The 72089-nt window shown below is 35.5% G+C and overlaps 1 protein-coding gene across 5 annotated transcripts; it reads left to right on the top strand.

Annotated features, from left to right (window-relative positions):
• The first annotated feature begins 21683 nt into the window (after nucleotides 1–21683).
• LOC107879382 (protein TRIGALACTOSYLDIACYLGLYCEROL 4, chloroplastic) lies at nucleotides 21684–57726 on the top strand. 5 transcript variants are annotated; one of them, XM_016726430.2, is made up of 7 exons: nucleotides 21684–22038; nucleotides 22815–23061; nucleotides 28724–29081; nucleotides 40359–40696; nucleotides 52138–52277; nucleotides 52356–52418; nucleotides 57287–57726. In XM_016726430.2, exons 1-7 carry the CDS (start codon nucleotides 21779–21781, stop codon nucleotides 57315–57317), a joined length of 1437 nt encoding a protein of 478 aa, XP_016581916.1. In that variant the 5' UTR covers nucleotides 21684–21778; the 3' UTR covers nucleotides 57318–57726. The 5 variants fall into 5 exon arrangements, 4 of the variants coding, with proteins under 4 accessions (XP_016581916.1, XP_016581932.1, XP_047252950.1 ...); XR_001676994.2 differs by lacking the exons at nucleotides 52356–52418; nucleotides 57287–57726 and adding an exon at nucleotides 51915–52002 and having other exon boundaries at nucleotides 21685–22038; nucleotides 52138–52284; XM_016726446.2 differs by lacking the exons at nucleotides 52138–52277; nucleotides 52356–52418; nucleotides 57287–57726 and adding an exon at nucleotides 43983–45168.
• The last annotated feature ends 14363 nt before the right edge of the window (nucleotides 57727–72089 follow it).

The following is a 72089-nucleotide window of genomic DNA, read 5'->3' as shown; positions in this document are numbered from 1 at the left end:
AGTCAATTGGTCAATTTAGGATGAATACACTTAGTTTATCATGTAATTACTGTATAATTCATTGAAATTGTGAATTGAAAGCTAATTATAGTTAAATAACTTTGTATATTTGCAACCATGATTTAGTGAAGCAAGTCACATCAAATTAGTCAATTGAGCACTCTATTTAGGATGAAGTGTTGATCATGTAATTACTATGTAATTCATTGATATTGTAATTAAATTTAATAAATAAAAATGAATTATAGTTAAATAACTTTTTCTATTGCTACGGTTGTCAAAGTAAGCCCACTAACACTTAACCCGCCCAACCTGCCCAAATTTTTTCTGGTTGGGTATAGAATAACTGAAGATTGGGTTAGGTTTAAACCCATTAAGTCAAACCTATTAAAAAAACAATTCCAATTTCCAAATCATAAATTACCCATTTAAACCCATTTGACAATTAAAACCTACAAGCCTAAACCAAAATTTTATGGAACCGACAATAGATCATTTTCCATCGACGGCAACTCCACGAAGACGGAATATATTGCTAGCGGTTGATACTCCATTCCTATCCACTATCAATGGCAACTCTATGACACTAGAATACATTATCGAGGGTTGGTAATCCATTTCTACATACATTGACGGCAAATCCACGACGTCAGAATACGCCTAAAATCACTGTCTTCGCTCGTAAAGTTGTGTTGTCTGCAGGTATTACTCTAATATAGGTCAATTACATAACTAATTTCTATGGTCACACTACAAAATGACATGTCCTTCAAGTAGATCGAGAGTAATACCTATTGGACTATTATTTATATCAAACCAAATAATAATTTAAGTAAGAATATGAAGTAAAAGCAATAAATGTGTATAGTATTCTTATACTCTTCACCATATAAGCATTGATCACCCCTGTATTTTTAGTATCATGCCGTGATGAAGCATTTCTGGTTGAACTCGTCTTTCTGGTTGAACTCGTCGAACGAAACCAAGAAAAACTAAGTATTTTTATATAGTAGTTATTAGTTATAGTTGTTTGATTGGATTCATAATTTTTTAAGGTTTAATTACTCATTATGGACCATAAAGATAAAGCTTCTATTGGAGAGAGATTTTCAAGTTCTTTAAAATGATAAAAAGAATTTGAAGAATGGAAATTTTTTAAGCAATTGCCACGGGATGACAATAAAGATAATATATTACGGGCAAAATGTAATAAATGTGGACCTATTATGTTGGCTGACTCGACTTCAAGAATGTCAAATTTAAATCACCATCACTTGAAACACCTTAAATATGAATCCCAACAAGGTACGCCAGTATATCACAAAGCATATCGTGAAAAGTTAGTTAAGGCTATAGTTAGACATAACTATCCATTTAACTTTGTGGAGCATGAAGGAATTAGAGAAAATAACTCTTTTTTAAAGCCTTGTGTCAAAACCCTTTCAAGAAACATGGCAAAAACTGATTTTTGTAAATTGTATGTGATTCATAAAAAGATAATCAAAGATGAACTTGTCAATATTCCTAGTAGAATATGATTGACATCTGATTTGTGGAGTTCAATTACCACTGATGGTTATATATGTTTCACTACATATTATGTTGATACAAATTGGATTTTGCAAAAGAAAATTTTGATATTTCATCATATGCGTCCTCCCCATAGTGTTGACATTCTAGGTCCAAAATTGATTAATATGCTTACAAAATGGGGAATTGAGAAGAAGGTTTTTTCTATAACTTTAGATAATGCACGATATAATGAAGGTGTTGTGGATAGTTTGATTGAACATTTTAAGTTGTTGGATTTTGTACTTGCAGAAGGGAAGTTTTTGCATATTCGATGTGCAAACTACATTTTGAATTTGGTTGTTAACACGGCTTTGAAGACAATTGAAACTACGTTAAGTAACATTAGGGAAAGAATAAAGTATGTTAAAGGTTCTAAGGCAGGAAAATAAAGTTTGTAGAGTGTATTAAGAATCTCAGCTTAAAGTTGAATGGAAAGGTGTATCAAGATATGTCGACAAGATGGAACTCCACATTCTTGATGCTTGATAGTTCTATTCCTTATTACCGAGCATCTTCTATCTGTAAGGTACTTGATACTGAATTTAAATGTTGTCCCTCCAAAGATGACTGGGTTAAAGCTAATCGAATTGCTAAGTTTTTGAAGCCTTTCTGTGAAGTCACTACTTTATTTTAGAAAATTACCATCCTACTGCTAACGTGTATTTTTATCAAGTTTGAGAAATTTATATGATGATAATAGAAAAGAAGCATAGTGAATATCCTCATATTAAGGCAATGGCAGAGAAAATAAAAATAAAGTTTAAAAAGTATTGGCAGGAAGACTATAGTCCAATTGCTTCAATAGCGGTAGTTCTTGATCCTTGATACAAGTTAAAACTTGTAAGATTTTGCTTCACCAAACTTGATCCAGTCACTTGCAATGAAAAGTTAAAAGATGTTGAGCTTAATATGCATGCGTTATTTAGAGAGTATTTGAAAATTTTTGAGGTTATTGTTGATATGGTGGAAAGTAGTAGTGGTAGATATGATGTTGAAGTGATGGATGAAATGGATGAGTATGATACTTTTGAAAGCCAATTAGAACTTGGTTTAGAAAAGACACTATTAGATTTCAACTTGAAAGTTGATAATTTTTACATGAGCTTCACTCTGACCACATTTCTGTTATGTTTTACTAGTTACATTTCTGCTTAACTTAAAATTTCTACTGTCTAAAGTTGGTTAAATATATGTTCAAGGGAAACTTTTTCTTTGTGATATGAAAAGTTTTAAGAAAGATTTTATGCTAAATATTGTCTAATCAACTCTATTACCAGGGATATTGGCGAAGTAATAAAGAGGGAAAACAACACACGCTATGGTCTAGCAGTAGGAGTTTTCACAAAGAACATTAATACAACAAAACCTGGACTCAAGGACAGAGAACTAGAACAGTTTGGATTAACTGCTATGATGTATTTGATACTACGATTCCTACTACTAGTTCTATATTTGTAGATATATCTTGTAAAATCAAGATTTCAATCCAATTATATTCCACTAGCTATTTTTTCGGGTTGAAAGTTTGTGAGATATTGTACATCTTATTAAAACTGAGAAGCAACATCATAAACATATGAGTTATGACTTATTTCTTCCATTATGTATCTATACTTGGATGTAAACTATTTCCTTTGCCATGAATGGAGGAAGATGCCATTAGCAAGACTAAATTGATGAAGTAAAGAGCTTATTTCATTCTTGTTTCTTCATTATAATATTAGGTTGAAATGATCCACTCTCATGTATATATAATTGATTGTAGCAATTATTGAATGAAAAAATTGGGTAGAAAATTCATTATAGCAATTATTGGGTGGTCAAGACCCAACCTGATATTTTACCCATGTCAACCCATCCCATTTTAACACAAAGCAAATTTAGGCGGGTCATGCCTAACTTAATATCCACTTCAACCCATTTCATATTTTCAAACTCAACCCAACCAGCCCATTTGACACCCTTATGTATTACTAAACCTGGTTTAGTAAACCAATTCATAATAAATTAGTCAATTAATCACTCTATTTAGGATGAATACACTTAGTTGGTCATATAATTATCATGTAATTCATTGGGATCGAGATTGTAATTGAACTTATTAATTGAAAGCTAATTATAGTTTAACAACTTTTTTTATTATTAATCATGGGTCAATGAAGTATTTCATAATAAATTAGACAATTGACACTCTATTTAGGATGAATACGCTTAGCTGATCATGTGTTACGATGTAATTTATTGAAATTATAAATGAACTTATTATTTGAAAGCGAATTATAGTTACTAATCATGGGTTAGTGAAGAATTTCACAACAAATTAGTCAATTGATTACTCTATTTAGGACGAATACACTTAGGTGATCATGTAATTATTGTGTAATTCATTGAGATTGCAATTAAAGTTATTAATTGAAAGCTAATTATAGTTAAATAACTTTATTTATTACAAATCATGATTTAATGAAATAATTCACATCAAATATATGTAGAGTATGCTAGAAATAATCAGATATATCATTCATCTTTTGCAATAGATGTCTATATTTATTTGATTATTTTTAATAGATGAGTCATTTGTTGCAAAAGGTTAGTCATCTGTTGTAACAAATATCTATATATGTTTGATTATTTACAATAGACGAGTTACCTGTTACAATATGTTAGTCATCTATAGCAACAGATATATATATATGTCTAATTATTTACAACCAATGACCCATCTGCTAAAACATATAATACATTTGTTGCAATATATGTAGATTTCATTGAAAATAATCAAATAGATTAAACATCTTTTGCAACAGATGGCTATATCTGTTTGATTATTTTCAACATATTAATAATCTTTTGCAAAAGTTGAATCATCTGCTTCAACATAATTTATTATTCTAACTAATTTTGCATTCGTTGCAAAAAATATTAAATATGTTGCAACAGAAATTGTTCCTACACATACAATAGTTGTTGGACCATAAACAAAAATATAGTTTACATAATAAATAACATACACCACCAACTAAAATGAGTTAAACTATCAAGTTCATAACTAAACCAACAACAAAACTATTTACTATTACAATAATAATGGAGCACTTGATCCAGACATGTAGTTCTTTTGTGACCAATCGTCTCACATATAGAGCACTTATTTTTTTTTATTGGATTCCAGTGAATATCTGACTCCACACCCCTTCTTTATTCACCTTCTTCCTGATTTGCTTGGGTCAACATATGGATGAGGTATTTCTCTCACAAAAATGTCCAAAGAAATAATCCAAGAATTTTCTGGAGGTACCATATTTCCTCACAATATTCAATTATGTATTTTTCACCAAATAATATTGAGATGAGTACTCATAAATCCTGTTCTCAAATTGTGCATCATATTGGACTCAAAGTGCTGCAATAGCATATGGACAAGATATTTTGTCCATGCCAAAAACTCTACATGTACAAGTTTCTTTTTTAAGATCGGCCATGAAAATATCACCATCACCATTGATACTAAACTTGTAATTGACTATTTGATGGGCCAATAACTTCTACCTCGAATTGATGTACTTTAATATTTATTTTTCATTGAAGGAACAAGTGTGTTTGGTGAGTTAACCAACTTTATACACCTCTCATGAAATAATTTTGCAAACTTCATATTTATTTCATCAAATAGAGCGACAATGGGACACCAAACATTATATTCACCGACCAACAATGTTTGACATCATAATATTATACTCATATAAAAAATATCACTTAGTAAGACATGGTATTACAATAAACTCAAATAAGACTCTAAATTTATATTATTGTACCTATTTTCTGGACAAAATGCCTTTCTCTGTCTGTGAAATCCGACTCATTCAAGATGTTCGATTGCATTGGATATCATATTCCTTATTTGATTGAAATGGTCAAAGGACTTAACTCTATCCTACACTTTCATTTCTTTATAAAAATGAGATATGACCTTTGAGTTGTTAAAGTTGTTTTGGATATTTTTCCCAAGGTGCCTCATGTAATAACTATAATGAGATAAATTGTAGACAATTGAAACCATTTTTCATATTCTTGGATACCTATTAGAAGTTATGCAAAATTTATTGGTATCGATACATAGCTTCTCATTTGTTCAAAAAATATTGATATGAGGCATTACATTCCTTGTCTACTATACAAAAAGCCACAAGAAAGGTATAATTTTCTACATCATGTGTTGTTATTATGCCACTAATGATAGTTAAACTGCTTCGAACCTACACCTCAAGAATGTCCCGTTGATGGCTATGACTTTTCTCACTTGTTGAAAATCATAAATCTCAGCCATATAGACTACAAAAAAGTACTTGAATTTTCCATTTTTATCAACCTACAATGTTGTCTTACTTCCTAGATTTACGAACTCAAACATATAACAGTACGTATTAAGCATTAGATACCCGAGCGCATGTGTTCCCCTAACCAAAGGCTTTGTAATATCCATGCCCTCATAAATCTTCTAATAACTCACCTTACCACCAAATTTTGTATGGAGTTGATTGTTCATATATCTTGTAGAAGGGTCCTTGTCATTAGAGAAGTTATTTTTGAAGTATTTACCGATGACCTTTATCATGGCATACTAATTATAGCTTATAATATTATTCTAAACTACACGTGTAATACTTTTCATAAGTTCTAATGCAGAATCTATCAAAACTTACGAATTTCACAGACTCCAACCACCAATTACACACCGGATGTGCATATTTAAAACAATATATGCTATGTAAGTTAATCACCTTCTTGAGACTAATTTTTTTTTAAAGAAATGTAAAGAAATAATTGGTTCGTCCATGTTCATAGATCTAATTCCCTTGTAAAAACCTATTTCATCATCTTGAATATTGATCGTTTGAGCTAATTGAGAACTACCCCTATATCGCGCAACAACAAATATAGGTGTTTGGTCCTCCTTTACTTCATCTTTACTCTCATCATCTGGAATATTCATGTCCTCTGGAATATTCATGTCCATACCATCCAATTCATTATTTAACATATTTTGTTAGCCTTTTTCTATATTCTAATTATCTGTTATTTTTTTGACCACGTACACCCTTAAAATGGGTCTAACTGTATCATTCAGATGAGCACACAAACAAACCTGATTGTCATGTAAAAAGTAGGATCCTTTGATTTAAAAAGAGTTGTGCAATAATCAATGATAAGATCTTTTAGTTGACAATTTAGTCCACAAAAGCTGATGATTAAGCTCATAAAATCATCATACAAAACATCTGTTAATACTATTGTCGCTATTATTTCTAATATGTCACCATCCTTCCAACGCCAATTAAATTTATTATCCTTCTCGATCGTTTCACCATGACAATGAAACCTTATTGTTATTAATTTCTCCATTAATGGTACTTACAAAAAAATTTTAAATAAGTAATATTGATAGTATAGTAAAGTTGAGTAGCTATATACAATAAAAAAATTATATGCACTATCATTGTCCTAATAAGTTACTTATCTATTGCAACAAATGAGTCATCTGTTGGAAAAATTTTAGCCTAATATTGGCATATGCTATAATATAAATCCAATAGGTAAGTTATCGGTTGCAACAGATGACTTACCTATTCAATTTATGTTCAGAATCCGAAAATAAATCCAATAGGTAAGTCATCTGCTGTAATAGATGAGACATGTATTGTAACAGATAACTCATGTGTTACAGTAGATGACTTATCTTATGAATTAAGTTTTTATTTTTGAACCAACTTTGCCAAATCCAACAGATAGGTCGTTTGTTGCAACATATCAGTGAAACACCCTAGGTTTTGATCCTTAGAATTTTCCTGAGTTTTCAGCTTTCGAATATCATACGACTAGTGGGTACTAGTAGTATGAAAGGGTATAATTTGGTGGGTCTTGGTCATATGTTAACCAGTGTAGGTTGGTTGGTTTCTGTCCAAGGTACAAATGGATCATACTAGTCGTATGTTAGGGCATTAGTATGATATCAATCGTATGTTACCCTATGTCTAACCTATAGGAGTCTATTCTACCTAAGGTATAGATTTAGGGTACTAGTCGTATGGTTGGGTACGAATTGACCTTGGTGGTTATATGTTGGACAGTGTTAGGGTCCAAAGGAAGGCCTAGGATATGAGATAAAGGTACCACTCATACCCTAGGGTACAATTTAAGGGGTGATCATACCCTCCTGCGGGAGTTTTATACACCTTAAGTTGGGGGTAATCTGGACATTTCCCATCTTAACCTCTTAAGGCCCCACGACTTATAACACTCTTGGGACATTATTTACCCTATTATTATAATCTTAAACACTTAGAAACTCTCTTAATTCTCTCAAGGCTCTTGGGTCAATAAAGTTTAGGGTTTTTTCAATAATGTTAATTTGGGGCTTATAAGGGTGGTCTTTCTCCGTCATCTCTGTAATCTAAGGCATGTTACTCCTTCCTCATTATTAGTTCATACTAAAGACATCTTTTATATATAGTTTCATGGCATAATTGTGTGATGGTTTTGGGTTTTGAATATATGTTGGGGGTTTTAGTTATAAATGGTTTGGTTACAGTTTTCTCATGTTTTAATTATGGTTTTCATGGTTTAACTGTGGTTTGAACATGTGGTTGCATGGGAATGGTTAATTAGTACTTGGTTTTGGTTTGGAAAACTATATGCCCTCGACATGTTTGATAAAATGACTATGATAATGTTTTTACTATATTATTGTACTTCAATTGAAAACTTTGCATGGTATAAAGTGGTAATGGAACCGTAACTGGATTGGATGGTCATTAATGGTTAAATGGTAAGGTCTTGGTAGTCATGGTTATGGATTAACTGAATACACTTGTAGGGTACATGAGAATTACCCAAGCAAACTTAATAATGATCATCTTGTGGGGTACATGGGAATCCCCCAAGCAACTTAATAATGTAATCTATAGATACATGGTAATCCTGTCTTTAAAGAGGATGACTAAGGATATTGCTTGCAAGCAATGGTCGGTATGATGATACCACTACTTATAGCCTTGGTTAATAATAAATAGAATTGGTGGTTTGGTTGTGGGCTAATGGTTTTAATTGAGTAATAATGGCGGGGTGTGATAGCTAATCGTGAAGGTGTGAATCCAATGGATAGACACTGGAAACTCGCGTTTGCCGACATGAGAATTGGTCATGGCGACCATATATAATACTTATGGGGTACATGGGAATCCCCTAAGTTACACTTGTATATATGTATCATGGAGAGTAAAGGGTACAAAGGAATCCCCTACTTCTATGGTGTCTCCGGTTCGTGTGGCTACACGCATCGGGGCCCGTTCAAGGGGTAACACTGAACCATATAGCTCGTGGGTGTTTCAAGGATAGTTAAGCTACACATACCCAGGTTAATGGTTTAAAGGCATTCTAAACCCTGTTCCCTTTGCTGACATGAATTTTATATATACATATATATATATATATATGTATAAATGTAAATGCATATGGTTATTTACTTGGTTTTAAATATTGGCATTATTTTATCCTTATCCTAAGTACATGCTAGCGTCCACCCACTAAACCATCTTTGGGACTTGTATCCCCACGTGATGCAGGAACCGACCATACTACTCCTCCTGCTCAGTGATTGGATTCGGGAACAACTTAGAGTTGGACCGAAGTGGTGAGCTTCTATACTCAAAGGCTCCATTTTATGTTATTGTCTTGTTATCATACTTTGGTTATTTCTTAGACTTTGGTTTTGGCTAAGGTCGGGGGATGTCCCGATCGGATACTATTTTACTTTTGGATAAAGGCTTTGTGAGACTACTATGGGTTGGTATGGACGGTAACAACATTGGTGTTAGTGTAATACCCCAAAAATCCAAATCAATATTAGCACTATGTTTTAAGCTCATGTATAGTACATTATGATTCTTTGATAATTTTTGAGTTAGTTTGATGTATATAAAGGTGTTAAATAACTCCCAGCTATTAGACGAATCAAAATAATCCTTACCAATTAATTTTTGTATAAGAATGTTGCTTTAGTAAACTTCAAACAAGCATATCTTTTGCTCTACTCAGAATTTTCCAGCTCAAGATCCACCAAATAATAGAAAATTGAATTATCTTTCCAACGGTACAAATCTCGCCTAAATTCGATATTCAAGTGAGAAGTTATGGTGCTTTTAGTGTAAAACAGTAGCCAAACGCGATAAGGCCGCATCGTGCTGATGTGCTATTTCGCATTCGTCCTTTTCTAGTGGGCCATCACGATAGCACTTTGTCACGTCAAAGGGTCATTTTGCAATTGTCATTTTCCAGTAGCTTACCGCGATAGGCTGAAGTCGTATCAAATTTCTCGATGGAGCTGACACTGCGTCGCGGTGGAGTATAAAATGGCAATTGTCCTTTTTTTAGTGAGGCACCATGATGGTGACGTGTCACTCCAAGGTGCCAAATTAGGATATTTCTTTTTCTAGAGGTGCACCGTGATTGTATCATGTTGCGCCGGGTGTCAAAATTGGGATTTTCAATCCGCGACATAATTTTCCATAGGCCGTTTGGTCAATTCCCAAACCCCAAATTCATCCAAAAAACATGTAATTAAAGACCTAAAGAGGTATTATATGCCCAATTACCCACAAATCCTCTTCAAGAACCTAATTTTCTTTCAAGAACAAAAACCCTAGCCCTCAGAATTCTAGATCAAAACTCAAGAATTCACCATCAATTCTCACGAATTCATCAACCCAAGTATGTTAAGTGTTCATTCATGGGTGCCTTTCACCCATGGATTCCAAGTATCCAAATCTAAATTTAAAGTTATGATCTTTAATAGTTACTATGATTTTAAATTGTGATTTTAACCATAAATCTCTATGAATCTTGATATATACCATGCTTACATGATATTATTGTTGTTTATCATACCCCGCATGCTTTAATGTTGTTATTCACTGTTTTAAATCATGATTAAGTGTTATTGATATCGAAATCATTCTATTACTCCAAGTTTTATATTATTCCCATGATTAGCTTGAACTATGAACACCAAGTGTTTCATAAAATGCCTACAAGAATGGACTTTGATATAGATGTTTCCATGCTATGTCTTTAAAGTTTTAGTACTATTTTACTATTAATTCTATCGAGTCCTAGGGGTTATGAATACCCAAAACCATAGTTGTTTACTTAGTCTTAGTATCTTTAAATTAGTTTCATAATATATTATGAGCATTATCAGTTTAGTCAGTTATCATAATCAGTTAAACTTAGAACAGTTTAGTCTTTCGAGTCAGTTTAGTTGGGAGTAGGATCTCGCACCGAGCGAACCCAGGGATGGGGGTTCACCTGTCAGTTGAGGGTGTGACCTTTAGTAATAGTACCCATGTTTTAGAACTACGTAGTCATTGTAGGTTGAGATGTTAACTTGCTATTTGAGGGTTGATCTCATACAAGTACCTATCAGTTGAGGGTAACCCTTAGTCCTTCGGGATAGAACCTTAGTGATCCACACAACCAGTGTCAGTACTCGTGGCATGGTACTGACACCCTTCCAACTAGGGTCAAAGGTTGGACCCTAAATCGCTCATTGGGGCATGTCGGTTATATGATATCTCCCATAGTCTCAATCTAGTAATCAGCTGAGTAATTCAGTTTCAATTGTTTTACTATAGCATAAAGATATCAGTAATTCAGATATCAAATTTTAGTATTTCAGTTAAAAGATTATATTCAGAATAGGTTTTATTCTTGGTAACACATCCTCAGTATTTACAGATTTCATGCATCCTCGGTATTTATAAATTTCACGCATTCTCAGTATTTACAAATTTCATGTATCTTCAGTGCTTACAGATTTCATGCATTTTATTCAGTATTTCATGCTACTTATGTAGTCCGTTATTATTCATGCACATGAAACCATGCATATCAACCTACTTAATTTAGCATAATAGTATATTCAAAGTACTGATCGCACACTCTTTTCTTGCGCTATGATGTATCATATCATAGGTTCAGATGCTTAGTTCCCGGATCGCACATAGACTTTCCAGATCATCATTCGTAGCAGTGGTAAGTCCTCATATTTTAAGAACATGATTAATTTAGCTCAGGTTACTTTATAAGTTTCAGTTATTTCCATTCAGTTGGAGCTAGTGGGGATTTGTTCTATTAGCTCCTCAGTCAGTTAATAGAGCCTTTTCAGACTAGTACAGACTGTTAGTCAGTTTTCAAATTTTAGTTGTCATTGTCATACATCTTTTTCAGTATTATCAGTTTTGTTTTATAAACTTTATTAGATTTATGACTTAAAACCTTATGGCATTTTTCAGTTATATTCCGCATATGATCTTTTGTTATTAGTTTTACTCAATGCTTACAGTAGGTACCACCTCATGGGTTAGCTTGTGGTCTCTCGGGACTGTAAGAATCGTGTAGTTCCTAGGGTGTACTCTCGTGGCGTTACAAACTTGGTATTAGAGACTATTTTTAAAGTATCCTAGGAAGTCTAAAATTTATGTCAAGTAGAGTCTTGTGCATGGGTGTGAAGCGCGCCACACTTATGAATGAGAGGCCACAAAGCGTTTAGGAAAAGATTCTCTTCTTTCAGTGTTCATGTCGGGCGACTGACCATGAGCTCATGTTAAACTCTCTGTCTAATCTATTCTTACTTCCATTTATAGAACATCCCTTCCAGAAAGACAAACGAAAGAAGAAACATAAACCAGCCAACACTTCCACCCGTTCAAGAAGATCCCCTGAACGACCATATTTATCATGCAGAGTTTAGAGATGCATTCACTACTTTAGACCATTCTGTAGTGGCCAAAATGATCAGCCAGTCATTATTTTAGCCGACCGAGTGGCCGATACTGCCACAGCTAGGATTCGGGACTTTACCCGAATGAACCCTTCTCTTTTTTCAGGATCTAAATCTAATAAGGATCCATAGAAATTCTTAGATATGGTGCAGAAGGTAACAAACATTATATGGGTGACTGCTAGTGAGGGTGTTGAGTTGGTTGCTTACCAGTTGCAGGATGTGGTTCATACATGGTTTAAGCAGTGGAAGGTAGATAGAGGCGCCGATGTAGGGCCTACAGAATGGGAGGAGTTTGCTACTACCTTCTTAGATAGTTTTTTTTTGTTGGAGTTGAGGGAAGCTAAGCCGTCAGAGCTTATTAACTTGAGGCAGGGCAGCATGAGTGTGAAGGAGTATTCCCTCAAGTTTACTCAGTTAGCTAAGTATGCTCCTCATGTGGTAGCTGATAACAGGTCTAAGATAAGTAAGTTTGTGTCTGGTATATTTGACAATGTGGTCAAGGAGTGTAGGATCACAATACTGATTAAGGAGATGAACTTGTCTAGGTTGATGGTCCATGCTCAACAGATTAAGAAGCAAAAGCTTAAGGAGAGAGAGAGGGAGAACAAGAGGGCTAGAACAGGTAGTTTTAATTTCACTAACCTAAAGTCAGAAGGTGGTAATGGCCCTTAGTTCTACAAAAAAATCTTCATTCCCAGCTCCATATTCAGCTAGTGACCCAGTTCCCAAGTTCAGAAATAACAATCGAGATGGGGCGCCAGGCTCTAAGTCCCAAGGCAGTGTTAACAGTGCTCGTAAGAATCCACTTTACCAGAAATATGGTAGAAATCATCATAGTGTTTGTAGAGCCGGTAGTGCTATTTGTTTTGGGTGTGCTAAGCCAGGCCACAGAGTTAGGGATTGTCCAAAGAGTGGTCAGTAGGGTCAGCCATGTCGTCCCTCAGTTTCAGTCGACCGCCCGACTCAGCAAGGTGTCGCTTACAGTGCTACCAGTGGTTAGCGTCCAAACAGATTATATGCCCTTCAGTCCTGATAGGATTAGAAAAATTCCCTTGATGTGGTTACTGGTATGTTACAGGTCTTTTATTTACATGTTTATGCTTTATTAGACCCTAGAGCTTCTCTTTTTTTGTAACCCCTTATATAACCGTCAACTTCGAAGTCAGTCCATAAATCTTAGTAGAACCTTTTTTAGTATCTACCCTAGTAGGTGTCTCTATTATAGCCAGGCAGGTATACAGGAACTATCCAATTATAATATCTCAGAAAGTCATTTCAGTTGATCTAGTAAAGTTAGAGATGGCAGATTTTGACGTCATTCTTGGCATGGATTGGCTCCACTCATGCTATGCTTTAGTTGATTGCATAAACAGAATAGTTCATTTTCAGTTTCCAAATGAACCAGTCCTTGAATGAAGGGGTAGTACTACAACGCTTAGGGGTCAGCTTATTTCATACCTTAGAGCAAGAAAGTTGATATCCAAGGGGTGTATTTATTATCTTATCTGAGTTAAGGACTCTAATTCTAAGACTTCTAACCTTGATTCGGTTTCAGTAGTAAGGGAATTTCCATATATGTTCTATGAAGATCTTCTCGGAGTTTCTCCCAAAAGGAAAATTGACTTCGAAATAGACCTTCTTCCAAATACCCAGCCTATCTCTATTCCACCATACACAATGGCCCCAGTCAAACTCAAAGAGTTAAAAGAACAGTTGAAAGATCTCCTAGATAAGGGATTCATCAGGCCTAATGTTTCCCCGTGGTGTGCACCCGTCCTATTCGTGCATAAGAAAGATGATTTTGTCGGAATATGTATCGACTATCGTCAATTGAATAAAGTCACGATCAAAAACAAATATCCACTCCCTAAAATCAATGACTTATTCGACTAACTTCAGGGTGCTAGTTATTTTTCTACGATAGACCTTATATCCAACTATTATCAACTCAGAGTCAGGGAATATGACATTCCGAAAATAGCTTTCAAAACTCGGTATGGTCTCTTCGAGTATCTAGTCATGTCCTTTGGTCTCATGAATGCCCCAACAGTATTCATGGACTTGATGAATCAAGTGTTCGAGCAATACTTGGACATGCTCATCATAGTCTTCACTGATGACATTCTTGTCTATTCCCATAATGAAAATGATCATGCAAATCACCTTAGAACAGTATTGCAGACTCTTAGAGCCCATCGGTTGTTCGCCAAATTCAGTAAGTATAAATTTTGTCTAAGATCAGTAGCTTTTCTTGGCCATATTATTTCTGGTGATGGCATTAGGGTCGATCCTCAAAAGACCAAAGAAGTGAGAAACTGGCCCAAACCCATCTCTCCATCAGATATCAGGAGTTTTTTGGGTTTGGATAGCTATTACCGATGGTTTGTTAAAGGATTTTTGTTTATTACATCCCCCATTTCTAGATTAACTTATAAGAAAGTTAAGTTTCAGTGGTCAAATTCTTGTGAGAAGAGTTTTCAGGAGTTGAAGACTCGACTTACTACAGCCCCAGTTTTAACATTGCTAGATAGTTCAGATGGGTTTGTTGTGTACTGTGATGCTTCCAGAGTTAGGTTGGGATATGTTTTGATGCAGAAGGGGTAAGGTTATCGCCTATGCCTCTAGACAACTTAAGCTCCATGAAAAAAATTACCCTACCTATGATTTTAAAATAGGAGCTGTTGTTTTTGCCTTGAAGATTTGGAGGCACTACTTATATAGGGTGCATGTTGATGTGTTCACAGATAAGCTTGCAGTATGTATTCTCACAGAATGATTTGAATCTGTGCCAGAGAAGGTGGTTAAAATTGCTGAAAGATTATGATATGAGTGTTTTGTACCATCTAGGCAAGGCCAATATAGTGACAGATGCCCTAAGTAGATTGTCTATGGGTAGCGTTGCGCATATTAAAGGTGATACGAAGAAGTTAGTTAGAGAAATTCATCAGCTTGCGAGATTAGGTGTTTGTTTGGTTGATTCAGTTGAGGGTAGTATTTGGGTTTAGAGTAGTTCGTAATCTTCTTTGGTTACCGAAGTGAAAGAAAAGAAAGATAGAGATCCTAGTTTAGTGAAGCTGAAGGAATCAGTCAGAGATTAGAAAGTAGAGGTTTTCTCCCAAGGGGGAGATAGGGTGTTGCATTACCAAGGTAGAATATGTATGTCATGTGTTGATGAGTTGAGACAATGAATTCTTGCAGAAGCACATAGTGTATGTTACTCGATTCATCCAGGGGCCACGAAGATGTACCGTGATATGCAAGAAATCTATTAGTGGAGTGGGATGAAAAGAGATATCGTAGAGTTTGTCGCTAAGTGCTCCACTTATCTGCAGGTTAAGATTGAAAATTAGAAGCCTAATGGGTCTATGCAGGAGTTCAGTATTCCCACTTAGAAGTAGGGGGAAGTGAACATGGATTTTGTGACAAGTTTGTCTCGTACTCGTCAGCAGCATGATTTGATTTGGGTCATTATGGATAGGATGACCAAATAAACCTATTTCTCTCCAGTCCATACTTTCTTTTCAGCTGAGGACTATGCTAGGCTCTATCTCAGATATTTATTTAGGTTGCATGGTGTTCCATTATCTATTATATCAGATAGAGGTACTCATTTTACCTCTCACTTTTGGAAAGCTTTTCAGAAGGGTCTTGGTACCCAAGTTCACCTCAGGGCAGTCTTTCATCCTCAGACAGATGGTCAGGAAGAGAGAACATTCAGACCCTTGAGGACATGTTGAGAGTATGCGTAGTTAACTTTAAGGGAAGTTGGGATGACCATTTAACTTTGACTGAATTCGCATATAATAACAATTGCTATTCTAGTATTCATATGGCTCCATTTGAGGCTCTATATGGATGAAGGTGTAGATCTTCAATTGGTTGGTTTGAAGTAGGAGAAACTGCTTTGATAGGGCCTGACTTGGTATTCGATGCTTTCGAGAAAGTATAGTTGATTAAGGAGAGGCTTAAGGCAACCTAGAGCTGATAAAAATCATATCCAGATGTGAGAAGTAAAGATCTTGAGTTTGAGATTGGTAATTTCGTATATCTGAAGATCTCTCCTATGAAGGGAGTGAAGAGGTTTTGTAAGAAGGGGAAGTTTAGTCCCTGATATGTTGGTCCTCACAGAATTATGAGCCATTTCGGAAAAATGGCTTATGATCTTAAGTTGCATGCAGACTTAGCATCAGTACACCCAGTATTCCATATCTCTGTGTTGAAGAAGTGTATTGGAGACCTAGCAGTTATCATTCCCTTAGAAAGCGTAGATGTTCAGAACAGTCTTTCTTACGAAGAAATTCAAGTCAAAATCCTTGATTGACAAATTCGTAGACTAAGGAACAAAGAAGTTTCCCTAGTCAAAGTTATTTGGCGGAATCAGTCCGTTGAGGGAGCCACTTGGGAAACAAAAGAAGATATGCGGACCAAGTATCCTTATAATTTCTCTGCAAACTCAGACTCAGCTTAAGGTAAAAATCTTCTTAGAATTTCTCTTTTCCAAACTCAGTTTTGGCTGCATATCATTCTCATGTCAATCATGTATTCACATAACCAGTTCAGTCATGTGTCATGATCAGACTAAGTCATGTAATCACATTTTCATCATGCATATTTAGCATGTAATCACAGTTCCTCAGTGCTTTCAGTTTAGCCAGTCTTATTCGAGTACGAATATTCCCAAGGGGGAGATATTGTAATACCTCAAAAATCCAAACCGATGTTAGCGCCATGTTTTAAGCTCATGCATAGCACATTGTGGTTCTTTGATAGTTTTATGAGTTAGTTTGATGTATATTAAGGTCTCAAATAACTCCCAGCAATTAGACGAATCAAAATAATCCTTACTGATTGAATTTTTGTATAAGAATATTGCTTTAGTCAACTTCAAATGAGCATATATTTTTCTCTACTCAGAATTTTCCAGGTCAAGACCCACCAAATAATACAAAATTGAATTAGCTTTCCAACAATACCAATTTCGCCCAAATCCGATACTCGAATGAGAAGTTATGGCGTTTTTAGTGTAAAATAGTAGCCCAACGTGATAAGGCCGCATCGCGCTGATATGCCATTTCACGTTCGTCCTTTTCCAGTGGACCATAGTGATAGCTCCGCCTCATACCAAGGGGTCATTTTGTAATTGTCACTTTCTAGTAGCTCACCGCGATTGGTCGATGTTGTATTAAAATTCTCGATGGAGCAGACACCGTGTCGTGGTGGAGTGCAAAATGGCATTGTCCTTTTTCCAGTGAGGCACCATGATGGCTACGCGTCATGCCAAGGTTCCAAATGGGATCTTACTTTCTCTTGAGGCGTACCGTGATTGTACCGTGCCGCGTCGGGTGTCAAAATTGGGATTTTTAGTCCGCAACTTAATTTTCCAAGGGTCATTTGGTCAATTTTCAAAGTCCCAAATTTGTCCAAAAACACGTAATTAAAATCCTAAAGAGGCATTATATACCCCATTACTCATAAATCCTCTTCAAGCAACAAATGTTCTTTCAAGAACAAAAACCCTAGCCCTCAGAATTTAAGATCAAATCTTAAGAATTCACAATTAATTCTCATGAATTCATCAATCCAGGTATGTTAAGTGTTCATTCATGGTTCCCTTTCACCCATGGAGTCCAAGTATCCAAATCTAAATTTAAAGTTGTGATCTTTACAAGTTACCATGATTTTAAATCATGATTTTAACTATGAATCTTGACTATATCCGATGTTTACATGAAATTATTGTTGTTTATCAAACCCCACATGCTTTAATGTTGTTAGTCACTGTTTTAAATCACGATTAAGTGTTATTAATGTCGAAATCATGCTATTACTCAAAGTTTTATATTATTCCCATGATTAGCTTTAACTATAAACACCAAGTGTTTGATGAAATACCTACCAAAATAGACTTTGATATAGATGTTTCCACGCTATGTCCTTAAAGTTTTAGTACTATTTTACTATTAGTGCTATCAAGTCTTGGAGGTTATGAATACCCGAAACCATAGCTATTTACTTATTCTCAGTATCTTCAGATTAGTTCAGAATATGTTATGTGCATTATCAGTTCAGTCAGTTATCATAATCAGTTAAACTTAGAACAGTTCAGTCTTTCGAGTCAATTCAATTGGGAGAAGGATTTAGCACCGAGCGAACCCAGGGATGGGGGGGCTTGCCTGCCAGTTAAAGGTGTGACCTTTAGTAGTAGTCCCCGTGTTCCAGAACTACGTAGTCAGCATAGGTTGAGATGTTAACCTGCCATTTGAGGGTTGATCTCATACGGGTACCTGCCAGTTGAGGGTAACCCTTAGTCCTTTGGGACAGAACTTTAGTGGATCCACATAGCCAGTGTTAGTACCCATGGCACGGTACTGATACCCTTCTAACCTGAGTCACAGGTTGGACCTCAAATTGCTCATTAGGGCATGTCGATTAGATGATAACTCCCACAGTCTCAATCTAGTAATCAACTCAGTAATTCAGTTTTAGTTGATTGACCATAACATACAGATATCAGTAATTTAGTCATCAGATTTTAGTACATTAGTTTATAAATTATATTCAGAACAGGTTTTATGCTTGGTTACGGATCCTTAGTATTTACAAATTTCATGCATCCTAAGTATTTACAAATTTTATACATCCTTAATATTTACAAATTTTACACATCCTCAATATTTATAAATTCATGCATCTTCAGCGCTTACAGATTTTATGCGTTCTATTTAGTATTTCATGCTACTTATTCAGTCAGTTATTATTCATGCGCATGAAACCATACATATCAACCTACTTCATTTAGCATACCAGTATATTTACAGTACTGATCACATATTCTTTTCTTGCGCTATGATGTATCATATCATAGGTTCAGACGTTCAATTCCTGGATTGCGCATAGACTTTCCAGATCATTAGCCATAGCAGGTGAGTCCTCATATTTCGAGGACATGATTTATTTAGCTCAGATTACTTTATCAGTTTCAGTCATTTCCATTCAGTCAGAGCTAGTTGGGGGTTTGTCCCATCAGCTCCTCAGTTAGTCAGTATAGGCTTTTCAGACTAGTACAGACAGTTAGTCAGTTTTCAGATTTCAGTTATCATTGTCAGATATTTTTTCAGTATTGTCAGTTTTATCTTATAGACTGTATCAGATTTATAACTTAAAACCTTATGGCGTTTCTCAGTTATATTCCACATATGATCTTTTGTTATCAGTTTTACTCGATGCTCACAGCAGGTACCAGCTCATAGGTTATCTTGTGGTTACTCGGGACTGTAAGCACCGTGTGACGCCCAGGGTGTACCCTCGAGGCGTTACAGTCAGTCTTAATATTGGTATTATAGCTGATATCGGTTGACTGTAGTTGATTTATAATTGTTCCATCTTATTATGTTATAAAATGGTTATGGATTGGGTTTATGTTATGATTATCGATTCGGTATTAGATAGTTTGACTTGTTTGGGTTGGTTATTGTTATGGACCAATCGTAGAGTCTTGAGTGGTATATAACCCTATCTTGTTATATGTTTGGAATTCACCCAACTCAGAATATGTATTTGGAGGTTGGATTGGGTATCGGGGCTGGTGCCCGGTCCTTGTTGGACTTGAGATACCCATTGCGATAAGGTCTTAGTTCGGGTCGTGTCAATAAGTTATCTATTGCAGCAGATGACTTACCTATTGGATTCAACTATTGGTTCTGAACATGAATCCAACTTGTTAATCATTTGTTACAAAAATTGAGTCATCTGCTGCAATAAATGACCTATTTGTTGGATTATGTTCAGAACTAGTAGTTGAATCCAACAGGTAAGTCATCTGCTGCAACAGATTACTTATTTATTGCAACAAATGACTTATCTATTGCAATATATGACTTATCTATTGAAACAGATGAGTCATCTGTTGCAACAAATGACTTAACTGTTGGAACTATATTAACAGTAGTGAAAACTATCCAACACCTGTTGTAAATGAATGGAACAATTGTTGGATACACTACTGAAAATTATTGAATAAACAACAGATATACCAGATAAAAAATTGAAGTAAAATCATTTTTACTTAACATATTCACCTATAAAATAAGGATACAAACAAAATTTGAGAAAAAATTTAGTCTAATAACAGCAACAACAACAACAACTACAATGTCACGACAAGTAGTAGAAGAGAGATGATGATGAACAAGAAGAAAAAAATGATGCTGATGAAGAGGAAAAATAACAACAACAATGGAGAAAAGCACTTAAAAGCAAAGAGAGAGAAAATAGAGCCAACAACAGCCGCATTTACCCCCCTCTATTTTTAGCTATTAAAGTTTTATAATGGGCCAAAGTATAAAATAAAAAACTTGAGTGCAACTCTCACTAAGTCAAAATTTCTTAATCCTTCATTTAATACACTCCTACTCAATAATTAAGACTTGAGTCACCTATATTTTATTTTGAAATTTTTCTATCTCCCTTAATTCATTGTCCCTAAAACTTGAGTGCAACTTGCATACATGGGTCAAAATTTCTTAATCCTTAATTAAATTTTTGTCGTCCTTACTCAATAATTAAAACTTAAGTCACCTCAATTTTATTTTGAAACTATTGTGTCACCCTTAGGAGTTGTTTGCTGTGAGGTATAACGTATAATAGTTTCGTAATAAAATGTCGGATTATTTTATCCTGTGTTTGATTAGAGGGGTTAATTAATTATGAGATTATTTATTTCATAGTGATATCCCAAGATCAAATATCCTGGATACCTCTTTTCCAACCAAACACCTTAGGGATCATTTGGTAGGGGTGTATAAGAATAATGTAAAATATTGTATATTAATAATCCTTACATTAGGAATACTTGCGTTAGTTATGTTTGCATTTTTCTTATGCAATATTTGATTTGATATATTAAAAATAGCATAAATTATATAATTTGTATTTTTTTTGTTTTACAAAAATGCCTTTTATAAATATGGCATAAAGGACGTGAAAAAGATTTTGAGGAATAATTATGACTTTAACTTATCTAACACATGCATTAGAATCCATTGCATTACTAATACCTTATTTTCTATATATTTGTAATATACTTCTTAATAACAAATAGAGTATATTTTTTAAATTAATGAAATAAAAAAGTGTATACATTTGTAATATACTTCTTAATAATAAATAAAATAAAAAAGTGTATCAAATAAGATATTAATTGAAAGGATTATTTTTGTATACACTGTCAAATGAACCCTTATTTAGTCGTCGCAGAAAAGTTTGACCGTAACTAATGAAAACAACAAAACGAGTGCAAGAGTGAGCCAAATACCTCACTCGGCCGAAGGTGCATTCGCTTTGAGGGGGAGAATCTGACGAAGAGATATGAAAAAGCTTAGGTGGGCTATGGACTCTGGAGGATTCTGGGAATTGGACTTGTCGACTCCAATTACTCTCAATGGCCAGGCACGGCCAGTTCCGGGCGACCCATTGCCCTTGGGGTTATCTCGTGGTTCCAGGCTGTCAAGGTACCAACAAATCCATTTCTTTCAGCGCTTTATGGCCATGCCTTTCGTCCCTTCTTTCGCCGCCAGCAGGGGCTTCTTGATTCAACGGGTTCTTTCTCTCCCTATAGGTGAAACCTGGTATGTTTAGACTGCAAATCAAATATATTTACCACCAGCTTTTGTTTCAACGTGAAAACCCCATTAATTATGTGGAGCTAACTAGTCAGTAACCTTGGTGTCTGGCCGGGCCTGCTACCTCGGCTAGTTTCACACTAGCTTTCATCTCCTATCAACTCATGTATTCGGGTGACTCTGTCCCACCAAGGCTTGGACTAAATTTGATACATGAAATAGTATAGTTTGCCACAGCTAGACATTAGTTGATAAAGGTCAGAATGTACTGCTTATGTTAGTTACAATCTGTTGAAGTAGTTGGAGGCAGTTACAAATTATATTCTTGTCCAATTCTCTGTAAATCATATTACAATAACAGATTACATTCATTTAAGCCTAATACGACATTTCTCTCTACCAAATTCTTCCATTCATTCTTGAGCTGGAACAATCGGATTTTTCTGTAAAATCCCTGTGTAGCAGCTGAAATTTCGACTTTTTCATGAATTCCTTCAATTTAGGTAACACTGTGCTTCATTGCTATGTTGAAGTTAGCAATGATGTGGTGTTTGAACTTTTCAGCATTTTTTTCCTTAGGTGGATGCGACTGATCATTTGTCTCTTGTGAACGTCAGAGTAATATTACATTTAGAGATGTCCATTCTGGTCTTGAGGAACTTTAATATGGTTATACTTTATTTGGTATTCAACTATCATCTTGTTGCACTTTCACGTTCTTTTTGTTGCTTGCAATGTGAAGTTGCTGCAAATCTGTAGTTCACTAATCCTCAATCTTGCAGGTCTGCTATGTTACTTGGTCAGTTAAATGTCCAGAAATTTGTTTCTTCTCTAAGAAAAAATAAAACTAAGCATCTGCCAGACTCCTCATGGCTTCAGTCCATTAGAAGGAACTTTATCCAAAAATCTTTTTATGCCCTTGGGTTCTGTTCAGAGCTGTTTCTAACACCTGATGATGCATTGATCATAAGTTTGGATGCTTATGGTGATGACAAGATGCCCCAGAAAAAAGCAGTTCTTCATCATAAGGCAAGCATGTATGAACTCTAAAATTTCATGACCTGCTGATTGAGTTTCCTGTCATATTCTATGTCTTTGTGAGAAAATATCACGCTTCATATATTATTTTAAACTCACCGTTTAAAGAGGAGATTTTCTTTTCTCTGTTGCTGAATAAGTCTCTTTCCGTTTTGTAGTTAAGTTTCCAATTGGAACACCACAATGATGTGGAAGTATAGTAAACAACAACAACATACCTAGTGTATTTCCACAAAGTGGGGTCTGGAGAGGGTAAAGTATACGTAGTCCATACTACTACCTCAGATAAAGTGGAGAGGTTGTTTCTGATAGACCCCGGCTCAGGACATATAATAGTATAACAAACGAAAAACACAAAAGCACACAACAAGATGGGATAACACACTCCTAGATACTAAAGGAAATAAGACACCCACAAGGTACTACTATAAACTATCTATCCAAAATCATAAACATCACTGAAACACTATGAACATGAAACTCTAGGCGCAGATACAAACAAAGCACTCTTCCCTACTATAACGGCTGACCTCCTACCCACTAGCCCTCTACCCTAATTCGAGTTCTCCACACCTTCCTATCAAGGGTCATGTTCTCTGTACGCTGTAACTGCTCCATATCATGCCTAATCACCTCCCTCCAATACTTTTTCGGCCTACCTCTATCCCACCTAAAACCATCTATAGCCAGCCCCTCACACCTCCATACTGGAGCATTCGTGCACCTCTTTATCGCTTGTCTATACCATCGCAACTTCACTTCCTGCATTTTGTCCTCCACCGAAGCCGCTCTCACTTTCTCTCGGATATATTCCAAACACTGGATTTAATAAGGGAATATGATATTGATTTTTGAATTATTTCTAAGATCCTAATAGAACATTTCCTTCGCACCTAAGGGTGTGGCCTAGTGGTCAATGAAGTGGGTTGAGAACCCGAGGTCTTAGGTTCAAATCCTAATAGAGGCAAAAAAAGTTAGGTGATTCTTCCCATGTTCTAGCCTTGGTGGACAGCGTTCCTGATATCTGTTGCTGGTGGGAGGTGACAGGTATCCCGTGGATTTAGTCGAGGTGCGCAAAAACTAGCCCGCACACCACCATTATTAAAAGAAAATAGAACTTTTCCTTAAGCGAATTATAGGACTTGCCATTTTTATTTGTTAGGACTTTTGCTTTTTTTATTTTGTTAGGACTTTTGTTATTTTATTAAGACTTTTGCTATTTTTATTTTGTTAGGACCCCTATTATAAAGAGCTAAGTTGAAACAACACCTTTTTAACACTTCCACACCAGGATCTAGGCAGATTAAATTATCCCCTAGTCATTGAGGTTGCCAGTTCACATCAGTCATTTTCATATTGCTATGGAATTATGCTATTAACATCGTGAGAAATAGGGATGCCAAACTGTGATAATCAAGAGGAACTTCATATTGCTTAATCCAGTGATTCATGAGGGAAGCAAGCCCATGGAAATTGGTTGTCACTTTGGCTGTTAAAGATTCTACAAGGAGATATTGTAAAGTTCGTAAGGTCAAATCATCAACTTGCATAAATATTCACCAGGTCTGTTGTAGGTACTCAAGTTAGTTAATATATGTAGCAAACTCGCATAAACGATTTGTAAATAACTCGGAGAGAAGTATTAAGAATTTTGAGATATATGATGAGGAAAGAAAATGAAGAATGTAACACCCAAGGTTTTGGCCTTGTGGTCAGTGAAGTGAGTTGATAACCGGAGGGCTCTAGTTCAAGTCTTAACCGAGACGAAAAAACACTAGGTGATTCTTCTCATTTGTCCTAGCCTTGATGTACAGAGTTACCTAGTATCTGTTGCTAGTGGGGGTGGTAGGCATCCCGTGGATTTAGTCGAGGTGCATGAAAGCTAGCCCGAACACCACGATTATCAAAATAAAAAGAACAATGTATTTCTTAATGTTCACCTAAACTATAGTGTGTTCAAATAGTACATACATTCTAAACTAGAAGACAAATCAAGGCCGCATATTTCAATTACGTGTAGTATCTCCCTAATTAATTCTGGTTGAAGTCAAAGTACTTGTATTAATATAACAACATTCTTAATGCTTACTCTTAAGTTAGTGCACATGTACCAAGCTTGTTACAAATGAAACTGATTCGAGGACCAATAAAGGACTTGGTGAAAATACCTTCAAGCTAATTATTGGACTTCTCGAATTTGTGGCGGTGTCTCCTGTTGAGGATTCTACTTGGGAGGATGTGCATCATTTCAAGCATGCCTTTCCAAATTCAAGCCTGAGTATAGGCTTTTTCTCCCGGAAGGGAGTAATATTATCAACGTGTCTTTTGGCAAACAGTATGCAAGACACAGGAATTAATGTACAAATATAGGATTCATATTTTTCAATTATTTGTTTTAGCTTCAAATAGTACTTCCTAACTTAATTAAGGTGTTTTACTATTTATATTTTGTTATGACTCTTTCTATTGCAACCTGTGAGTTAGAACTGTTTCTATTTTAACTCCCTCTGGAATAGAGTTGACATCTATAAATGAAACAGGTTGAGTTTCCCATAAACTAAAGAGATTAGGAACTCTCTCTGAAGAGTTCCAAGGTCTGCAATTCCCTTATGAATTGCAAATTGAGCAATCATAGGAAAGTCTAGGAGGTAGGAACAACACCATGACCTGTGTGTTGGGCCTAATTTTTTGTTAATCATCCCGTGAAACAATGTAAAACTAGGGACCATTGCAGTTTTACTTTGAGTCATTATTTACCTGATGGTCCCTGCTTATTCAAGGACTTATTTGATAACGATCCTAATCAGACACTAGAATCGATATCAAAAATGCAAAAAATCAACACCACAAAATAAAGAATGTGGAGAAATAAGAGATGAGAATTAGAAGAAATTGAGATGAGAATATAAAAAAGAAGGGCTAATCGAATCAATTAACCAAGGAAGAAGAGAACTTGATTTCAATTAGAATAGAGAAACCCGATTTGAATCCACAAATGATTAACTCTTATGAAAATCAAGGTTAAGAAGTTTTAGATCAACAATGGGAATCCACCCATCACTAATCTAATTAACACTATGGCTATAATAAAGGGATTCCATCCTACACTCTCAAAGGAGTTCAATTTTCAATTCATCAAATTCTAAAGATGAAAAATGGCTAAGGCAGCTATTTATACTTTTTGTCCTTGCACAAATAGCCTATTACAAAATAGCCCCAAAGTAGCTATTGCCTTTCTGCATTGCCCAAATGACATCTTGATCGCTCATGACCTTACCTTGTGTATTTGTTGCTCCATAGCATCCTTCAGGCTCCAAGCTATCATCCATATATAGAAGACCCTTTTAATGTTCTCCATGCTAATCATGCTCGTATTATTATTATTTAGGATTCTTAGACTTCTCTTATAAACAGAGATAGGCTCAACATTTTTCCTATTTACATGATTTATTATTTTGACTGGATTGTTTAATGAAATCTTCAGGACGGCAAAGATGCCCGAGGCGTGGAGGTGGAGTACCATGGTCCCTCTCTATAAGAATAAGGGGGACATTCAGAGTTGCAATAACTATAGGGGGATTAAGTTATTGAGTCACTCTATGAAGATCTGGGAGAGAGTGGTCGAGGTGAGGCTGAGACGGATAGTGTCTATTTCGGAAAACCAGTTCGGATTTATGCCCAGCCGCTCGACGACGGAGGCAATCCACCTGGTGCGGAGGTTGGTGGAGCAGTATAGGGAGAGGAAGAAGGACCTGCACATGGTGTTTATCGACCTGGAGAAGGCATATGACAAAGTCCCCAGGGAGGTGCTTTGGAGATGCTTGGAGGTGAGTGGAGTACCGCTGGCATATACCAGAGTAATTAAGGATATGTATGATGGAGCGAAAACCCAGGTGAGGACGGCGGGAGGAGACTCAGAGCATTTCACTGTCCGGACAGGATTGCATCAGGGATCTACTCTTAGTTCCTTTTTGTTTGCGTTGGTGATGGATGTGTTGACGCGGCGCATTCAAGGGGAGGTGCCGTGGTGTATGCTTTTTGCAGACGATGTAGTGCTGATAGATGAGACTCGAGGGGGTGTGAATGACAAATTAGAGGTGTGGAGGCAAACTCTTGAGTCTAAAGGGTTCAGGGTGAGCAGAAGCAAGACAGAGTATGTGGAATGCAAGTTTAATGACGTGAGGCGGGAGAATGAGGTAGTAGTGAAGCTGGAAGCACAGGAGGTATGTAAGAGGGATAAGTTCAAGTATCTTGGGTCCGTGATCCAGAGTAACGGTGAGATTGACGAGGATGTCTCGCACCGTATTGGGGCGGGATGGATGAAGTGGAAACTCGCGTCGGGGGTGCTGTGTGATAAGAAGGTGCCGCCCAAGCTTAAAGGCAAATTCTACAGGGTGGTAGTCCGTCCGGCCTTGTTGTATGGAGCGGAGTGTTGGCCAGTTAAGAACTTCCACATCCAAAAAATGAAGGTGGCAGAAATGCGGATGTTGCGCTGGATGTGTGGACTGACTAGAGGGGATAGAGTTCGGAATGAGACTATCCGGGAGAAGGTTGGTGTGACTTCAGTGGAGTGCAAGATGCGGGAAGCACGATTGAGATGGTTCGGACACGTGAAGAGGAGGGGCATGGATGCCCCGGTCCGTAGGTGTGAGAGGCTAGCGTTGGATGGTTTTAGGCGGGACATGGAACAGTTACAGCTCACCGAGGACATGACCCTAGATAGGAAGGTCTGGAGGGCGCGAATTACGGCAGAGGATTAGGGCCAGTTTGGGTCGCTAGTGTAGGGAATTACTTGGTGGGGGTTTTATTCCTGTTATGATTTCGTGTTCCGTGTTCCGTGTTCCATGTTTTATTACGAATCTGTGTGCTTTCCTCTGCCTTCCTCTGTTTTATATTACTTATGGGTGCCGTATTTATGATATGTAATCTGCTTCTGTGCTTTACTATGTGTTTGTGTGGTATCTTGTGCCTTGAGCCGGGGGTCTATCGGAAACAGCCTTTCTACTTCATCAGAGGTAGAGGTATGGACTGCGTATATCTTACCCCCCCAGACCCCACTAGGTGGGAATACACTGGGTTTGTTGTTGTTGTTGTTGTTGTTGTTGTTGTACATGATTTATTATTTTGCCAATTTCAAAAAAATAAAACGTGTAATTAGGAAAAAGGTTGAGACTATCTCTGTTTAAAAGAGGAGTCTAAGGATCCTAATCCTAATAAGTCCTTGAATAACCAGGGACCATCTGGTAAATTAGCTAAAGTAAATGCTGTTGTTTTTGCATGAAAAGTGATACCGATGTTACCTATTTCTTAACCCCTTTTCCTGCATCACATTTTTTTTTGAAACTGGTAACATTCCTGCATCGCATTTTAATAAGCACCAAGGGGATACTGTGGCTCCATTCCTAGTGTCAGTTATGCAGGGAACTGATGATTCCGTTATAACATCTGCATTATTTAAGTATTTTGAACTACACCAAAAGATTAGAGTTTTCTATCAAAGTATCTACATCACATCCAAGCATTATTTGATTTGTTATGATAAAGAAACCAGTGAATATTGATAAAGAACTAGTCAATCACTTTTCCTTGGTTTCTTCTACATTATTTTAAGCAGAACTACTTTTATAACAGATTCTTTCCTTTTTTTGTTCAGTTTCCTCATCATAATCTTGTAATGGAGGCAGCTTGGCCAGGACTTTTTGTTGATGGTAACGGGAGATACTGGGATGTACCACTCTCACTCGCACTTGATCTTGCATCAACTACTCTCGACTCTGGTGCAAGCTATCATTTGTTTTTCAATAGTTGTGCAGGTTCACCCAGGCAGTATGAAGGTCAGCTTGGTGATGAATTACCGCCTGCTGCTTTGCTTCCAGGTTTCACTGCCAAAGGTGTAGTTTCCTTGAAGAAAAATATCGACCTTTGGCAAAGTGAAGCATCTATGCTAAAAATGGTGCAACCATATGATATGTTCCTGTCTAATCCTCATATTTCAGCATCATGGATCCTTGGTGAGAATTGCAATATCATTGCTAAAATTTCTTCTTTATAATTTAGAGCTAATATTATTGTTTTCACTCGGTCTGCTGGTGCTTTTCTCGACCTTTGTATATCACTTGTATACTTGTTAATTTCTCACCACATTAATATAGCAGCATTTTCCATTATGTATTGGTCCTCTCGTTATCTGAACTGGTCGAGAGTTACGTAAGTTGGGAATTCTGGCAGATATATCTCACACCTGTTAAATCATTCAAGACAAATTCGTCTTTGGTTCTAGGTTGTGTTAGACCTTAAGATTAACCTCAGAAAATATGAGATCACTCTGTGGGACTAATGGTTAATATCCACAAGAGGGCGCATGGTTGAACTGCAAGGTGGTGTGTTCTACCTACTCCTTTGAATCAGGTGATCACAAGAGGGTGGAGAAACGACTAGCGGGATGACAAAAGAGGTGTTTGTAGAAAGAGGGTAAAATAGTTTTGATCAAAAGCACCCTTTTTGTATTCCTACGTACTTCGTGTCATTTTTGCAGGCCCTTGGCAAAGTAATTGAAAGGTTGGAAAGACTTCATAAATTTCAATGGGATCCAGCGTATGGAGGTCCATCAGGAGTTCATGGGATATAGTGTTAGAAAGACCAAGCTTCAAAGTTGGAAATGGCAGAAAGGTGTCCTTCTAGAAGTACAGATGGTGTGGCCAGAACTCATTGAGCCAAATGTTCCTAGATCTTTGTAATCTATGCCAATCGCATCAAGCAACAGTAACTAAATTGTGGACCGACTGGCTAGGGATGGAACTTACATTTCAAGAGAAACCTGAACGATTGGGAGATGAGCAGGATAGCTGAATTCTATGTCACAATTGCACAAATCAACAATCTTATCTGAGAAGAGGACTCATTGGTATGGAAGGTGGGGAGTAATGGATGCTTCACTGTAAAATCTACCTACAGAGATCTCAACATTACAGGTGTCTCAGAAACAGAATGGCCTTGGAAGATGATATGGAGAACTAAGATACCTGTCAAATAAATTGCTTCACTTGGTTGCTGGCTTAGGAGGCGGTTTTGACACATGAGAATCTGCAAAAAAAAAGGCTTTCACCTATGCTCCAGGTGTTTTTTGTGTGAAGAACAGGTAGAGACATTCAACAATCTCTTTTTACATTGCAAGTGGACTGACCAGCTATGACAAATGTTCAATATGAGGAAATTAGTATGGGTGAAACCGGGTAGAATTAAAGAGGTGCTGAAGAGCTGGAATAGGGATGGAAATGCAGCTAAAAAGGAGGAGAGATGGAAGATTGTCCCCACAAGTATATGGTGGACTGTATGGAAGGAAAGAAATAAAAAATGTTTTCAAGGGAAACAGAGCAACATTCAAAGATTTAAGTTTGTCTGGCTCTGTATTATTTCTGGTGTAAACAGGTAGTCTTAGATCTGTCAGAAGCTATTAACACAGCCATAGATTGGTTGTAATCTAGAAGATATAGGGCTCAATGTAACTACACGTCTACAACACTTTAGTAGGGAACTACATTATTGTGATGTAGTGGACCTGCGGATATATATAGATTAACTTGAAGATCTGCACATCAATTTCTAAACTCTCAAAACATATGGAGTCCTAAATTGTCCACCAAATGCAAGCCGGGACAATTCTCCATCTTCTCATATTCTTTGTGTGTGATCCTATTCCTTCTTAACTACTGAGAGTTTCGTCCCATTCCTTCTCAACTACTGAGATTTTCCGAATCCTTACCTGACATAGACCAGGAGATGCCTTTACGACGTAAGATAATACTCATCTTGAACATAATGTAAGCCCTCTGCTCATCAAATTGTCCAGAGAAAGTGCAACTTCTTTTGCTACCAGCCACACAAAACAATCTAATTTATGAGGGACTTTAGCCTTCCAAATTTGTTTCCATGGCCAGTTGGCTACTTGTTGATTGGGTTGACTCAACAGTTTGTATGTTGCATTGACCCTGAATAGGCCTTTGGTGTTGCCTTGCCACCAAAGAACATTTTCACCTGCTTGTAGCTCAGAAAATTGCTCCAGCCGCCCTCTGGACTTCCCAGTCGTCGATTTGTCTCCTGAAATTGATGTTCCAACCTTGGAGTGTCCATATATCTGCTACTGTATTCTACCGATGACTAACTAGGTCGGAAATATCTGGAGTCAAACCACATGTCAATTGTGTTTCCAGAAGTTGGTTTTGTTTGCATCTAACACTTTGATCTTGGATTGAGCTTTCAACTCATTGGATCGTGCTTGAATAGATCTCCATAGACAAACTCCATATAGTGACCTTCTTAGTCATCCAATTATCCTCTTGATCATACTTAGCTTTGATAATTTCCCTGCTGTAGTTGGTGTTCACTAGTATACTGGCACAACCATTTCATCATGAGAGCTTTGCTTTATACCTTCAAATTCTTTATCCCCGTACCTCCATATCTCTTCCCAGGAAGAACAACTCTCCAGTTGACCAAATTGTAACATTTTTTTCTAAGTTTCCTACCACAAAAAGTTTCTCCTGATGCTAACCTATTGATTATCTCTGCTGTTATAAGGAACATGGACATCATGTATGCCAGATGGCATCAAGAACTGAATTCATAATAGTCAATCTTCCAACCATAGATGATTAACGTCTTCCATTTTGCTAGTTTCTTTTCACATTTCTCAATAATAGTGTTCCAAATTTCGGCAGACTTTGATTTGAGATATGTGAAAAGAAGCTAGCAACATGGAAGACACTATCTGTCTATGGTTGGAAGATTGAATCAATTCAGTTGTTGGTGCCTTTCCCTTACTATTTAATGAGATTATACTCATATATCTCCCATGTGTATTATGCGTCCTGCTACAAAAGTGCTCTGTATCCTGTTATGTAAACTTCCATCTCCTGTGCTTTTTGTCCTTTGTGACTACAGTCCTCTTCAAGGGTGAAACAGATCCATCTATGCTCTTACTGCTCATGGTAGATCTTGATACAAGTCAAATTGGCTTCGAACTTTCAAGGACTATAATCCAAGGCTGACAGGAAGGTACCTAAGCCATGGTCAACTATGGGAGGCAAGGATATATTTGGGGGACCCTTTTCAAGCTCCCAAGAGCTCAACACCTTGTGTGGAGGATAGCTTGGAGTCGGGAGCCGAACTCATCCCAAGAGCTCACAAGGAAGCAAGTCCAAGGACTACAAATACTCCCATGATTATTGATGAAGTTATGTGTTCCAAGCCATCTTGATACCATTTAAGGAGTGTTTTAGAGTGCCCAATGCATATAAGAAGGACCAAGGGTCATTAGGGAGGTCGTAGGAGGGTAAAGACAATCTCGGAGGCATGCGGAAGTGACCTGCGAAGTCTCCTTCCCCAACATGCGCCCAACCTGCTTGAGCAGGTGCCAAAACAATGGCATATGCACCCTACATGCGCCCATCTGCGCCCCACCTGCTTGACCAGATGCCCAACACGGGCTGACTTGTTTTTAAGTTGCAAATGGGTCGCTTTTGGGCCCAACGGGTATAATGTTTAGCCTAAGGGTATAAGTACCCAAGCCTTACTTTATTTCCTGTAGTTTTTGATGTTTATTGATGTTATGACACTCTAGAGAGAGTCTGTAGCTTTGAAAAACATATGTTGATTTCTTGTTAGAAACTTGGCTGATCAGGTGAATGATTGCCCTTTTGTTCTCGTAAGAGTTTAGGTGCTAGTGGATGTTAGAATTAAGGGTTTTGGGGTTTAATACATCCTTAGTTCTTGATCTCTTATATTTTTGGTATTCATCTTTCTATCATTATTGATCTATCCCTTTATCTTTTCATTTTCATAGTCAAAATATCATTTCCGTATTTTGGTCCCATATCATTTGGTATCTGGGCAAGGGCTTAGTGTCGTTCTAACGATTCTAATCTTGGGTTAAATATCAAGAAAATAGAAAATAAAAAATAAAAGAACAAGAGTCCACAAAAAACGTTTTTAGAAAATAAATCCCCAAAACAGTTGAGTTTTGAGTCATTTTTGAAGTTTCAATACTAGAACTAGTTTCTTCTAGTAATGTGGTTTCAAATCTTTGAAGTATTGAAACTTCAAAAATGACTTCAAAGATTTCAATACTAGTTTCTTTGAATCTAGTATTGAAATCATATGACTAGTTTCTTCAAGTATTGAAACTTCAAAAATGATTTCAAAGATTTCTTAAGCTTGAAAAAACTAGTTTCAAAATTTTTGAGATACTAGAAAAAATGACTTCAAATGATTTCAATACTAGAGTCATTTTTGAAATCTTTGAAGTCATTGTTGAAGTCATTTTTGAAGTTTCAATACTAGAAATCTTAAGCTTGAAAAAAGAAGAAACGGGTTCTTAGTTCTACAAATTTTGAGTTGGAATTTAAGGGTGAAATGGTTGAAAAGGCGTTCCCCACGTTGAGAGGACTTAGGTTTAAAAGTTGGTGTCAATCGGAGAAGTTTTGGAAATTCACCATTTTTGAGTTCTTGAAGCTTGAAGAAGATGTAAATGGGTTGAAATTTTGGGAAATTTTTTTAAAGATTTGAAGGTCAATGATGATTGTAATGTGTTCCTCATGATGAAAGGAACCTATGATTAAAATTTCATGCGATTCCGAGTCAAAACGAAGTAGTTGGGAATTTTAGTATTCTTGTTGTTATTGAGAAGATTCATATCTTCAAGTTGAATCTTCAACCGAAGTTGTTTAATCTAAGAAAGAGAAAGGAAATGGCAAGAAAAGTGTTGGTCTAAAAGCATATCCAAAGGGCCCAAGGAATATTCCAAGAGCGAGAAGCAAAGGGGGCCCACAAAGGGGGAAAATTCAGCCTTTTCCAGGTGGACTGGAGTCACCTGTGCCCTATTTGCACCCTATTTGCTCAAACTAGTCGGGCGCAGGTCACCAAGGGCAGTTTCTGGTTTGATCTGCGCCCAAGGTGCGTGAGCAGGTCACAACCTACGCCTAATCTGCTTCAAAATGCATGTCAAGCCTTTCCGAAATTGCCTTTGCTTAGGTTTAATCATTCTAGTTTCATTTCTTGATTCTTGATTTCATTCTCTTGATTCTTAAACACTAATTAACGACTAGTAATCGATCTATTAGTTGATTAATCAGTTTTAGAGTTTGTTTTCTTTCCTTGTTCATTCTTGTGTGCTTTTCACTTTGTTTTCCATATTATTTCTTTTGTTTCAAGTCCTTATTTGTTTTTGAGTCGTTCATCGTTCTAACGAACAAAAATCTGTTCCGATCGAAAGTAGCAATCAACACTTCATCTATCACCGGAGTATAATAAGCCTTCAACATTAGCCGCTCCAGTTATGAGGCATATAAAGGTGAGATTCTCTCGAGTGCTTTGCTACTAATTTTTTTTTTTCATTTTGTAGGTATGACGAGTTATATAAGGAAGTATGTCATTGGTAGCCTCGGATACTTGTGACGACGACATATGAGACTATGATTGTGGTGACGAAAGTTATGACAATGACGAAGAGGGAGATTATGAAGGCTATGAATATAGCCATGATCAAGAGCCATATGGGAATGAGAGCTACAATTCCGGAGGAGAATATGAGGAAAATGGTGAGTGTAGTTCTCATGGAGAGTATGGGGAGGAACAAGAGCCCTGTGATGGTTCCTATGAGGATGATGAGGCATGTGAGGAGTGTTATACTTCCCACTCCGAGCATAGAGGTGATGGACGGTATAACCCTTTCTTTTATGCACCTTATAAGAGACATGGTGAATATGTACATGAAGATTGCAAAGATTTGTATTCCTCGTCTTGTGGTACTTTTTACCAAGGTCGAATAGGTGTGATTAGTTATACTACCTATAGTAAAGGTCGCCCCGTGGGAAGAAAAGAGTACGCATCTTCAAAGCCTAGGGCTACTACCTCTTATCCTTCATGTTCTAGTGCTCAAACGTCTAGAAATGGGAACCAAGATGGATATGTAGGGTATAGTCAGAGTCATGATCTTCTACCCTTCCTATCTTTAAGGAAGAGCGGGGTCCCAGGGCTTATCTTGATTTGAAATGGCAATTTGATGGTTGTTTTTAAAAGTTATGATATGAACGAGTTTGAGCAAGCCATATATGCTATTAAGCACCTTCAAGGCCGAGCGTTGTGTCGGTGGGAACTGCAAAACGATCTACTCGAGTGTGGAGTGCCTTGAAGAGATACGTGAAGGCCATCTATGTTATGGAAGGAGAAGGCGAGTCTTCAAAGAGGAGGTGGAAATCTATGGGATTCTGGAATTCACGTGTTTTAGAGATTTGTGCTACGCAAACTACATCACTCTTTCTACGGTGAAGTACTTGGGGATACCTCAAGTACCAAAGCGTTATCCATATATCATGAAGGGATACTAAGTTACTAAAAGTGAAGGTTCCATACATTTGGCGTGGAATTTATGATGAGGTTTGGTGTGATGTATTGCCCATGGACTCTGGTTATTTATGTTTGAGTGCCAATTGGTTCGAAGAAAATGGAATTCCAAATGAGCCTAATTGGCTTAAGATTGTAGGAAGCCAAGCGATAAATCATCTCTCTACCTACCCTTCCTAAGCCCCAAGGAAATGTGACCACTTACTCCAAGTCTGATGAAAATGAGAAACAAAAGATTGAGAGGAGTAAGGGAGTGTAAGGTGGAAATCTAAAAGAGAAAAAAAAGAGGTTGAGAGGAGTGAAGTGAGGGGATTGCCACCAACCCAATCTAACTTTGTTTGTCCTTCTCTTATTAAGGACATGTATGTAGGTACAAACATGGCAAGCGAAGAAGAACAAACCCTAAAAGGAAGATTACCATTGAAGATTTGATAAGGGCAATCTTACATGTTTCCAAAGCTTGCAAGGGAGTTTTAGCCGAAGGTAAAGAAGAATCTTTTCTCAAGCATCAAGATAACATAGCTAACTCTTGCACTTTAATAAATGTAATGATCATTGTGTGTCTAGTAGCCTATTAAGTTTGAGTGATAGCTTACCCTCATATGAGCCTAATGATTCTTTGCATGATAATGTACAAGTTCAAAGCGTGGATACACTAGTTGATCTTACTGATGACTGAATTGATTCTTCTGGTAAGATTGATTTGTGTCCACCTAGTGTTGAAGCCATTGTGTTGAATGATAGTATATTGTCATGTGGAAATTGTGTTGATCAACTTGTGTGTGAACCTAGTCCACCACTTGAGGATGATTGTGATGTGATTAATTAACTTCAAGTGAGTGATGATGTTGATAATGTTGGTCAATTAGATAGGATTGACCCTCTGAGCATGCCTCTTGATGAAGATCCTATTGTTTGCGTTGCTCATAGGGATGATCATGTGTTTGAACTCGCTTCGAAACTTGATAATTGTCTTTTTGAGAGTGAAGTTACTTGTTCCAATTCTTCTTCTTGGATTGATCCTTCTCTCTTTAAGTACAATATCTTGTTTGAAGATGATGGAATCACTCATAGTGAATTACCTAGTGGTGTGGACCATGTTGATGATGCAGCTCTTCTTGAGGGCTATATTCTATGTAACAACCCACTATGGTGTGATCATTTTCCTCTAAAAGATGGAAACCTCTTCTTGATGAGAGTACTCTTATAGAAAAAGATTGTGAAGAAGTGAAATGTGGTCTTTATGTTCGAATTGTTTACTTTTCTTTGAGTGTTCCAACTTTTGTGCATACTCTTGAAAATGTTCTTCCACATAGTAATGAGCATGCACTTGAAGGCACTTTAGATGAAATCAACTTGCGTGACACCTTTCTCTACCCTCTATTTGCCTTTAATGATGCATATGCTAGTGTAGAGGGTATAACTCTTCGTATTGGTGGTACCTTTGTGGAGAGATGTGTTGCCTAAACCCATGTTTATGGCCACTCTATCCATTTGACTTCCGTGACCATTTGGAATATGGTGGTTCTTATACACCCAACTTGGTGTTTGGTCAAGATGACAAACAAACTTTGATTGAAGTTGTTGGTACTCATCCCTATGACGAGGAGTCTTTCTCGAAGATTTCTAATCTACTTGAGGAACCAAAGTTGTGCAAGAGAAGGATCTCCAACAAAGCTGAATGTTTTAAAGAGGCTTTGTGCTTATTGAGATAGGAAACCAATGTGAGCCTTCATGAGTGGATGAGTGGTTGATTGATTACCATGGTTCATTTACTTTCTCCTTTGTCCAAATCTCTTGAGTGGCCAAGTAGTTCTCATTTTGTGGGTTACACATCCTTAATTCATCATTTTGATACTTTGTTATATGTAAGTGTTCCTCCTTGACTTGGTGAAGAGTTTGCTTTTGCTAATTCTAACCCTCATGCCATGAGCAAATCGTTTTTGCTTGTTACCCCTATGGTTTCGCAAGATTTGGATTCAAGGAACCCTTTTCAAGAAAGGGAGAGATATAAGCAAAATTGGCATCGAACTTTCAAGGATTATAATTTGAGGCCAACATGAAGGAACCCAAGCTATGGTCAACTATGAGAGGCAAGGATATGTTTAGGGGGACCCTTTTCAAGCTCCCAAGAGCTCAACACCATGTGTGGAGGATAACTTGGAGCTGGGAGCCGAATTCATCCCAAGACCTCACAAGGAAGCAAGCCCAAGGACTACACACACTCCCATGATTATTGATGAAGTTAGATGTATTCCAAGCCATCTTGATACCATTTAAGTAGTGTTTTAGCGTGCCCAATGCATATAAGAAGGACCAAGGGCCATTGGAGAGGTCGTTGGAGGGTAAAAACGAGCCCGGAGGCATGGGGAAGCGACTTGCGAAGTCATCTGTGCCCAACTTGCTTGAGCAGGTACGAAAATAGTAGCATATGCGCCTCATCTGCGCTGTGCCCCACCTGTTTGAGCAGATGCCCAACAAGGGTTGACTTGTTTTTAAGTTGCAAATAAGTCACTTGCATGATTAAGATGTTGTCTCTAGATCTGAAAGCTGAATGATTAAGACAGTTTGTTTTTCAATATCTGAATGTACAAAAAAAATTTATTTGTATATATAATAAAATAAAAAATACAATTCAAATATAAACCTAATTATATATCAGAAAAGTATGTAATTTAATACAACAAAATTATTATTTGATTGGAAAAAAAATATTTATGTTTGTTAGTGATAGTAGAGATGGTTTATAATGATGGTTGCGGTGACAATAATTGATGTTAGTTATTAGTAATGTTAGTGGTGATAGATGTGATGGTTGGTATTGTAGTGACTGTTATGATGGTAGCAGTTGATAGTGATGGTGGTAGTTGTGATGTGACGTTGGTTGATGTTAGTAGTTGGAGGTGTTGATTGTGATGGTTTAAAAATGAATGAATGATGGTTGACGATGTGTTGGTGCTAGTTGGATGGTTGTTAGTAGAGATAAATTGTAGCGATGATAATGATTGAAGTGATGGTAGAGGTGGCGTTACTAGTGACAATGGTGGTGGCCGCCGAACAATGTGTGGAGGTTGTGATGTATTAGTGGTAGTTAGTGGTAGTGCTAGTTGTGATAGATGAGTTAGTCGATAGTAGGGATTGACCGGTAGTGGTTGATGATGGTGGTGCTGTTGACGACGGTGGTGGCGTTAAATATAATTAGAATAATAGAGGTAGTAGGTGTGGTAGCGATTGACAATAGTGGTTGGTAGCGATATTTGTTGTCGATGGTGGTTGTGATATTAGAGGTAGTGGTGGGTGGTGGTTGACAATGATGGCGGTGGCAGAGGTGGTGACTGATGATTATGAATAGAATGGTGGTGAATATTATCCAACATCAAAATACCTCTTCAGACCTATTAAGACTTGATTCTAAATCTGAATTAAGACCTATTCACACCTATTAAAAGCTAAAATCTTAATAAAAAAAAAGTGCACTTAATGGTCTGAAGTCTGAACCATTCAGATTCAAACCTCCATTAAGTGCAAACAAATGAGTCCAAACCCTACTTGGTTGATCGGGTAATTGATTACCCTTTCGGTCTCATAAGAGTTTAGGTGCTAGTGGATGCTAGAATTTAAGGGTTTGGGGTTTAATACACTCCTTAGTTCTTGATTCTCTTATCTTCTTTGTGTCTATCTTTCTATTATTATCTATCTATCCATTTATCTTTTCATTCTCATAGTCAAAATATGATTTCCGTATTTTGGTCCCATATCAGGTCTTCTCATCATATTCCGACTTCTCTCACCCCATTCATACCATGCTGTATTACTGGAGGTACACCTAGGAATTATCAAAAGACTAGAAGCCCGCTTTGAAGTAGATTCTGTTCTCACCCATTCTGGAGAACCCAAGAGTCCTAGTGAGTACTGAAATAGACTCACATGAGGTGATTGCCCGGTAATAATGAAGTGAAAGAAGGAAGGATTATTGGTGGGAAGGGTTGGAAAGAGAAACTCTCCCTCCTAGAGGGAGAAAAATCTTGAAAACCATGCCTGAGCATTTCAAAATTATTTCATTGCTTGGATCTCACTGCATGTTGATCATCTTTTACTGTAAGGTGGTTAGTCGAAATCGATTATGGAGGGTGACCCTCAATTTGTTTCGTATGCTATGGATGCTGTCGGGCATAGTGAAGGTGGCTTTGCAAATTTGGACTCATAGGAGGGGGAAGAGAAGCCCAAGGTCATGGAATATTGCCCTCCTTAGCAATCATGTGGGTTATTTGGAAGAAATAAATTTAACGGCATTTGAAGGGGTGGAAAAAGATTTTATAAAGTTCCAAAGTAGTGTTTCATTTCTAGTTTCTTTTTGGTGTACTTACGTGGTTCCTATTTGTATAGATGATTGGATCTCTCTTTTTGAGAACCATATTTTGATGTAGGTTCTCTTCTTTTAATATGTCTGGTATACAGAGTTTCCTAATTGTTAATAAAATTATTTACCTTGTCAAAAAGAAAACATCTCTCATCTGTTGTCTTCAATAGAAAAGGATATAGATATTGAGTTATATTTTGACCCCTTTGACAAAACCACCTTCCTGCTCGTCTTTTCTCTTTGCTTTTGGATTTTTTGTGATAATTTTAATGTCAAAATTGATTTGAGCAATTTTTATTTGGTGATAAAGTGTAGAAAGTGAGCAACGAGTGAAGTGTGCATTATGTCGCTTGATTGGCAACTACTTAGAAATTACTTCTGACCTTGATTTTTTTCATCTAAACAATTTGCATATTGTCAATACGCATACAAGTACGTGCTGTCTTGTAGAAGGATGGGAGCTAAATAATCTCATCCTCTCCAATTCCTGTCGTGTCATAGCTTAGCTTACGTATGTTCGACCTTATAGGTGCTATTTTTTCTGCATATCTCGGAGACAATTCAATGAGAAGGCTACAATCATGCAGTTTACGACGTCTGAAAGATTTTGGCCTTCAAGCCCAAGGAGAAAATGCTGCTGTTTCAGTGGATTCATTTGCATCTGCTTCACTCACTGCACAGCACGGAAATTTCCAAAGGCGGTTCCTGGATCTCACTCGTGTCCATACAAGCTTCGACTTTCCTTCTGGGTCAAAACTTCTTTCTGGAATAACCTCTGTGGCATGCAGTCTTTATAATTCTCAAGTACCAAATATTGACGCACTACAGGCAATTTGTCCGCGTGCTTCGCTTTGTTTTCAGCAGCAGGTATCTCTTGTTTAATATATAGCATGGTTGCTAATTTTATGTTTGGCTTAAGTCATCGACGACTTCTAAAGTTCTCAGGAGAATTCACTTGAACACCTCAACTAAGGCTAGTATCTAGTGAACACCTTAATATTCACATTGATGTACCTATTAAATACTAAATGACAATTAGCTTCCAAATATTTTGCGTGTGAGTCAAGCTCGAAATTATATAAGAAGACAAATTAAAATTTGACAAGTGGCACTGGAGTCCAAAAATTATAAAAAAATTAATATTATACTTAAAAAAGTTAAAAATTATTTCAAATTTATTTCTAACTATTTTTGAGAAAGAAAATATTAAATTGACAACATATTCAATACCCGCCCTTTTCTTCTCCAATTTTTGGCGTCGGTGTTCCTTTCCCTATGGCAAAACTCAAAACCTTTTTTCAAACTCAATTTTCTTCTTTTTTTCTTATCTGATATGGGAGAGAGAAAGATATGTAGAGAGATCGGTACAAGAGCGAGGAAGAAAGGGAGTCTGCCAGCGGTGAATCATTTTTGACATCGATGATGAAGAAAAATCGAGAGGACCTAAATTATTGTATCGAATTATATTATCATTTCAAATAAACTTAGTGGGTTTACAGTTGATTGATGATGTTTGCTTGGAGGTGATTTGGCAATGGAGATGGATGGACGAACAGCCAACAAACTTGGATGGAGGAAATTTTTTCCTTCCTTTTTGCTGATTTAATTAGATAATTCAGAAATCATTTTCATTTTTTGAGACTGAAAAAGAAAAAAAAAAAATAATGAAGAAAGAAAAATTATAGGAGCTTTGAGAATAAAAATGGGGAGGAGAAGATGACGACTAGCCTGCGGTGGGGGGTGGGGGCAGGTTTGCTTTTCTTTTTTTATATATTAATGAAAGAAATAAAGTGTAAGTTTTCAAAATAAAGAATAAAAAATATTATTCTTATCCTTATTTAATTAAATTTTTGGGGGCTTATCAGACCATTTTAATTAATAACGAAGAAACACGAGTGTGGCCATAGGCCCAAAAAAATAAGCATTACAAAGTGAAAATTAAGACAATTAAGAATGGGCGAAGGCCACTTTCCTTTAATGAAAAAAATAAAATATCATTTGGAATTCGTTGACGCGCCAAATAAAAGTGAACACTTCTTTTGCCATATTAGCACTTTGTGTTTAATAGTACATATTTTGAATACTTTAGGTGTTTAATGGGTAATAGTCTTTATTGAGGGGTTTAAGCGAATTTTTTCAATAACTTTTAGGGGCGTTATATATATATATGTATGTGTATATATATATATATATATGTATGTATGTATATATATATTTATGTATATGTATATCTCTCTCTCTATATATATATATTCCTGGTAAAATTTTTTAAAGCCGACCCACATTCATCTAGCAATATAAATTAAAATAAAACATCTGTAAATTAAAATAAAACAGTTAGATAATAAAGATATCAAAACAGTACAATTAAACCCAACATTTATACAAGAAATTCTTCAAAGTCGATCCACATTTATCTAGCATCTGTAAGTTAAAATAAAACAATTAGATAATAAAGATATCAAAACAATACAGTTAAACCCAACCTTTACACAAGAAATTCTTCAAAGCCAACCGACATTCATCTACGATCGGTAAACTATATAAAAACAATATAATAGTGATCACAAAGCTTCGATTTTGATCCAATTAATTTTTATCTGAGTGAAAATTTTGATCATAAAGAATGATTTTAAATGAAAACAAAGAATAAATATATATATATATATACACACACACATACATATTGAGTTCTATTATACTGACAAAAATAGTGAAGAAGTTGAGGGTTAGAAAATCAAGCATCCACCAATCTAGACATGTAATCGAATCAAGTTAAAAGAGCATCAATCATATTCTCCCAATAGATAAATCAGTTTGTTCTCTAGTTTAATGTATATCTAAATATTTATAGAAGTATTTCCTTAATAGAGTCCTATTTTTAGGAGTATTTTTCTAATTAAATAATAGAAAGAAAAATATTAATTAATTCTCCTATCATATATTTTAGGAAGTCTAATAGAAAAGGAAAATATTAATTAATTCTTCTACCATATATTTTAAGGGTTTTATATATTTTAGGAAGTCTAAAAAAATGGCAGCCCAATGCACTAAAGCTACTGCTATGCGTGGTGTCCAGGGAAGGACCCCACCACAAGAGTATTGTACGCAGCCTTACCTTGCAATAATAAATAATTAAATAATAAATTAAAAAATACAGTTAAAAGATTGTTTTGTCTAAAGAAGAGTTTTAATGAAGCGCAAAAAGTTCAAATCACTTTTCTAAAATAAAGTGATTATTTAAAATTAAATAATTTTATCTATTGCAGAGACTTTTAATATAGTGGAAAAGTTCAAATAAGTTTTCAAAAATCTTTCACACTTTAATATAATAATGTAAATATAAAAATATACACATATATTTTACCACCTCACTTTTGCGTTTGTCATATAATACCATTTTTCCTTGTTGTCACAGGCTAAGAGAGATGCATCAGTTTGAATCATATTTGTGTTACGATTATTTGCGCACGCACACGTGCGCACGTGCACACACACATACATATATATATATATATAAAATCTTTTCTTATTTTTAAAGTCAAATTTTTACAAAATCATTAATTACATTCTTATTACTTAAAATTTTTAAAAATTTGATACTTAAATTTTGTTGTAAATAATGCATTTGGTGGATGTTCATATACTACACTATTGTATATATTAGAAATAATAGTTGGTATTCAAAATGGATTTGAAGACCAAAGTTGGTATTCAAGTTGAATTTGAAGACTAAAAGTTGGTATTCAATTTGGATTTGAATACATACATACTTGACCAACTTACCAACTTGAAGTCAAGATTAGTGTACTTGAAACCAAGTATGTTATCTATAAATAGGCACCATTTGTACATTTTATTTATACATAAGAAGTAGCAACAAATATACTACTAAAATTCTCTCTAGTTCTCTCCTTTGTTAAACAAAGTTTGATATTAATATCTTGTCTTTATTTTATAATACGTTCTCAGCATAACTTTATCCTCTTTCAAGTTTTCAATCCGTCAGGTATAATCAACTTACTTATCTTGAATATTGTAGTTTGTTAAATTTCTTTTATCAAAGTTTTGTTTTTAACGTTAAAGTTACACATGAAGAAAAAATATTTTTGTCAATTGTATTGTTGTCTTAACTTCATTATTTTTATGATAGTTTTCATCATGTCAAACTTGTCGAAGCTTGAGTTTGTGGCACTTGACATCTCCGGGAAAAATTACTTGTCATGGGTTCTCGATGTTGAGATTCACCTAGCTGCTAAGGGTCTTAGTGCTACTATTACCCCCGGATAATACAACATTGAGTCAGGATAGGGCCAATACTATGATTTTTCTTCGTCATCATTTGAATGAAGGACTGAAGCTTGAATACCTTACTATGAAAGATTCACTTGAATTGTGGACTGATTTGAAAGGAAGGTATGACCACCTAAAGGCCACGGTACTGCCTAGAGCTCGTTATGAGTGGATGTACTCACAGTTTCAAGACTTGAAAACCGTTGTTGAATATAATTTTGTTGTATTCAAGATTGTTTCCCAATTGAAATTATGTGGGAAACTATAAATGATGAGGACATGATGAAAAAACACTAACTAATTTTCATGCCTCAAATGTGATATTGCAGCAGCAATATTGTGAAAAGGGCTTTTAGAAGTATTCTGAATTGATCTCATGACTTCTAGTAGTTGAGCAACATAATGCCTTTTTGATGAAAAATCATGAAGCCTGTCTCACTGGAACTGCTTTACTACCGGAAGCAAATGTGGTATAAGTGCATGGCCAGCTTGAAAGACGGCAAGATCGGGGTCATAATAATATGCGTGGACATGGCAATGGCAGGGGGCGATATAATAATCGTCATGGTGGTGGTAATAAAAAAAGGGAGAACCAAATGGGTCCCCAAAACAATCCTTCAAGAGGTAATTGTCATCATTGTGGCATGAAAGGCTACTGAAATAATGAATGTCGGGCACCTAAGCATTTTGCTAGGCTTTATCAAGAATCTTGCAAAAGAAAGAGAAATGAAGGTGGGACCTCATCTAATGCCCGAATGGAGTCAAATTTAACTTTCAAAAATGATGATGAGACAGGATCTTCACACAAATATGATGACAATGTTGAAGCAAACTTGATCTTGAAAGATGATGGTTTTGATGGCCTTGATAATATAACTTATTTGGAAGCTGAAGACTTCTTTGGAGATCAAAACTAAATCTTGATCAAGTTATTGGGGAAATAAATAATATGCTTTCATTATGTTGTTTTTGGCGTGTTTTTCATTATGTTGTTTTTACTTTTCAAAAGAAAATAATAAGTATTTAAGATTATGAAAGTTCACTTTTCTTATCATGTATTTCAATCTTCAACTGGATCCAAGATGAGTAATGGAGATGTGTGGCTCCTTGATAGTGCTACAACTCACACTATATTAAGAGAAAAGAAATATTTCTCTAATTTGATTATGAAAATGGCTTATGTTAATACAATATCTTGTAGTACAAAGTTAATTGAAGGCTCTGGAAAAACGACCTTGGTACTACCTGAGGAAACAATATTGGCCATTGATAATGCATTATACTGTAGTAAGTCTCAAAGAAATTTGTTAAGTTTCAAGGTTATTCGCGAAAATGGCTATCACATTGAGACTGCAAATGAAGGAAAGATTGAATATCTTCATATTACTATAATAAAAGATGAAAAAAGATTTGTGCATGAAAAACTACCTGCACTTTTTTCTGGATTATATCATACAAGTATTTGTATGGTTGAATCATATACCATAGTAAATAAAAGATTTACAGATTGTAATGATTTTATCATTTGGCATGACCGATTGGGACATCCTGATTTTAATATGATGCGTAGAATTATTGAAAATTTACATGGGCATACTTTGAAGAATCAAAATATTCTTCTATCAAAGGAATACTCTTGTGTTGCTTGTTCTCAAGGAAAGTTGATTATTAAACCATCAACAACTAAGGTTGGGATTGAATCTCCTGCATTTCTGGAACGTATACAGGGTGATATATGTGGACTAATTCACCCTTCTTGTGGACCTTTCAAATATTATATGATCTTGATAGATGCATCTACAAGATGGTCACATGTGTGCTTATTATCAACTCGCAATATGACTTTTGCGAGATTGTTGGCTCAAATAATAAGGTTAAGAGCATAATTTCCAGATTACGCAATAAAGACTGTTTGTTTTGATAACGCTAGTGAGTTTATATCTCAGTCCTTTAATGATTATTGTATGTCAACTGGAATAAAAGTTGAACATTCGATTGCTCATGTTCACACTCAAAACGGTCTAATAGAATCATTAATCAAACGTCTTCAATTGATAGCTAGACCAATGTTAATGAGGACAAAACTTTTTGTTTCAACATGGGGACATGCTATTTTGCATGCAACAACACTTGTGCGCATCAAGCCAACTACTTATCATAAATTCTCCCCATTACAGTTGGTTTTTGGTCAAGAACCAAATATTTCCCATCTTAGAATTTTTGGATGTGCGGTATATGTTCTAATTGCTCCACCTTAACGCACAAAGATGGGACCTCAAAGAAGGTTGGGAATATATGTTGGGTATGAATCTTCTTCCATTATAAAATATTTGGAACCTATGACAGGAGATTTGTTTACGGCAAGATTTGCTGACTGTTATTTTGATGAATCAGTATACCCAACATTAGGGGGAGAACATAGGTAGCTGAAACATAAGATAGATTGGAATGCATTATCACTATCTCATTTGGATCCTCGAACAAATCAATGTGAGCAAGAGGTTCAAAAGATGATTTACTTGCAAAATATTGCAAATCAGCTACCGGATGCATTTACTAATCTTCCAAGGGTTACTAAATCTTATATTCCAGCTGTGAATGCTCCAGTTCGAGTTGATGTCCGATAGGACAAGTGGTCAATGCAAATGAATCTAAGCCACGTTTGAAACGTGGTAGACCGATTGGTTCCAAGGATAAAAATTCTCAAAAAAGAAAAGAAATAAATGATCAAAATGATCACGATATGATGGCAGTCGTTCAAAAGGATCCTCAAGATCTAACAAATGATAAGACCGTTGAGGAGGTTAAAATACCTGAAACTAATGAGAATAAAGAAATCTCAATAAGTTATGTCTCGACAAAAAATAGGTGCAATCGAAATAATATTGTGGTTAAAAATATTTTTGCTTATAATGTTGCTACTGAAATAATGCAACAAGATGAGGATTTGGAACCAAAATCTGTCAATAAATGTAGACAGAGAAATGATTGGCCAAAATGGAAGAATGCAATCCAAACGAAATTGACTTTACTTGAAAAACGTGAAATTCTTGGACTAATAGTCCGAACACCAGAAGGTTCAAGCCAGTGGGGTACAAATGAGTTTTTGTGCGAAAGCAAAATGAAAAAGGTGAAGTCGTAAGATATAAAGCACGACTTGTGGCACAAGATTTTTTGCAAAGTCCTGGCATTGACTATGCGGAGACATATTCTCCTATGATGGATGGAATTACTGTCAAATATATAATAAATCTAGCAGTTCATGAAAAGCTTGATATGCTCCTAATGGATGTTGTCACAGCCTATGGCTCATTGGACAACAATATTTTTATGAAAATTCCAGAGGCCTTCAAAGTACCTAAAGCATATAAAAATTCATAAGAAACTTGCTCAATAAAGCTTCAAAAATCCTTATATGGATTGAAACAATCAGGGTGGATGTGGTATAATCGTCTTAGCGAATATTTGCTAAAAGAAGGGTACAAAAATAATCCTATTTGCCCTTGTATTTTTATAAGAAGGTTTGAATCTGAATTTGCTATAATAGTTGTTTATGTTGATGATTTGAATATCATTAGCACTCCTAAAGAGCTTTCAAAAGTTGTTGAGTGTTTGAAGAAAGAATTTGAAATGAAAGATTTAGGAAAGACAATTTTGTTTCGGCCTACAGATTGAGCATTTGACAAATGAAATCTTTGTCCTTCAATCAACATACACTGAAAAGATTTTAAAGCGATTTTACATGGATAAATCACATCTATTGGGGTCATCTATTGAGTACCCCAATGGTTGTGAGATCGCTTGATGTAAATCAAGATCCATTTCGACCTCAAGAAAATGATGAAAAACTTCTTGGTGATGAAACTCTATATCTTAGTGTGATCGGGGCACTAATGTATCTTGCCAATAATACTCGACCAAATATTTATTTTGCGGTAAGTTTATTGGTAAGATTCAACTTTTCCCCAACTAAAAGATATTGGAATGGTGTAAAGCACATACTCAGATATCTTCGGAAAACTATTGACTTGAGATTATTTTATTTAAATGGATCCAAGTCAGAAATGATTGGTTATGCAGATGCATGATACTTATCTGATCCACATAAGGCTCGGTCTCAAACGGGTTATTTGTTTACTATGGTGGGATAACTATATCATGACGTTCAATGAAGCAAACATTAGATGCAACTTCTTCAAATCATGCAAAAATCATTGTCATTCATGAAGCGAGCCGGGAGTGTATTTGGTTGAGATCAATGACTCAACATATTTAGAAAATGTGCGGATTTCCTTTAAATAAAGATATTCCAACTACATTGTATAAAGATAATGCTGCATGTATAGCTCAATTGAAGGGATGTTACATTAAAGGAGACAAGATAAAACACATTTCACCAAAATTCTTTTCCACTCATGATCTTGAAAAGAAAGGCGAAATAAATGTTCAACAAATTCGTTCAAGCGATAATCTAGCAGATATGTTCACTAAAGCATTGCCAACATCAACATTTGAGAAGTTGAGATACAAGATTGGAATGCGCCGTCTCCTAGACATTAAGTGATATATTTATTAGGGGGAGTACATACGCGCTGAACTTTTTTTTCCTTAACCAAGGTTTTATTCTACTGGATTTTCCTGATAAGGTTTTCAATGAGGTAGCAAATAAGGCGTATTACAAATCGTTATTGTACATCCTATTTTCTTTAGAATTTCTCTTCACATAAATATCCAAGGAGGAGTATTGTAAATAATATATTTGGTGGATGTTCATATACTACACTATTGTTGATATTAGAAATAATAGTTGGTATTCAAATTGAATTTGAAGACCACAGTTGGTATTCAAGTTGGATTTGAAGACTAAAAGTTGGTATTCAATTTGAATTTGAATACATACATACTTGACCAACTTACCAACTTGAAGTCAAGATTGATGTACTTAGAATGGTATCTGTAAATAGGCACCATTTGTACATTTTATTTATACATAAGATTTAGTAACAAATATACTACTAAAATTCTCTCTAGTTCTCTCCTTTGTTAAACAAAGTTTGATACTAATATCTTGTCTTTATTTTATAACAAATTTTTCTTCTTCTAACGAAATTATATTTATTTTTAGATTTTTCAAATCTTCTTATCAAATTTAGTTTATTTAGAATTATTAAACAAATAAAAAAAGTATTAATTGTCATTAATTTTTATGACGTTTAATAAGGAAAGGTTTTATCATAAATATATTTAATTAATTTAATTCTTAAATTAGGAAAAAAATGATGAAATTCTAATGACTTCTAATAAGGAATTGTTTTACCATACATATATTTAATTAATTTTCTAACTCTTAAACATTAAAAAAAATAGTGAAAAGACGATTTTGTCTAAAGTATAGACTTTTAATGAAGGGCAAAAAGTTCAAACAATATTTCTAAGACCCGTCACACTTTTAATATATTATAGATTATAGATATAGATTATAAATTTTATATATATATATATATATATAATTGTTATAATATATTAAGTATTTCTTTTTATTGATAACTGTGGTGTTTGGGTCGTCTTTCGCACACTTCAATTAAATTCACGGGTTACTTGTCGCCTCACATAAGCAGCAGTTATCAAGTAATTCTGTCCATTGAGAGTAGGACAAATGGGAAGAATCACCTAGTGTTTTTTGTCTCTTTTGGGATTCAAACTTAAGACCTCATGCTTCAATACATTTTATTGATCACTAAGCCACACCCTTGGATTTATATATTAATAGGGTGTTTGGGATTGCTTATTTTTCAAAGAAAAACACTTATTTTGAGAAAAAAAAAATACTTTTTTGAAAAGAATGGTATTTGATAAACTTGCAAAAATGCTTTTAAAAGAAGCAGAAGCAGTTTTTCTGCTTTTAAGTATGATTAAAGTTTGATTTTAATATTTTATACTTCATATTTACATCATAATTCTTTATTTTATTTATGATTTATATATTATTAGTAATTTAATCTTACTCATTTTCTTTATTATAAATTTTAAAAAATCATTGATGATGATCCGAAGAATACAAATTGTTTTTTTTTTCAAAAACACTTTTCTGAAAAGCTATTGTATAAAAGTGTTTCTTAAATAAGCAGTTTTGTAACGACAATCCCAAACGGGCTCTAAGTATTTATAATTATTGTAACAATTATTTTATTTTTAATTAGATTTAATGGTTATAATGTACTGTAGTAATTAATAACAAACACCGAAATTCAAACTAATAGCAAAAGAAATAATAATCAAACATTACTCTAATTGAAAAAAATTAGAAACCCTAAGATAAAATTTAACCACAAATAAATACAATGTATTTCAAATTAAAAAGTGTAATCCAACACTAATTTAACAATGTATTTCAAACTAATAACAAGCATTAACGTAAACTAAGGTTCATAATAACAATTTAATCAAAAGTAAAATTAGCCTAAATCGAAAATTACTAATAGCGAAACAAATCAAACATTATCCTAAATTCAAAACTAATAGCAATAATTGAAGCACAAGCTAAACATTAACCTAAATTCCAAACTAATCCATAATTGAATCTTCAATACCCAAACTAATCCATTCCAAATCCTAATTGAACTCAACAAGCTAACAATGTATAGCAATTACGGAAAAAAACCAAACCAACCCTAAGTTCAAATACACTATTAGTGTAACAATGTAACAGTGTAATTGAAAAAATAACAAAATGTACACTCTATTTTAGAAGTGGTGTTAAAAAATTAGCAAGGTTAAAAACACTAACCTCAAAAAATAAGGTTGGGACGGAGGAGGGCAGTTGGGACTGGGCAGCAGCGGAGCACTGGAGCTGGGCAGCAACGGTGGAGCTGGTACGGCAAGCGGTGATTGCGCTGGGATGAGAAAAAGAAAAGATAAAGAGAGAAGAGAGGGAAATTGAAAAGAGACCCGATCGAGTCTCTATATTTTTTTAAAAAAGCGACGGACAACTTCGTCTCAACTATCAGTCGCTTTTTTTTAAAATACAAATAAAATATTTTTTATTAATATAATAATAATTTATTTACGTAATAAATTTATATTTACAAAAATGATAGATAGCGTCCATTTGTAAAATATTTTTTTCTTTTTTTGTAATAATAATGACGTTGTCCATCGCTTTTATAAAAAGATAAATATAAATTATATGTAAATAGTTTGGCGGAAAAAACCACGAGAAGTGATGGACAAAATGACATTGTCTGTCGCTTTTGTGAAAAAATAAATAAAAAGAAAGAAAAAGCATCGGACGATATCACTTTTTCTATAGTGATGACGTTCGTTGCTTTTTGATCCATCGCTTTTTCGCAACTTCTTAGTAGTGATTCTAAACAACATTCAAGGGTGTTGCTTACAAGTCAATAGTGGAACCAAAATAGTGGAAAACCAGAGTTCAAATCTCGGCATAAGCAAAATATCTTAGGTGATCCCATCGCTTGATGCCTAAGCTTCGATGAGTAAATTACATAGTAATTGTACTAGTAGGAGGTAGAAGCTACCGATGAAACGCTTGAGGTGTGTGCAAACTGACTCGAATTTATGTTAATGCCCCTCAAATTTCATCAGCAACTTTATCCCAAGTAATTGTGCTTGTACGCATGTATTTTGCATGCTAATGATATGAATTCACATGTTAAATGACGATTTATGTGTCTATATTCGAGTAAGCGGAGGGGTGTGTGTATTTATGTATTAATTTTTTTTTGTTTAATTTCCTCTTTTGTATGTTTTTCACCTATGATTTTTGGGGAAGGGTTGAGGTGGTCGTAGTAATGCTTGGTGGAAAGTAGCAGATCTGAGGGGTGGAAAGTAGCAGGTCTGAGGAATCAATTGAGGTGCACGTAAGTTGGTCTAGACATCATGATTATTCAAGAAAAAAAAAAATGAATAAAATCTTGGTGGTTCATGGAGTGATGCTGAATTTAAAGTGCAAATGTTTTTGTTTCCTGATTTTGGTTTGCGCTACACTGATGCAGATCATAGGTCCTTTCAGTTTTAGAGTTGACTCAGAGATTGCAATTGATTTGAAGAAGGATTGGTGTTTAAGTGTGAAGAATCCTGTATTTGCCATTGAACATGCTTTGCAAGTTCTCTGGTCTGCCAAGGCTGTTGCTTGGTACTCCCCTATGCAGCGTGAATTTATGGTAGAACTTCGTTTCTTTGAAACTTGATATCACCATTATCTGGATTGCAGTGCCTGCTCGCTCTCTCAGTTAATGGAGTTTCTCTTTAGTGGCGATGCATTTGGATATTTTGAGTAAGTGTATGCTTTTCTAAAAGTTAATTCTCAGGTTACTGTTGGATTGCTTCTCAAAATGTTGTAAATTATATGTTGCCCACAAGGAGCAAACTAATTGCACCCACGTCTTGTCACGTGGATGTTCCCTTAAGTAATTTCCTGGAACGTCCATTCTTACCAACGTCAGCGCTTCAATCAGTTTTTTTTTTGGTTCGTCTTTTGTATTTTGTCTTTTTTTGTTCTATTTTGGGAGGGTTCAGCCCTTCTTTTTCTTCTCTTTGCCTTTTTTTCCCTTTTTTTTCTCCTTTTTTTCGTTTATTTTTTTCCATTTTTTTTTTATCATAATCAATTTTGGCTTCTTTATTTTTGTTCAATTCCTTTATTTTGTGTTTCTTTTTCTAATTTCTCCCTTTTTAATGCACTAGTTTAATAAAGAGCTGGCTTGTGCCTTAATTAATTTATCACGATCCGATTTATGAGCTATGATGACACTTGCTTTATTCCATTAGTAGATAAGTTGAATCTTAGCCCAAAGCTGTGAGTAATGGGCTAATTTGATAGAAAAACACGTAAAAGTAAAAAATTTGCAAGTAAAAACTTACAATAATAGATCAAGTAATAAGAATAGTTTGAAAGGTACATAAAGATAATAATAACATTCTATGATCTAATAGTGTTAGTAGAGGAGCCACAACAAAAAGGAACATAAGTATTGTAATAGTTAATATACATCGGTCTCGAATAATGAAAGATTAGGCAACGATAAAAGGAGAAAAAGGCAATTTCGATTTTGAGAGCTAACCCTGCCTCCGAACTATAAACAACACGATCGTCACGTCAGCAATGATCACTAGTACTCGGATCTAAATAAAAAAGGTATAAAAGTGTAGTATGAGTATCAAATCCACGGATACTCAGTAGGCATCATCGACCGGTTGAGTTAAATCATAATATAAGTACAATAAATATGGAAGAAAGATAAATGTAAGTCAAGTTAGAAGGGAAAATCTAGAATAATGCTTCAAATGTTGTGAATAAATAAATAAATAATTCAAAATAATAATGTAAATATCACATAATTATTACTACAAAATCGATCCCCATAAGCCAGTAAATAACCCAACGCAGGCCTTTATAAGCCCGAAGGGTGTAGTCAAAAAAGGAAATAACCGAAATATGAATTCTTATTCATATCTCAAACCATAACCAAGAATTCATCCATACCATAAACCTCATATTAGAATCAATTTCATAATCATCATAAGCAACCTATCAATGTCGGACTTGAATCGAAACTCATATTATCAAATGTCGGAGTTGAACCAGAATTCATATCATGAATAATGTCGAAATCGAATTAGCCTTAAGATCATAAATCGTCGGACTTGAACCGAACCTAGCATCAACTCCCAAGTATCAAACTAGTATAAGTATCACGAATCTCTTCTCTCCAAACGCTAAAATATGCGATTTAAAATTACAATATACCCAATAAGTCTACGAGGAGCTAACAAGAGTCTTGGCCTAAGGTGGGCCAAAGGGGTCCACTTCTAATCCTCGAAATTCATTCTAAGGCAAATTCCATCCCAAACTAGGTTAAGATATCTAACTTCACTTCTAGATGTTAAATAAGTCACAGTTATCCTAAGATAGCAATTCTACCTAAACATGCATAACTAAGTCAATTACGCCTAATTTACGATTACTTAATAGGCTAGAAGTTCCAAATTATACTAATTACATCTTCAAGACCTAATTTCCAACCCATATCTAATATACTACGATTAAGATCAATATACAAGAACAGTAAACCTAGTCTACCTCGACGTCAAAGAATGTACGGTGAATATGCTAAATCGATGAATTTTTCTTTCGAAGAGCTTCCACAAGATGTCACACTATCAAAATCATAATCTACTCATCAATACAAGAACAACGTTACCCATATTGCATTTTTATGTTTCGGGTTCAAAATTACGTAAAATCTCCTTGTGGGACTCGCTGGAGGAATCACATTTTGAAAACCGTCAATGCGTCCCTCTATGCTCAAGGAGCATTTACCCTAAAAATGGATAAATTTCGAGCTCAAATGGTGCTAAAATCAACCCACCAGTATTTTAGAGATTTCGAGAATTAATAGAGGAATTATCTATGAAATTGATGAGAATTTATCAAGAATTTAGAGAAGAATAGAGAAATTCAATCTTACGAACATCCCAAAATCTCCTACTAATGCCTCTCCCGAGTTTCCACACATTTTAGGATTCTACACTCTTGAAAATGTGTGAAAAATGAGAAAAAACGGGCTAAGTGGAAAATATATAATGTTTTAGGTGCCGCTAAAGCGGACCTTGGATCGCTTTAGCGGTCGGCGCTAAAGCGATACCTGCCCACTCCTGCTAGGCCGCTAAAATGGATTAATTGACACTAAAGCAGCTTGCGCTTTAACGTCAATTTGCCGCTAAAGCGGGACACACTGAGCTAGCAGGGTTGCTAGAGCGCTTGAAGGCCGTTAAAGCGCACAAAGGGCCCCTTTAGCGGGAACACTAGCTGGAGATTTGGAATTTTTTTGAGTCTCCATCGATCCCTCGGGATTCATCCTAAATCTCGTATACACAAACGAACTATGCTACCTTTTCAATTTCGATATTTCGGATTAAATGACACAATCAAAATTTTCATCCGAGGTCATTTCATTGAAAAGTGGACCCGACACCCAAGTGCTATTTTTCTTAAATTTCGGTCAATAGTCCGGAATGAGTTCGGAAGAATTGAGACCCGAATCAAAGGTCCACCTAGCCTAAAGTTGACGTTTAAAGATGTTGGAACTGTCAGAATTGACATACAAGGTTGTTTGACAGACGTTTTTGCTCAATAGCCAATTTTAACCAGCGAAGACTTCAAAATAGAGAATTGACGCTAAAAACTAAACTAACTACTCGGTAACCGTCAACTCCATCAAGTCATAAATAACTTTATAGGAAAACTCTAAATGGTGGAAACATATAGAAATGCAGAAAATAACCTGGAAGGCCATCATATTAATGTAGACGAGCCAAGTCAGACAAGCTAGGAAAATGCATTAATTATGTTAAGAGTAATAATAACTTTTAAAATTTCATCACTGTCTGGACTTATTGGACATGTTAGCAGTGGTACCGGGAGTTTTCCAATTCTTTTTTCTTAATCAATATATCGCAAGTGACATAACAGAGATAGCGAAGAGCCATTCATTATGTAGTACGCAAACATAATTAGCTAGATAAACTAAGTGATTTTACCGGTCTTTCATGCAGTTTTGTATCTTTTCAACTCTCTCTAGCCTGCTAACCAAAATAAATGCAAAATGATTACTTAGAATATTTTGAATCCATCAATCAATTGTGTCAAACCCCAAGTCAGAATCCATATACTTGAATATTACTAAAAATATTGATTTTAGAGTTAATGGTAAAAAATATACATAAAGTTTTTTAGTTTTTGAGGTTTTATACTTGAATCATCGGTTGTATGAGTTTTCCACCTAATTTTCTACCTAAATTATAACCAATTATTTATCAAATTACAACTCAAGTGTCAACTATTAACCATTCTCCTTTTCTGCCTGAAATATCACTATAGTTCAAGTAGCAAAAGAGAATAATCAATAATTGAGGTATATTTTGAGAAATAATTATTTTGATAATTCAATCAGGATACTCACAAACATAGAAAAAGTTCAAGCATATAAAAAGTTCATTGGGATAATTTAGATGTGTTTTTAATCCTTAAAACTTGATTTTAAAAATTGATGCTTGAATTCCAAAAATAATTTCAAATTGCAATAGGTCCATTTCAAAAAATCATCTATCATTACGGAAACCAAAAAAATATTCTAACCTTTTCTTCTTCGGCTCTTCAGGACAGTTGCTTTCCTTCTGATGCTACATCGTTTATATTAAATAATCAAACGTCAATCTAAAGTAAACTCAATAAAAAGAATCACAATGTGGATCATAAATAAGTATAAAAAATTACAAATTGTTTCCTCCGATTTTTGTAATCAGACGGGCCAAAAGTTGGTCTTCCATTAGATAGAATAATATGTACAAAAGCAGATTGGATCGAAAATAGTCCCAACCCGATAAAGTCAGCTAGATAAACAAAAGGGAAAAGGAAAATCTAGAAAGTACGAAAAAGGAAAGTATGTGGAAAGTCTCTACTTTACTCTTGTCATCTTCACCATCTACAATAACCCCGATGAGTTCCAACGGAGTTGAGCAAAACAGAGACCAAGAGAGGGAAAAGATCAGCTAAAACATCCTTCAACTATTAACGTCGATGATCGATTACAGGTGCAACTCGAGTAGATATCACTTCGGGCACTTAAAATTCTCACACTTGTCAATGAAGACTCCTTTAGCATTGCTCCTATCAACCATGTCAATCTAAGTCATTGGTGGGTTCAACTTCTCACCTCCTTTGTGTTGAAACTTTGTAGCTAAAATAACTGATCGATCTTATCGCTTAATAAAATGAGCTCCAAAGAAGCTAATACCACTGTTCACAGACCAGATATATCAACTTTTTAACTCTCCATTGCCTAAAGAACTGGTATGCATTTCTTGTCTTTTTTGTATCAGTTATTGTTTGCTTTAAATGTTGTATTCCGACGTCTGCTGTCCTAATTGAAACAGTTTGTTTTGGTGTTTCCTTATCCTGCATTTGGTACCTGCAACACATTCGAGTAAATAATCGATCCTGTACCTGCAAACGAAAAAATTGGCCAAGCTGTTCCCTTTGATGTGCCATGATTTCATGGTACTTTTGATGCTTAAAACAAGAAAATTATGCAAAAACTTAGATATTTTTGTTAGATGTGATGTGCTTTTGTGTTGATTTTGCAGGAAACCAGAGTTCAGAGTAGAGAAGGAGTAAAAAGTGTTGAACAGTAGCAGGAAGGCTCCCTACGAGCCTACCTACGGGCCATAGATAGTGCTTACGGGCAGTAGGTTGGCCACGTATGTATAAGACTTGAGATTCTACAACTTGATGTTTGACTCTGATTCCTATGAACCTTACCGACGAGGCATAGGTACTACTTTCGGCCTATACATTTCCCTTGTAGGTATGTGATGTGCAGCCTAAAGATTTCTCTGACTCCCATAAGCCTACTTATGCCCTATAGGTACAGCCTACGACCCGTAAGTGGGGTCATAGGTTTGTGCCGACTTAAGTTTCCTACTTTGTTTAGGATAGATTTTATGATATATCTATATATACCCACTAGATGTTTTGTTATTAATTTACACACTTTATACACTTTTGATTTTGTTTTGTGTTCTGAGATGCATTCTTAATCTTGGAATTATTGTGTTTGGTGTTTAGGGTTTGATATTGTAATGTCCCGAAAATCTGTTCCAAAACGTCACACGGTGCTTAGGACCACAAGTGATCCCAAGCTAACCCTTCTACTAACATAACTCATAAGCAACTGAACGATATGTATTAAATGACTGAGTTTACAACGCGAAAACATAATAATGGTGGAATCTGTGAAAATACAATACTGATACAACTTTTACATTCTGATAAGGTCTAAAAGAGGGACTGACAATACATAACTGACCCTAACTGACATCTGTGAAGCCTTTACTATACTGCCTATAGATAGCTAGGACGCGACCCCAACTATCACTAATCAATACATAAGAGTAAGGAAGTGAAGTACATAAATAACATCTAACTAAAGTCCCCGAAGTAAGAGGTCTCATCCTTTGCTGGCTGGAATCTGCAAGCTGTCTGAATATGGTATGCGTGCTACAATTCGTACCTTCATTATGAGATAATGTAGCACATAGATATATATGTAGATCAGTACTTTGAGGATGTACTGAGTATATGGGGGTGAATGCATAAGTAAAACATGATATCAATCATCATAATTTGTAAAACGATGCATGCTAAATGTAAATGACTCACATAAGCTGGAATATCTGACATACTGAAATATGCAGCAATAGGAAGCAAAACATACTTTATAAATCCTGTGAGCCATAACATTTAGTTCTAAAGACTGAGCTTGTATTCTCTCTTTAAGTCATATTGTCTAAGTGTAGAAATGACTCACTCTAAAATCTGAATTCTAAAAGCGAAAATTTGAAGTTACTATCTTTAAAACATAATCTGAGTAAAACTTGTGAGCCTCTACACTTAGTTTTCTAAAAGCTTTTCTGATTCTCTTTCTGTTCTAAGATCTGTAGTCTGAAAGGAAACTCTTTAAAAATTGTTCTGAAAAAGGAAATGCTTCATCTCAAGACTTTAAGAATCTTAAAACCATAGCTTTCAAAACATATGCTTTTATCTTAAGGCTTTAAGCCAATAGACTGTTTTAAGAGTAGGGACATCTTTTTGGGAGGTTCTTCTAATCGACATATACCATGTGAACATCCATGGAGTCCCACGTCTTGCCCCCGTTAGGTAGGGTTATTCTACCCTTGCCATCGGAATAGAACTTCTTATCTTAAGTGATCACAATCTTAGTCATCCACGTAGAAGTGGAAATAATCTTAATCATACGGTGGCACGTAGTTCTGGGGTATGAAACCGTAGTAACTTACCCATCTCGGTGCTAAATACTACTTCCATTTTTATGCTCAAAATCTTAAGAAATCCACTTTAAAAATAACATAAGGGTTTACAAGAAAACCAATTATGCTCTTTCTTTAAATCTCAAGTCATATGAACAAAGTGGATTCTTTATCTTAGCTTAGGACCAAAAGGGTCAAAACTTTATCAAAATCTGAGAATAATCTTATCTGAGGGTGCTCATAGCACAAACAATCTTAAAATAGCAATCTTAATTAGGGCTTAATGACTCATGCATCAAACTCATGTTAAAACATCATAATAGTCATGCTTGGTGATGTAAACATTTATAAATGGGGATCTTTCAAAAATAACAGCATTTTGCTATAAAACCCACCTTCTATAAATTAAAAGAGTTATGGGAATCCCTGTCGAGAAGGAACGCTTTTCTACCTGTCATTTCACACGGAAAATGGTCTGTTTTGAGCGTTTGAAGTAATTATCATTTATAACCGCTGTATTCGGTTTTACGGATAGTATGTATTCATATAAATATGAATACAGTCCCTATTTAGTCGCGCCAAAAATGGAATTCAATATTTTTAAAAAGAAAAAAATCTCAATCATGCTTATCTCGTTGAACTGAATATTTTCTTGGCTAACACTATCATTATCTTTTTTTATATTTTTTATTTTTTGTGTTTTTCTCAATTTTTCTTCTTCTTTTTTCTATTTTTTCCTACTTCTATTTTTTTTGTTTTTTTTTCTCTCTTTAATCTCTAACTTTTATTTCTCTTTCTTCTTTGATTTTTCTTTATTTTCTTGTTTGTACTTATTTTCTTTATTATTTTTTTATTCTATTTTTTATTTTTTGTATTTTTGAATAATATGACTAGTCAACACAAGTCATGGATGATAACGTAAATACCATAATTGTTTATCGTATTTGTAGTCACACCGTCATTTATATTTTTGTATTTATTGATACAATTGTATTTGTATTTGTATTTGTGTTTTAAAGTTTGCACTTGTATTTATATTTTATAGATCGCATTTGTATTTGTATTTAATAGTTTACACTTGTATTTGTATTTGTTAGTTTGCGCCATCATTTATATTTTATATAATTCATACTTGTATTTTAAAGAACTATTTTGTATTTGTATTTTATAATTGATTGCATATTTTATTGGAATATATTTATATTATGATTTTATTGTGTTTGTATATTTAGATTATATTTGGTTATACTTGTATTGTATTCTATTTTCTTCATTACCTTTTTATTTTTAAGAAATTATTTTGTATTTGTATTTGTAAGTTGATTGCATATTGTATTTAGTCGTGACTATGTACAGTTTATCATTTGTATTTGTATACAAACAAGTAAGTGCATTAATTGTATTTTCTTGATTCTAAAATATATAAATATGTAATGTATCATTTGATACAAATGTATTGTTTTGTATTTGTATATCAAAATTATCATTCATATTTGTAAATAAACAAATATCACTTGATACAAATACAATGACAAACAAATGAAACAAATGATTTTACAAATATAAATATAATACGTATTTGTATAAAAATTTGAGTTGTATTTATTTGTATCGATAAATACAACTTGTATCAATAAATAAAACAAGTATTCGTAGAAAGAAACAATCTTCCTTTTCAATAATTAAAAAATACAAATGATAGTTCACACATGTATTTATGTGTTATAGATCGCATTTGTATTTTATAATTCGCATTTGTATTTGTATGTTATAGTTTTCATTTGTATTTTATAGTTCGCACTTGTATTTGTGTTTGCTAGTTCGCACAAATGAGAAGAAGGAGAAAAATTGAAAAGAAAAAAAGAAAATAAAAGGAGAAAAAATGAGAGAAAAAGAAGGAGGAAAAAATACAAAAGAAGAAGAAAAAGAAGAGTAATAGAAAATAAAAAAAAATACAAAAAAAGGGAAAAAATAAAATGAACAAAAAAAGAAAAAAATGAAGGAGAAAAAATACAAAAAAAGAAGAAAAAAAAGGAGAAAAATGAGAGGGAAAAAAAGAAAAAAAAAGTGAAAAAATAAAAAATAAAGAGAAAGCAATAAAAAAAGGAAAAGAAAAACTGAAGAAAGAAAAAACTGAAAAAGTAAAAAAAAAAAAAGAATAGTAGAAAATAGAAAAAGAGAGAAAATATATGAGAAAGACTATGAATTGTAATTAGGAATAATTCATAGGCAAGAAGGGGTTATGAATTGTAATTAATTGAAAATTAGGCTTTAAGTGGAAATAAAAGCCCAATAGTGGTCAGTTCGGGTAATTTTTCCTTTATAAATCAACTTAAAATCTGAAAATTACTGCAATATATATGAAAATATGAACATAAACATGCAATTCAACTTCTAAATCATTGGAAATCTCATAAACTCATAAATAACAATGTTTGGTATAAATCCTAACTTCAATTTCATGAGAAATCACATGAAATTTCAATAAACTTGTAATTAAAATAAGTTTTGGGCACAAGGATGAAAGGATTATCCTTGTTCATAACCCCACATACCTCAATTGATGATCTTAGATGCTAATACTTGAATCTTGGATCTCTATTGATACTTTGAAGATGAATTCTTTGAGTTCTTATATTGAGAATCCTTAATCTTGAATTTCTTTGAGGAATTAATGGAGAAAATTTGAATTTCTTGGGGAGAAAGTTGATAATCTACGGTTTTCTTTTCCTTGAGATAGAATGCTTTGATTTGGGGAAAATTCAATAAAGAATGACTTGAGAATGATTTTAGGGATTAAATCCCATATCTGAACGAAATAAAATTATGAAAAAAAACCAATTTAACCCTGGACGAAGCTTTTAATTTTCATCAAAATTTCCTGAAATGGGCACTTGGCGCGACGCTCCGTGATCGCGCCGGGCCAATGGAAATAGAAAACTGGGAATTGAGGGCTTGACGCGACGCGGAGGAATCGCGGTACCCTTTTGAAATGTCATTTTGATCACCAACGCGACGTGGTAAGATCACGTTGGGTTACTGGATTTTGACAAATGGGAAAATGGACCATTCTACGATGCGCCAACATCGTGGAGGTCCACTGGAATTGACGATTGCCATTTTTACCTTCCCCGCGACGCGCTGAGAGTATAGGTGGCACATTGTCAACTTAAAAATGCTTTAACTTCTCAACCAAGTGTCGGATTTGGGCGAATTTGGTATCGATGGAAAGTTTTTTCAATTTCCCACACAATGGAAAGTCAAAATCTTGAAAATTCCACATGGAATAAATATTATTCATTTTGGAAGTTATCCCTTAACATTCTAGAAATGAATTTAAGCTTGGAAAAGCACGGGGTATTACAGATATTGATTTGATATTACTGTTTTCATTCTTATTATTTGTGAGATAATTCATATTCTTTCATTTATGAATTCTATGTGTATTCTTACAATCACGAGCAGCTAAATCCCATAACTAGGTTTGTGGGAATCCTAATGGATTAACAAAGTAAAGGAAGTCCAAAGTCATTCTTGATTGGAGTTCTTGCATACCATGGGGTTTCCTTCAATTTGATTGCTTTCTTCATGATTGAAAACGTTAGGAACGCGCCTGTATTCGATACTTGCTTGAGAGAAAGGTAGAGATCAGGAAGAAGAGATAATAATAGTAATTTGAAGCTATCAAACTTAATCTAATTAACTTAAGACCGAGAGAAAATAGTTAATTTGAGATCTAAAGAATGGTTAGTAATGCAACACTCTGAGATCGAGAGGAAATGAGTGATATTCATCCAAACCAAGATCGAGAGACAGTTAGGTGATACATAACTTTTTAGATTTTGTATCCAAGGCACCAAGATAGTTTGACGAGCACGATAAGACTGCGGAGTTGAGAAATCAGGGGGAACATAATCCTAATGATTGTCTCATATTGATAACAACCCTACTTGCCCAAACATCGCTACTATTACTATTGTTCTTACAAAACCCCCCATTTACTTTCTGCACTTTCCAACTACATCAGTAAGCTCATGACAAACTTTCGTCCTATTCCCTGTGGGATCGACCCTAACCTTGTTGGATTCTATATTTGACAAACGATTGCTTTATAATTTTTAGGTGTAATTTGAGCAATATCAAATTTTGGCACTATTGTGGGGGAGTACAGTTACATATTGATTAAGTGAGTTTGTTGAGGTTGTTGATTTTTGATTTTCTACTATTCTTGGTCATATGCTGGTGTGTGCTCAGTACTCGGAGTCAAGATATTCCCCTAATTTAATTTGATCCCGAGCTTGAATGAATGTTATGGTAGAATCGTAAGATGGAAAGAGGAGAAGGGCTTGAGCATGAGCTCGGTATGAAGGGTTCATGATGACCCATATGCATTGAATTAGCCACTTCCGTATGGTGTTCAAGAAACTGCCGTGCAAACTATAGCCTGGTTAATAGCCGAAGAAATGCGACATTGGCAGCTGCCTGTTGTGCAAATACTAAGAAGGAAAGAGTTAGACAAGAGAAAGAGCATAGAACAATACTCGACAGAGATAGATCTAGAAGGGATAGAGTTCAACCACCCATTTATTAGTACTTGCTAATTTATGAACACCCGAAAGAAGATTTGGGGTATATTGAACCAATTAAGTCATGAGTTATCATTCCTCCTGAGTTGCCCCAAGGAACGCAATTTGAAATTAAAAATACAATACTAATTATGAAAACCTACACATTATGAACTTTGTTAGGATTTGCACTTCGTACAATCTGCAGGGGTGAGTTAGGAAGCTCTACGACTCAGTTTGTTCCCATTCTCTCTTACAGGTGAAGAGACGTTATGGTTAAGAGAGCTACCTCGTGGGTCCATAACCACTTAGAATGAGTTGAGGATACAAATCTTGGACCTCTTTTTCCCGCCTTCTAGAATACTGTAGTTGAAGGACGAGATTTGTAATTTTAGACAGTTACATTTAGAGACACTGTACGAGACTTGGTTGAGGTTCAAGAAGAAACTGATGAATGTTCCCAATCACAAAATTTTAGGGAGGAACCTATTTGAGATATTCTATAGAGCCTTGAATGTAAATACCAAGGTTGTGACTGATACTATTATTGACGGGTATTTCATGAGTCTTCACTGCGAGCTAGCCGCGAAAATCTTGAATTGATTACTAAAACCAATTGAGGGTGGCATACTCGAATGACAGACAAGACAACTGGTACTTATGCTATTAGTGCTTCCAATGAGAAAAGAGCCCTAGATGATACAAAGTCTTAAGAGGTAGCACAACTGGGGATTGTGATTGGGTTGGTTACCAAGCAATTTACAGCTATCGGAGTAGAAAATGTGAATGCACAAAGTAAATCTTCTAGACATGAAGAGTCTGATTCTGCGGATGAAGCAAAATATTTGGATATAACGATGGCAGATTTTTGGTTCAATGTCCAAAGGTATACCTAAGACACTTGGAACTCGAAGCAATGAAATCAAGGTCGCAAATGCAACGGAGACAGGTATAGGGACAGAAGTAGCAAACGGTGATTGGATGAGAAAGGGTGATTTTAAGAAAAAAAATAGTCTGTATGTTCTATCGGGGAATCGTGATGCTTACTCTAGAATGAAGCATTGCTTTCTAAGTTTTTGAAGGGTTCTGAGAGCCAAGAGAGTTGTCTTAAGGAGATTAAAGCAGACATATCAAGATTGAGATAAAAAGTAGAATCGCATGCTACCACGATTAAGCAGCTTGAGCAGCAGTTTGGGCAGATGTTGGCTACATTTTTTAGCAATACTGTTCAAAATCTGAAGAACGAAAGTCACTTCCTAGATATCACCACTCGTAGTGGTAAGGTTACTATTTATCCACCTATGCCTGTGGTTGATAAGGCCAGTAATGATATTGTGGATGTTGATGATGCGCCCGATGTTGAAACTAAGAAGTTGATGACCATTGGTGAGATGTCGCAAAAATTGATGGGTGTTGAAAAATGAGCTAATAATGATAAAGGAAAGGGTAAGGAGGTCGATCAAGTATTGAAAACCATTCCATGACATCCCCCACCTTTTCCTTAAAGGTTGAAGAAGAAAACAAAAGAATAGAAATATCAGAAATTCTTGTCGATGTTAAAGAAATTGTTTGTGAATATCCTTTTTGTGGAAACTTCGGAGCAGATGCCTGGTTATTCAAAATTCATGAAGGACTTAGTGATTAAGAAGTGGATAGTTAGTTTTGAGCCCACTGATAATATGCACCACTGCAGTGCTATTGCTTTCCAATCTTTAGTTGAGAAGAAGGAGGATCCTGAAGCTTTCACTATTCCTTGTACTATTGGGTCCTTTAATTTTGCACAAGCATTATGTGATCTGGGAGTTAGAATTAATCTGATACCGCTATTTTTATATAAGAAGTTGAGGTTGGGAGCACCTAAGACGACCTCTATGAGATTATTGATGGCTGATCGCAACATGAAGAAGCCTGTTACTATATTGTGTGATGTGTTGGTGAAGGTGGATTCTTTCATATTCCCATCAGACTTTGTGATTCTAGATTTTGAGGTAGATTTTGATGTCCCTATTATCTTGGGAAGGCCCTTCTTAGACACGGGTAGTGCATTGGTTGATATAGAGATAGGACAAATAAAATTTAGGCTCAATAATGAGCAAGTCACTTTTAATGTATGTCAGCCGATACGATAATATAAAGATATGTGAGTAGTTTCTGTGATAGACACTGTAGATAAAAATACATTGATTACATCCATTAACGAGAGACTTGGGTAGAGGCATTAGCAACAATGATCATGAATTTTGATAGCAACAATATTGAGGAGTATGATGAGTGCACTTGTTTACAGAGGTTCTTATTCTTATGCACCAAAGAAGTTGGACCTTGATTTGAAGAATAGAGCAATCCCACTTCTATTGAGGAACCACCAATTGTAGAATTGAAGTCCCTCCCCTCTCATTTGTGTTTTGCCTTCTTGGGGGCAAATAATACCTTATCGATTATCGTTGCTGCAGATTTGTTGGATACATAGTTTGAGGCCTTAATTTCAGCATTCTAGAGACTTAAATGGGCCATTGGTTGGACTATTGCGGATATTGCTAAGGTTCCGTCTGGAATTTGCACTCATAAGATTCAGTTCGAACCAGAGTGTGTGCCTAGCATTGAGCATCAACGTTGTTTGAATCCACCTATGCAAGAGGTGGTGAAGAAGGAGATTATTAAGTGGTTATATGCCAGTGTGGTTTACCCTATTGCCGACAACAAGTGGGTGAGCCCGATTCAGTGTGTGTCGAAGAAGGGTAGGATCATGTCACGATTTAAACTAGGCCTAGTCGTGATGGATATCTCAAGCCCACCGTGGTCCAGAGACCACCCCCTTATCCTAACTTTAGAACACATAAATGTAAACAATGGAAGTCAACAAAAATAATAATAAGAAGGATGAATAAATTGAGTGATAGTTTTAAGAATCAAAACAAAATACCGACCCAAATACTTGTCCATGATGCCTCTAAACCAAGATTACCAAACTAAGTCGAGACATGCGCCCGACTATGATAATGGAAATTTACAATTCCTAAAATCTAAAAAGAAACCTAATGAAACGATCGGGCTTTCTGAAAGATGGAGGCTCACCACTTCACAACAAATCAACCGACGAACCACACCACCTAACAGTGCACAAGAGTGACAGACAAGTCCTCTTAATCTACTTAATGAAATGATGTAGCATCCGGGGAAGATTAGTGGGGCGAGCATTGGCATGTAACTCAGGGAAAAGGGATAAATAGTGCACTTATCAAAGATTAGCTAACACCACATGCACAATATTTATATACATATATAGGATGCTGGGATAGGGATAAGGGCCATGAACATGAGAGTTTAAATTATTATCTTGAATTATGTAGCTCGCTCCAAGCACCCATAGGCTATATGGGTCCAACTCCTTCTACAAGAAAGAACCCAGTCCATGTTAGCCCCATGTATCGAGGAAATCGAGGAGGCTAAGGACACCAAGGCAATATCCATCCAAAATATAATGTGTGTCCAGACACATGGTCATATAGACCCCTAACGTCAACAAACGTTTCTTCTATGTTAGTCCCCCCGTGACTACACCTTCACGGTAAGCTACACAATTTCTTTTAAGTCCAAATTAAAATAATTTACACATAAATCAACCATTAACCAAGGAGTCTATATTAAGGCATTTTCCAACATGGTATCGTCATACCAATAAGCTTGAAAGCTAATTCAATTATGCTAAACCAGTCCATTTAACCATTAAACCTCGAGTTTTATTTAAAATTTAAAACCATGGCCACCAAGGGCATTCAAAAAATCATTTTTATCTATTTATCCTTTAATGCAATGCAATTTTCTCAAAGGTTAAGTTAAACTATGTACATATTCATATTTAAAACCAAGACTATAAAGTAGGTTGAGGTTAATACCATTATCAAGCCAAAATTTTATCAATTTAGGAAACCCATGTCTCCCATTCAACCATTACAATCATGCACCAATTCAGTCCTAAAACCATAAATTTAAAGCATGAATATGACATTTAAAACATGGAAGAAACAATTTAAGTAACAACAATCCAAAACCCTCAACCCCAATTTCAAACCCATTGTTCACAACACATGAATATTGATTAAATTATAGCCAAAATGTAGAACACATTTTTGGGAATGAGCAACATGCCTGAAGTATAGAATAAATTGAAGTAAATTCGAAATTTGAAGCCTGAACGTTGAATTTCCTTGTAAAACCCTAATATCTCTTGCCTTAGGAGTTAAAGAGGAAAAAGTGAGGCTTGATCTTGATGACTGAAGAGAAATAGGTCATCTAAGTGTTTTAAGTAGTGGAAAAGAGTGTGGAGAGAGGAAAACACCAAAAGACCCTAATTAAAATATGAAGGAAAAGTTTGGAAAAAGTCATCGCGGCTTGGGTAACGACTCGTGAGGCCTGACCACGAGTCGTGTCCTGGAGACGTTACCCGAGGATTGATAATCTAGTCCTTCACCATTATGACTATGGGTTCCTTATAATGACTCATTGTCTGTCATCACGAGTCATCATGAGGAATTGTAGTCAGGGGCTGAACTCCTGGGTATCCTTCTATTGTGACAATGAGTCCCTCCAAACGACTCAGTATGTCTCTCAATGAGTCATTCCCTGGACTCGTTGTCAAGTGGTAAAAGTCTGAGATTCCCCACTTCTATGGAAATAAGTCCTCTTGATGACTCGTTATATTTGATAACAAGTCGTGGTCAGAGCAATTGACACTGAGAGTTTGACATCACCACCATAATTTTGCCATAACTTTTTAGCTCAATCTTGGATTGAGGTGAGACTAATGACGTTGGAAAGCTAATCCAACTATTTATCTCATAAAGGGTATAGTGCTCAAGAACTTGGGGATTACATTACCCCCCTTTGGATATCCATCCCTAAATGAGAAGTGGGGGCACCCATAGCACGATAAAAGGAAAAATTCAGACAAAATCCAAGGATAAATTTAAAAGGAGAAAAGAGGGAAATGAAACTCATACCTTAAGCACTTTCATACCTCACTGAAAACAAGAACATGTACTTGGCTTTCATGTATTTTCATATTCCCATGTAGCTTCCTCTATGTTTTGATTTATCTAAAGCACCTTTACCGAAGTTGTATCCTTGGTCCTCAATCTACGAACTTGTCTATCCAATATTTTAACTGAGACTTCCTCATAAGAAAACGAATCCTCAACATCAACATCCTCAATCATCACTATTAAAGAAGGTCCACCCACACACTTCTTTAGCATGGACACATGGAAAATGGGGTGAATCAAAGCCAAACTTACTGGTAATTCTAATTCATAAGAAACATTTCTAATTCTCCTCACAATATGGACAGTGTAATGGGTAATCTTCCCCTTCTTCCCATATCTTATGACTCCTCTCATAGGAGAAAGCTTCAAGAATATCCAATCACTAACCTCAAACTCCAACTCCCTCTGCCGCACATCCGCATAAGACTTTTGGCAACTCTGAGCATTCTTAACTCTTTCTCTAATAACTTTCTGCTTCTCTATGGCTTGGTGAACCAAGTCAGGTCCAAATAACCTAGTCTCACCTATCTCAAACCACCCAATAGGAGACCTACACCTTCTACCATAAAGATTCTCTAAAGAACCCATCTGAATTCTAGAAAGATAACTATTGTGATAAGTAAACTCAATAAGAGGCAAATGGTCAACCCAACTTCCCTTAAAATCAATCACACAAACCCTTAGCCTATCTTCCAAAGTCTGAATAGTACGTTCTGCTTGTCTATCCATTTGAGGGTGGAAAGCAGTGTTAAGGTTCACCTGAGTATCCAAACCTTTTTGAAACAAATGCCAGAAGTAAGAAGAAAATTACGTACCTCGGTCTAAAATGATGGACACCAGTGCTCTATACAACTTTAATATCTCCTAAATGAACAACTTAGCATAATCTTCTCTTAGTTAATTGGTCCTTACCGACAAGAAATGAGCAGACTTAGTCATCCTATCCACAATAACCCAAATAGAATCATATTGATTACGAATCCACGGAAGACCAGTAATAAAATCCATATTAATCATCTCCCACTTACACATGGGCAATTCTATCTCTTGAGACATGTCGCCAGGCCTCAAATGTTCTACCTTTACTTGCTGACAAACCATATACCTAGAAACAAAATTTGACACATCTCTCTTCATATTATTCCACCAGTAGATTTTCTTCAAGTCATCATACATCTTAGTCGAAGTCGGATAAATTGTATAGCTAGACTCATGAGCTTCAGTCAGAATCCTTTCCCGCAGCCCATTAACACCAGGAACACACAACCTTCCTTGGTACCTCAGAATTCTATCTCCCCCAATCTTGAATTCCATAACCTTTTGTTGACCCACATCATCCTTAATATACATAAGTATGGGATCCAAAGTCTTGTTCTCCTTCACCTCAGCACCAAGAGGTGATTTAACCACTTCTTGAACAATCACTCCTTTGTTATCATACTCTAAAAGATGAACTCCTAAGTTATCAAACTAGTCAATATCCTTTACCAACCCTCTTTTTCCGTATTAGCATGAGATAAGCTTTTCATAGACAACCTGCTAAGAGCATCAACAATAACATTAGCTTTACCTAGATGGTAGTGAAGGCTCATGTCGTAATCCTTAAGTAACTCGAGCCACCATCTCTACCTAAGGTTTAATTCCTTCTACATAAACACATACTATAAGCTCTTATGGTCCAAATAAATATCTACATGCACCCCATACAGATATTGGACCCTAATCTTCAAAGAAAAGACCACAACCGCTAACTTTAGATTGTGAGTTGGGTGATTCCTCCCATAAACTTTAAGTTGCCTGAAAGTGTAGGATACAACCTTACCATGCTGCATCAAAATACCCAGTCCCACACAGGACAATCACAATACACAACAATCCCGTCAGTTCCCTCGGGTAGGGTCAAAATAGGCGTACAAGTCAACTTATCCTTCAAATTCTCAAAATTACCCTCACTAGAACCGGACCACAAAAACTTTACCTTTTTCTAAGTTAATTTCATCAGCGGAGATAAGAAACTCTCCGTAAACCTCCTATAGTAGCCTGCAAAACCCAAGAAGCTCCTAATGTCGGTTGGAGTCGTGGGTCTAGGCTACTTCCTACCTATATCAACTTTCTGCGGATTCACCTTGATCTTTTCACTAGAAATAACATGCCCTAGAAAGGTCACTGCACTTAGCCAAATTCGCACTTAAAATTTTTTACTTACAATTTATGGTCCTTAAGAGTTTGCAACACAATTTAGAGGTGATTGACATGATCCTCCTCAATTTTAAAGTACACCAAGATGTTATCAATGAATACCATAACAAATAAGTCCAGAAAGTGCCTAAACACTCAATTCATAAGATCCATGAAAGCAGTCGGAGCATTAGTCAATCCAAAGGAAATAACCAAAACTTCATGATTGACATACCAGGTCCATAAAATAGTCTTAGGAATATCAACCTCCCTAATTTTCAAGTGGTGATAGCCCGAACGAAGATCAATCTTAGAGACACACCTAGCACCTTGAAGCTAATCGAAAAGATCGCCAATCCTAGGAAGGAGGTACTTATTCTTCACTGTAACCTTATTGGACTAATGATAATATATACATATCCGAAGATATCCATATTTATTTCACACAAAAAATACATGAGCACCCCACAAAGAAACACTAGGACGAATGAAACCCTTATCAAGAAGATTCTTTAACTGATCCTTTAGCTTCTTTAGTTCAGCCAGAGCCATCATATGAGGAGGACTATAAATAGGAAGGGTATTCGGTAGAAGATCAATCTCGAAATCTATTTACTTATTGGGGGAATTCCAGGAAGGTCATTGGGGAAATTTTAGAAAAATCATTAACCACAGGGGCAAATTTCAAAGAGGGACTGATCAACGCTCAAACTACACCTCTAATTGAAGATAAAACGATCACTGTCAAGTAAGGTAACCCAACTCAGGTTGGAGTCAAACACACAAGGAATATGTGGACATGTCTCTCTTTAGTTTGATGGAATCAATGGGAAGCACTGAAAGTAAATGGGGGGTTTGTAATAGTAATCTCGAGCAAAAAACCAAACTTGAAAGCTTTGGTTGTAAATAGTCAGAAATGAATACTAGGATTGTGTTTCCCTGGCTTCTACCTCAGTAGGCTTCTCATGCTCAATTCAATTATATAACTGTTGTGTATGTAGAATTTGACAAGTTTGGTATCACCAATTGCTTCTAGCATACTTTGGTGAATTTCACTCGTCTCCTCTCGATCTCGTAGCGTCGCCTTACTAACCCTTACCTTGGACCCCAGTTTCAAATATCTCATCACGGTGTCTAGTTTATTAGATGTAAGTTAATCATCTTAAGTATATAATACAGGTAAACTTATTTTAACAATTATCCCCAAATCACTATTGTGATCTTCTTTTTCCAACCTCTACCTCCCTCTTGTGTTCATAGTCAATACAAGTTGGATCCTAACATTTGCAACCATTAAGAAAGCAATATGTAAGAAGAAATCCACAATGCATGCAA

The sequence above is a fragment of the Capsicum annuum genome, chromosome 1 (assembly GCF_002878395.1).
Source record: "Capsicum annuum cultivar UCD-10X-F1 chromosome 1, UCD10Xv1.1, whole genome shotgun sequence".
In the NCBI taxonomy this organism is placed as follows: Eukaryota; Viridiplantae; Streptophyta; class Magnoliopsida; order Solanales; family Solanaceae; genus Capsicum; species Capsicum annuum.
Note: the sequence above shows the minus strand (reverse complement) of the source record. Positions and strands in the feature narration are given on the sequence as shown.

Excerpts from the sequence above, each read along its gene's own strand:
- LOC107879382 (XM_016726430.2), top strand. The coding sequence starts at position 21,779 with ATGAAAAAGCTTAGGTGGGCTATGGACTCTGGAGGATTCTGGGAATTG. Across the intron at positions 40,697-52,137 it reads CGCTTTGTTTTCAGCAGCAG|ATCATAGGTCCTTTCAGTTT; the intron begins GTATCTCTTGTT and ends ACACTGATGCAG. Across the intron at positions 52,278-52,355 it reads TCTGCCAAGGCTGTTGCTTG|TGCCTGCTCGCTCTCTCAGT; the intron begins GTACTCCCCTAT and ends TCTGGATTGCAG.